This window comes from Bubalus bubalis, chromosome 16, assembly GCF_019923935.1.
Source record: "Bubalus bubalis isolate 160015118507 breed Murrah chromosome 16, NDDB_SH_1, whole genome shotgun sequence".
Taxonomy (NCBI): domain Eukaryota; kingdom Metazoa; phylum Chordata; class Mammalia; order Artiodactyla; family Bovidae; genus Bubalus; species Bubalus bubalis.
This window is the reverse complement of record NC_059172.1, coordinates 28,766,225-28,836,888: the sequence shown is the minus strand read 5'-3', so window position 1 is coordinate 28,836,888 and position 70,664 is coordinate 28,766,225. Positions and strand designations below refer to the sequence as shown.

Below are 70,664 nucleotides of genomic sequence, written 5' to 3'. Positions count from 1 at the left end.
CCGGCACATTTTGCGCAAATCTGCCCTCCCCGTCCCACCCCGCGCCAGACCCCGGGGTCACGGCCCGAGGAGGCGCACGGCCGCTCCACCGCCCCACGGGAGCCCGACCCACGAGAGGGCGACCGGGGCTCCAATTTAAATACCTCTCCCGCCGACCCGCCCCACCACGCCCCCCCTCGGCCCGGCCGCGGGGTCCTAGCGCCCGGCCGGCGCGCCCCCGCGTGACTCGGTTTATCCGGAACCCGCGAGGGGAGGAAGCATTTTCTCGCGGCCGAAACCGCGAGGCTGGCGAGGGGCGGGTCGAAGAGGACAGGATGAAAGGACGGGGAAGGAGAGGGGTCCCTAAGGAAGCGCTGTGCCACCGAGGCCGCCGCCGCACGTGCAGTTCGTGGACCCGCGGGGTCCGGAGGGGCGGGTGGCTCTAGCAGCCGCAGGTCCGCAGAGGAAATCCGGCCTGGCCCCGATTTCTCCCGCTGTTGGCGCCGCCGCACTTAAGGGAGGCAAACAGGAGAGGTGACGGCGGGGCTGAACACGGAAGGAAATGACCCTTCACTGGCCCTGGAGCGGCTACAAAGGGGGTTCCCCACACCGCAGCCATCCCCTCTGGTGGGTCCACAGTCCCCTCTCAGGTTGTGCTGTGGTGTTCAGAGCCGCCTCCAGCGTCTCCTGGACCCTCAAGGGCTGTGGAAAGGTACCATCTAAGTCTCCAGAATTCAGGTGGAGAAACAAGTTAAGGATGGGGTCGTCGAGTATAAATAAAAATCACCTGTCTGGGACTAGTAAGGTCCCCATTTGGGGAAACTGAGTCTCAGAGAGGTTAAGTGGCACATCCAAAGTCACACTGACTATAAGAGACAGGGATTTCAGCCCAGTCTTCACAAAGCTAGCTGTGTTGCACTTAGTCGCTCATCCATGGTCTTTGTGACCCCATGGACTGTAGCCCGCCAGGCTCCTCTGTCCATGGGATCCTCCAGGCAAGAATACTGGAATGGGTTGCCAAGCTCTCCTCCAGGGGATCATCCCCACCCTGGCCAAACTGAATCCCCATTTCCAGCACCATGTTACTCAGGTTGTCTTCAAGTGCTGTTCAAAAAGTAGCACAGTGGTATCATTGTCTTTTACACATCTTCCCCAAAGCCACCTCCTCTTCTAGATGCCTCGACCTTGCCAAATCACAGCTGCCCTGCCCTGCTGAGTATGGACCCCAGGGAGGGATGCCAAGCGGAAGAGGGTCACAGCTATCCTCCAGACCCCGGTTCCAAGGGTCGTAGAGAATTCCTCTTCCACATGTTTCTCTTCCCTGATGGTCACCAGCCCTGAGAGTAGCACAGGGTGCCCCATTTTACAGATGGGGAAGGGACCACCCAAGCCTTGTGGTAAATCAGGGTGAAGCTGGACTTAACAAGCTGAGTTCCTTGAATTCTCGATGGCATCTGCCTTTCCTTCCTCCCATCTGGCTCACTGTGGGTACAGGCCTGGGCAGATGGGGACAGCTCAGAGATGACAATCTGTGAGCACTAGGGGAACAGGGTGGGGATGGGGCAGGGCCTAACGTAGACTCAGAGGAAGAGATCGGCAAAGCTTTGCTAAGAGGGGGCCTGAGCTGCTAGGAGAACATGGGTAGGAAAGGTCACAAGACCTGAAAAGGGTGTCCACACCTTCTTCTCCTTCCTCGCCACCAGGAACCTCAGATCTATGCTGACGGAGGGCCCTGCTGGTCGTCACTAATATTCCCCCCACCTATCCCCAGCTCTAGTCCTCATCTCATCCAACCTCAGTTTCCCCATCAGTAGAGTGAGAAAGACAGTAGCTTCTTCTCAGGTTGGTGCCTAAACTGAGAATAACGGACCCAGCCTGGGGCCTGCACCCAGGGGTTGTTAGGCAACTTCTGGCTGTCTTACTGTGCTGATTAATGATGCTTCTGCCACTCCCTGTGGGCTTCCTTTTCCAGATCCTTGTCCAAGGGGCCAAATGCCCGGGAAGTACCTCACAGCAGCCCTGCAGCATTGGCAGAACATGGCTGAGCTGGAATCAGACAGTTCTCAGGCTCTCCCACCCAACCTGCTCCCCCCACATCCAGCACCACTTCACTTTTCTCTGAGCTGCTGCCAAGCAGAAACTGCTGGGCTGGCACAGAGCTTTGGCTGGGGCTGGGGTAGGGCGGGGCTGGGGCTATGGCGGGCTGGGGGAGAGCCACTCTCTTCCTCCCACACACCTCCAAAGACTGTGGTTGTGGTTAGTCAGTTCACAGGGGTCCACCTCACTCAGTGCCTAGATGGGGCTCCCCAGGAGTTGGAGACAGATGGGCAACCAAGCGAGCCTACCCGCTGCAGATGCCTCTGGGGACCGGGGCCTGAAAGCGGGAACCCCATGTGCTCAGCGCCCCTTCCTTCATCTCTTCATGTCTTCAGCGATCACATTGAGTGTGACTTGGCATATTGCTTGATCTTTCTGACCTCAGTTTGCTGATCTTCAAAGTGAGAATAATAGTAACACCTGATGTTCTGGCTTATTGTGAAGCCCAAATTGCAGAAACGTGTGTAAACATCTGATGGGGACCTGGCCTGTGATCCTTGCCCAGAAAGCCTAACCTCCTTTCTGTGGCAGGTCCCAGAATTAAAATGTCCAGGACCTACCCTTGTAGAGCCCCCAGACCAGATGAGAGGCAAATGAGAATGTAGGATGATGGAGTCCAGAAGACTCACAGGCCAAGTCCAGGAGTCGAAACTGGATCTGAAGGGGAAGGATAGGGCGGGACTGAGCAGGGTTGGATTTTCGTGGCAGCCATGTGGAGGGTGGCTTTCTTTTAAAGGCCACCAAAGCCAACATTCCATCCAATGTTGCTTAGTGCCTACTTGCACCCCTCCAGCAATTCTCCCAGACAGCCCTTCCATGGGAGGCTCAACTTCAGTGTGTTGGTATTTTTGTGGAAATGCTTCTGTTCCCCCAAGCATCTGTCAGTGAAGACAGGAGACACATCTTTTCTTGTGTCTCTAGGACTACCATTCTGAGATGAGAAAACTCTCTCAGGCAACAAGGCAGGATCAAAGTTCCCTGGGAGGGTTTCCGAGACCAAGGATCCCAAGTAGGAGTGAGTGGCCCAGGAAGGCAATGATGTGCACAACCTGTGTGACCTCGGACAAGTCTCTAAACCTCTCTGAGCCTTTCTGGCCTCATCTAACCATAGAAACGGGATGGGAAGGACTGTGGCACCCTGGACCCCCAACTTAGTTTCTGCTGCCCTTTTTATTGAACACCTGCTGCAGGCCAGTCCTTCATCTCCTGTGGCAAATGAGGGTAAAGATAACCACAGACAGACTCAGGTATCTTTAGTCTCAACTACTGACTTGGAAACTGAGGCTCAGAGAGGTTAAATAACTGGCCCACGTCACACAGCTTGGGAGCCAGGAATTGAACCTGGATCTCCAGACTCCCAGACCAGATTTCAGTGCAAGAGTGTGGCTCTTCTCACTCTCTGCCCTGCCCAGCACCTCTGTGGGCCCTGGGGAGTCAGGGAGTTCCCTCATCAGCCCCTTTTGGGGCCTTGCTTTCTGTGGGAAAACCCTGGGTTCCCCAGTTCTTCTTTGCCCACCCCCCACCAGCTTCGTAAGGCAGCTAGGCTTAGAGTGTACCAGCTATGGGCCACCCCCCAGAGGGACAGTAGCATAGGAGATAAAATGCTGGGGGGTGTCAGCTGTAGGGAGTCTGTGAGCCAAAAGACGACGTAGGATGCTTCGGAAACAAATCCTGATAAAGAGACAGCTGGAGTGTCCCTTCCGCTGAACACTAGCCTACGTGTTTAACGGGAATAACGAGGGCTTGCGGGGCCGGGCGTGGCGCCAGGTACTTTACTGTGTCGTCTCCTCCTCACAGCCACCTGGCAAAAGGAGGACAATGGTTGCTCCCTTTTCACAGAAGAGAGACCGAGGCTCAGAGGGATTCTGTGACTCGCCCATGGTCACACAGCTAGTAGGGCGGGGCATGGCAGCCCTTCCCATCGAGTCCTCAGACTCCAGGGCCCCCTTGCGTGGCCAGCTGGGCTGCTTGTCTGCTTGGAGCCATCCATGTGGGGGAAACAGGTGCTGGGAGCACCCCGTATACCCTACGGCCACCACACAGGAGGCTCCTGGCTCTGATTCCAGTCAGCGAGAACCAGGGCTGGAGATCTGGAGGCTCCCAGAGACCCCAAGGAAGAGACGGGGATGTTAGGTGAGAAAATTTGAGAGTGAGTGAAGCCGGCAGGGCAGGATCAGAAGCGTCTCCACAGCTTGACTGTGCTGCTCTGTGGACCATGAAACCACAGCTTTCTGCAGGCCTCAGGCTGCTGGGAACCTGAGGGTTTGTCCCTTTGAGCCTCACAGCTTTTTTATGTTTTAACCGTTTGAAGGTTAAACCACACAAACCCTTTTCTTGAGGACCCAGAGTTACCAGGACAGGCCTTGGTTAGGGTCTGTGATGTCATAAAGGGTCATGTCCAAGTTAACACATCAGCAACAGAACCAAGCCCGGGTGAGACAGCTGCAAACACATGAGCGCCCCGAAGGCAGCATTAATAAGTGGCAAGGCTGCTGTGGGGCAGCCCCCTCACCCAACAAGGGAGCTTGCAGTCATTCTCTCTTGGCAGTCTCGATTTCTCATCTGTCAAATGGGGACAGTCATTCTGCTCACTTCAAGGGGGTGTTGAGAGGATGACTTGTAGAAAGCCATGGAGTGGGGGCCGGGTCAACGTGACTGACATGGTCTTCCTCACATAAAAGTCTGTGGAAGATTGAAAGGATCTGTGGACCAATGGAGCACCCAGCGGTGGGAGGCAATGATGGGGAGGGCCTGCGTTGGAGGGACTACAGCACCGTGGGCTCAGGACCCAGGCAGAGGTGTGCCCCGACCCTCAGGTGTGCCCTGACCCCGACCCTGACCCACTGTGGCCAGGATAGGACGAGCCATAGTGGGGGGACCCTGCCTCTTGGGGTTCTCTGGAGGTCCCTTTCCAGATTTGCAGCTCTCTCAGACTTTGGATTCCCCACTGTGCTGAACCCCTACCGGCTGTGGACTCAACTTCCTCTAGGTGGTCAAAGCCCCAGGGCCTGGCAGAACTCAGAAACTGGCTCACCTGGACCCTGACGATTCCCACGGATAATGGTCACCTCCCGAAGTTTCAGAGAATCCTGCTTGCCTCCTGTACTATCACTCCTGGAAGGAGAGCAGATTCTAGGCCCAGAGAGTGTGAGGATGTGGGCTGAGGTCACACGTGAGCTGAGGGGGTGATTCCCCTCCCCCACTCCACTTTCCTTCACTTGCCTCACGTGAGGTATTTCTGGTTCAGCAATCTCTTCAGAGGCCTTGCCCAGTTCCTCTTAGAGTATCAGAATCGTCTCTGAGGGCTTGTGAGGACAGATTGCCCCGGAGAGTCTGCTTCAGTTAGGTCTGAGCTGGGGCCTGGAACCTACATCTTGAGCCACCTCCCAGGGGTGCCAAGGCTGCCAGTGCAGGCGCCCTTTGAAAAGCCCTGAGTGGGCATGGGGCAGGTGGGCTGTCCCCTCACTGTGGTGCTACCTTCGCCTCTCTGTGAAATGAAGGTAACACCAGCCCCTCCCCACTGAGTTGCAGAAATGAAGGGTTGAAATATAAAGGTTATGGTTAACAGGATTTTGAAGCTTTCTCACCAGGAGTGAAATTCTGAGACGGGTGTGAGGCCTCTGTGCTTTTGAGAAGGGGATGGGCTGGCCCGGGCAGCTTTCTCAGGAAACTTTCATATTGTAACCCATTTAATCCTACAACATTCAGTGAGGTAGATATGGTTATTATTATTATTACCTCCATTTTACAGACGACATGTGAGAAAACCCAGAGAGGTTAGGTAATTAACTCTAATTTGCACAGCCAGTTTTGGATGAGTCTACTCAGTGGGGCTCTAGGGTCCACCCACTTATTACTCCATTGTATTGTCACCTAGTGGAGTGTTTATTAGCCAAAAGAGCATGTCATCTAGAATTCTTAAAATTTATCATAACGTCCCCCATGTGTGTCGAGTTATATATTCCCTCCTCTTGGGTGGGGCAAGGAGGAACACGAAGAGGGCAGAACTGAGGAAGAGAAGCAGCCCAGGTTTCAGAGAGGGACTTGAAACGTGAGTTCCCGTCCTCACTGTTCTGTGCACGGCTGTGGGACTCTGGGCTCGTGGCCTCACCACTCTGAACCCATTCCATGTCTAAAGCGGAGCAAACGTGGATGGACAATTAGGGCTGTTGGGAGAGAAAGCCCCTTGGTGTCAAGTGCCCGCCTGCCCGTGACACTCGCCCATCTGTGGAACTACTTGTGATTCGTAACCAGGCATTGTTTTCCATTAAGGGCAGCAGCTGTATTTTCTTCGCACTAGTTTAGTTCAGGGCGGGAGTCAAGTGGTTCAGGAAGCTTCTCCAATCTGTGCTTGAGGGATGTGAGGAGGAGACCTGCCTAAAATGTAGCTGTGGCTGCCCGTCTGGGGCAGTGAAAGGAGGCGCAGTCGGCACAGGCAGGGCCCCCGGGGGCTGGGCAAGGGGGTGGAGGCCTGGCCACATCCCGGGCTGTCACGGGGAACGTCCTCCTCCTCAGTATAAATCTTGGCGATCCCTTCTTGTCCTGCTCACGTTGCCTTCCTCCTGAAGACCATAGGGCTTTCCTAGAATTCACCAGGTACTGGTCTTTAGTGGGAATCTTAGGCTTGAGGGGGCAGTAACTAGCTCAGGTCACCCAACCAGGAGATGGTGAACCGAGTGCTGGAACTCTGCCCCTTCTGCTGTGTAGGGCTGTCACATCTTCCCCCCTGACATCCCTCCTCACACACACTCCCTCCATAGACACAGACACCTGCAAAAGCACACTCTCCCTTCAACACACACACACAACCTTCATAAATACCCTCAAAGACAACACGGACGCACAGGGCCACAACTCCTGAAAACAGGAAGCGTGCATCCACCTCACACAAAAATGTCACATGCACACAAATATTTCAAACATTTCAGAGACACCCTCAAAAGTCACACAGCCACCACACACAGGCACAACCCCCCACAAATTCAACACTCAGATATCACAAGCCTGCACACTGAACATCCACAGTGTGTACACAGTGCGTGTATCTCCCGTGCAAACACCAGTCACAAGCACTCCACACACATACTTCATATCCCAAGTATATAGCGAAGACTTGGAATACCCAGATTCCCAAACTCAGTGTGCACACACACAGGACACAGTGCACAGATAAACACACCATATGTGTGTGTGGAGGTGCCCATACACAGACCCAAGCTCCCGCGTGTGCACACACGCATGGAGCAAGACTGTGATCTGAAGTTGCTCATGACACTGATGTTCTCAGAAGCAGACCACACACAAGCCGAGTGGCTCCCAAGACTGCCAGTTCCCAGGGGTGAAAGTGAAGAAGGGGAAAGGGCACGGTGAGACTGCCGTGGCGCCCCAGGGATCCTGTGACTCATCCCTGTGGGACGCTGTGGCCTCGGAGCTCTAGGAACTTGGAGGCTGGGCTGGGGCTCCAGCGTGCAGAGGGCTGGATCCTGTCTTCTGAGGGAATGCCCTGCCCTGTTTCCAAAGCCAGCCCCTTTCTCTAGGTCTGGAAACTTGGGAATGGGTGTTCAGCCTTATAAACTCCTGCTCTCTGGCCTTCCTCTGGGCTGTGTGGCTTCTTCCTGCTCGCCATCTCTACCCAGGGGGGTAGGAGAATTAGGTTTGAGAGCTGAACTAGACCCTAAAAATCAACCTCACCTCTCCTGCATCAGGGCCCACGTGGCCTCCTGGGGGATGGGCTGTGCTCTCTGCTGGCAGAGGCTGCCTCTTGGGAAATCTGAACAGCCCCTCTCCCTGCAGGTTTTCCCATCAGCATGGACACCCCCTTATTTCACAACTCCCTGTTCCAATCCAGAAGAGGGGCAATGCCAAAGAATGTTCAAACTACCATATATAATTGCGCTTATTTCATATCCTAGCAAGGTAATGCTCAAAATCCTTCAAGCTAGGCTTCAGCAGTACATGAACAGAGAACGTCCAGATGTATAAGCTGAATTTAGAAAAGGCAGAGGAACCAGAGGTCAAATTGCCAATAACTGTTGGATCATAGAAAAAGCAACGGAATTCTGGAAAAACATCTCATCTGCTTCAAAGGCTAAAGCCTTTGACTGTGTGGATCACAAGACACTGTGGAAAATTTTTAAAGAAATGGGAATACCAGACCATCTTATCTCTCTCCTGAAAAACCTGTATGCAGGTCAAGAAGCAATAGTTAGAACCTGACATGGGACAACCAACTGGTTCAAAATTGGGAAAAGAGTACATCAAGGCTGTATATTGTCACCTTGCTTATTTAACTGATATGTAGAGTACATCATGCAAGATGCCAGGCTGGATGAATCACAAGCTGGAATCAAGATTGCCAGGAGAAATATCAACAACCTCTGATATGCAAATGATACCACTCTAGTGGCAGAAAGAAAAGAGGAACTAAAGAGTCTCTTGATGAGGGTAAAAGAAGAGTGAGAAAAAAGCTGGTTTAAAACTCAGCATTCAAAAAACTAAGATCATGGTATCCAGTCCCATCACTTCAGGGAAAATAGAATGGGAAAAACTGGAAACAGTGACAGATTTTATTTTCTTGGGCTCCAAAATCACTGCAAACGGTGACTGTAGCTATGCAGTTACAAGACACTTGCTCCTTGGAAGAAAAGTTATGACAAACCTAGACAGAATATTAAAAAGCAGAGACATCACTTTACCGACAAAGGTCCATATAGTCAAAGTTTTGTTTTTTTCCAGTAGTCATGTATGCATGTAAGAGTTGGACCATAAAGAAGGTTGATGCTTTTGAACTGTGGTGATGGCAAAGACTCTTGAGAGTCCCTTGGACAGCAAGGAGATCAAACCAGTCAACACTAAAGGAAATCAACCCTGAACATTCATTGGAAGGACTGGTGATGAAGCTGAATCTCCAATACTTTGGTCACTTGACGCAAAGAATGGACTCATTAGAAAAGACTCTGATGCTGGGAAAGATTGAAGGCAGGAGGTGAAAGGGATGACAGAGGATGAGATGGTTGGATGGCATCATTGACTCAGTGGACACGAGTTTGAGCAAACTCCAGTAGATAGTGAAGGACAGGGAAGCCTGGCATGCTGCAGTTCATGGGATGGCAGAGTTGGACTCAACTTAGCAACTAAACAGCAACAATTACAGGCCTCTCAGATCCCCGCCAGCCACTGCCCACCCTTCCTCTAGTCTCCTCCTGGCTGAACCTATCAAGGCTGTTGTCTACTCTTGTGACCTCCATTTTCCCCACTCACTTCACTGCTTTCTCCACTGTCTCCAGCCCTATCATTCCATCCAGCTTTCCCCCAGCCTCCACATCTGGAACTGATACGGACATACACTCTTCTGTTCCCAGCTCCTTTGGTCACTTGGCTGCATTCTTCTCTGCTGCCTGCTAGAGTGGCTCCTTGTAACACCCTCTCCTGGTCCTCTTCCCGCCTCCCCATCACCACCTCCTGTATCCTTTTGTGGCAACTCACCCCCACCCCCTCCTCCTCGTGGTCTTTAAATGGGTCTCCCTCCTCCTTGGCCTTGCTCATTTCTCTTCTCACCCTTCTCTCAGGAGAGGTTCCTGCCCCAGGGTCTCCTTTTCCTGTTCATCCAGCCAGCCATTCACCCGCCACATGGTGGCCAGATGGAATCTCTCTAAAACACAGGTTTGACCAGGTCACTCCACTGCTTAAAACTCTTTGATGGCCCTGGGGGTCCAAGCATATGTCACATTTCCCGTTTTCCTGTCTCTTTCACTACTCGTGAGGCCAGAGTCCCTATCAAGCGGCCACATACATCCTCCATTGTCCCCTCTCTCCTTTCCGGTTTTCCCAACTCTGTGTAGTCATCTGTCAAACTCCCTATCCTCGCCTCTCTCTTCTCCCTTCTCCCTGACGCTTCCATCTCTCCCCTCTGTCTCTGTCTCTGTCTCCATTAAAGAGCTGGTAGAGGGGAGGACTATAAGAACTAGTTAAGGGGCTCCCATACAAAAAGAAGGGGCTTTCCAGGGGCACAGTGGTCAAGAATCTGCCTGTCAGTAAAGGAGACGTGGATTCGATCCCTGGGATCAGGAAGATCCCCTGGAGCAGGAAATGCCAACCCACTCCAGTATTCTTGACTGGAAATTCCATGGACAGAGGAGACTGGTGGGCTACAGCCCATGGGGTCACAAAGAGTCAGACATGAATAAACATGCACACATGCATACAAAAAGAAAAGGGGAAAAAAAAAGCTAAGGCTTCTGACTGAGAGGGTGCTTCATGTCAATGAAATACAAGTCCAGGGGCCAAGAGAGGAGATATTGTGGCCGCAGACGTGAGAAACCCACGCTCCCTTGGGCTGCTCACAAGGGGAGCCTTAAAGACATCCTGTCCAGTGACCAAACTGGCTCTTTAAAAGGCTTTTGGACGGTCAGAGTTAATTCACTCTCCCACTGCCCCACTCACACTGCAGGTTCCAACCTCGACCTCTGTCCACAAAACACGCAGCTCCTCCATCCACCATCCAGGCCCTGGCTGTTGGTCTTGGCTTCACCCGGGTCCCCAGCCTCAGCTGCCTGCCCCTCCGGACCTCACCCCAGGACTCACACCACTTCCTTTGGTTGGTCTCACCCCGCGGCTGGTGGCTGAGGCTGTCACTGTGTGTGCGTCACTTTTTTCCGTGTAGTGTGTGGCTGCGGCTGACAAGGAAACCAGGATGGCGTGTGTTCCGGGGGCTTTGGAGTTAAGGTCCAGTCCCACCACTGACTTGCTGGGTGACCTTGGGCTGATTTTAGGAGCTTCATCGAAAATATGAGGGGAATGTGTCTACCTTGCATGACTGCCTCAGGTCCTTCTTTACAGTGAAGTACAGCATATTAAAAAGCAGAGACATTACTTTGCCAACAAAGGTCCATCTAGTCAAAGCTATGGTTTTTTCCAGTAGTCATGTATGGATGTGAGAGTTGGACTATAAAGAAAGCTAAGCGCTGAAGAATTGATGTTTTTGAACTATGGTGTTAGAGAAGACACTTGAGAGTCCCTTGGACAGTAAGGAGATCCAACCAGTCCATCCTAAAGGAGATCAGTCCTGAATATTCATTGTAAGGACTGATGCTGAAACTACAATACTCTGGCCACCTGATGCAAAGAACTGACTCATTGGAAAAGACCCTGATGCTGGGAATGATTGAAGGCGGGAAGAGAAGTGGACAACAGAAGATGAGATGGTTTGGTGGCATCACCAACTCAATGGCCATGAGTTTGAGTAAGCTCTGGGGGTTGGTGATGGACAGGGAAGCCTGGCATGCTGCAGTCCATGGGGTCGCAAAGAGCTGGACAATAAGCGACTGAACTGAACTGAACTGAAAGACCCTCCTATGGGCTGCCTGCAGGGGGAGCCTTGAAGACCTCCCCAGTGTTTAGAAGGCCTGAATCAACCCTTCAGAAAGGCTCCAGGCTCTGGCCCTTTGATCAATCCTGCAGTTGCTCTTTGGGTAACTACCAATGGAGCAGGAAGCTGAGACTAGGTGCTGGTTGACTGGGAGCAACAGAGGGTGACAGGGAGGGACAGCGGGAAGAGCAGGCAGCTGCCAGGGAGGGGCCTGGGAGAGAGAACTGAGGTTCAGAGGAGTTCATGAAGCTTGGCTGCATGAAGGGTGAGGACATACTCTCTTCTGTGGCTCCCAGGAAATCTCTGGCAAACTCCACATGTTTCATTGCTGCACTGGGAGGTTGGGCCTGATTTTAGGGCTGTATCAAGTACTGAGCATGGGCTCAAGGTGGACAAGCAGAAGAATAGAGCCTGTGCCATGACCTAGCTCCCCGCCCAGGCCAGGCACCTAAAGACAACTCTGGAAATGGGCCAAGTGGTTATTGTGATGTTCCTCAGACTGGAAGGGTTTTGCCCCTGGACACAGTGGTGACAGGGCAAGGTTACACAGTTTCCAGACTATTGCTCCCCAGTCTTAGGGGCATTATTATAATGATTAATAGCAATGCGTTTACAGTAAAGATCCTCTAGGTTCAAACTGGGGGTCTGAGCAGTTTAAGGGGACAAGACAGGACTGGGCATGGGGGTGGGAAAGTCTGGGCATTGGGGGAGATGGTGGGAGGGTCCACTGGCAGGAGTTCTAGGAAGGGCCCTGGTCATCAGCAGTGGGGGGCATGCCAAGTAGGAAAGCGACATGGCGAGGGCTGCCCAGGGGGTCAACTGGGGCCGGCACGGGCTAGTGGGGATGGAGGCCAGAGAATGACGGGGAGGCTGCAGCAGTTGCCAAGGACCTACATGATGGAGCCTAGACTAAGGCAGACTTCATCATGGTAGGTGGTAGGTGGGACTTGAGGATTGATTATGGGGGGTGAGGCAAAGGGTCATGGGAAGGACAGGGAAGCAAGGGTGGTCATCCGTGGTCCTGAGCAGGGAACATGGAAGGGTATAGTCAGGGTGATCTGCAGCTCACTGGGGAGAGGCCCAACAGGTGGCCAGGCACTAAACTGGAGCCCAGAAGGAAGGCCTAAGTCAGCAGTGGAAGAGAACTGCCAGAATTGCCGCTCGCTCTCATCTGAGGGCATGGTAGGCTGCCTGAGACCGTGTCCAAAAGAGCCCTGGATGAGGTTATCATCAACTTTGTGTTATTTAACAAGAAATGCAAATGGCTAGAGACCAGACAAACCTCTGGCACATGCTGACTTGGGCCAGGCCTTTCTGATGGTGACAGATGCTGAGATCTGTTGTCCTGTCCATCCGCCCTCAAGCACGGCTCCTCAGTGTGGTGGGGTCCCGCCCATCACTCCCTCCTGGGCTGGAGGGCTGAGCCCAGGGACCCTGAGGGCTTGGGGAAGGGCTAGGAATCTTGGGGTTGAAGCAGGGGCTCTGGTTCTTTTGGGAACAGCTTGCCTGCCCCCTAGTGGACTTCTGAAGAGTCTTGAGGACTCAGGGAAACTTCTGGGAAAGGAGTCCACCCGTCCATGTCTTGTCTTAACGGAGAGACTGGAGCCCAAAGTAGGAGTGGCTTCTACAAGCAAGTCTGGAGGCAGAGCCGGGACAAGAGGCAGCATGGCCTGCCCCCAAGAAAGCACCCGGGCTTTGTCGTCCCGCAGCCCCAGATGAACTCAACAGCCACTGTGGTGAAGGCACCCATTTGCTAGGGCTGCGAGGACAGCTCCCTGAGACAGAGCACACACAATAGGCCAAGTACACGTGAGGCCCTCCCGCCACTCTGTCACTTCATCCCCCACCCCCTTGTAAGGGTGTAGACTCATCTCTAGACTTTGAATGAATATGAATTTGCAGGCAGGTGTATTTCCTTAAAGCAATGCTCACCCGCCATCACTGTGGCCTTCTTTACCTCCCCTGCCCTGTTATATTTCTTCTTCCACTGAAGTCACAGAAAGGGGGTTTCAACCCAGCCCTGCCCTCAGGAGGCCCCCAATATGCAAGGACAGGGCTGGACAGGGTGACTTGAGGGCTGCTAAGAGGGCAGAGGAGGTGCCCTTCCTACAGTACAGAGGGGTGGAAGGGAGGGTTTCAGGGAAGGCTTCCTGGAGGAAGTGGCAGAAGAGCAGAGGCATGGAGGGTGCAGAGGAGCTGGCCAGAAGGGGTGGGAAGCAGAGGGGCTGGGGAAGAGCACCCAGGCCAGAGCAGAGGCTGGAGGTGGGGAAGAGAGACAGGGCAGCCAGGGAAGCCATGGGGTGACACACTGGCCATACCCACAGCCCAGAGGCAGAAAGAGCAGAGGAGAAACGAGGCAGGAGACTCGGGAGCTGGTATTGCAGGAGCAGAGACTGTTCATTGAAATCTTTGGGCTAACTAGTTCATTAGTTCATTCATTCATCAGTTCAGCCTCCCAGTGCACACCCTGGCCATTAGAGTAAAGCAATGAGCTAGATAAGGTTCCTACTGATGTGAAGGTCAGGCGAGACAACTACTAATCACATACAGAGGGAAGTTGGGAAAACGTTCTAGCTTTTTTTTTTTTTTTGCCAGGCCACACAGCCTGTGGAATCTTAGTTCCCCCACCAGGGATTGAACCTGGGCCCTCAACAGTGAGAGTGTGGATTCCTAACAACTGGACAGCTTGGGAATTTCCAGGAGATAGCTTTTAAAGGATGTGTTCACCAAATGTTGAGAAAGAAATAAGGTCATTTAGATAGAGAAAACACGTGGTGGCATCGTGAAGGGTTTGGGGAGAGTAAGAGGCCTGACATGGCCCGAGTGTCAGAGTACAGGGAGCTGATGAGCTAAAGGCAGCGTGAGGAGAGCCTTGAATGCCAGGCTAAAGCATTTGTTGTTTCCAAGAAGACCATCCCAAACTGTGCCAGCCTGAAGGACCATGAACTGAACCACTCCAGACCAGGCCCCGCAAGGACCTTCTAGAGCCCTGTGGCCCCATCTGTCATATCAAGAACCCCAGTCCCCAGAGAGGCCAGGGGTGTCCCATTGCTGGAAACCGACCCCGAGGGACAGGAGGATGGCCCCAGTCTGGTGGAGGAGAGTAGGGGACTTCATGGGGACCAGCTGGCACTGATTCATCTTGAAAGTCATGACTTGGGGCCCCATCTCTGGGGTTCCATCTGAGCTTATGCACGGAAGCCCCATGCAGATGCTAGGCCAGCTCCTCAAGAGGGAAGGGCCAGCTCCGAGCGCCTCCTCAGCCTCAGCTCGTTCACAGAGACAGTCGCTTGCCCCTGAGGGCACCCCTTCAGCATGTTCTCTCCTGGCTTCTGTAGCAGCTGTGCAGCCGCCTTGAATCAGGAGACAGAGGTGGCATGGACAGGTCCTTTCACTCCTCTGAGCCTCTGTTTTTACTTCTAGAAAGTGGGTAAACACCTCCTGTCCCAAGACTGGCTGTGGTTAAAATAATGTGTGTGGAAGCTCCAGGCATAGGGGCTGGCCCACAGCAGGCAGCTTTTGACTGTAAAGTAAATAAGCCCCAAAGGCTCTGGGACAGAGGAAACTGGCCCAGCCCAGGAGGGACCACAGCACAGGAGCCAGGTGAGCACTGGCTGTCCCCATGGGTGACCGCCTCCTCTACTAATGGGGGGAGGCTGGGGAGAGATGAGGACCCCAGAGTCACGGGGTCTATTCTTAGGCAGTGTGTTGGCTTTAGCACCAGAGTTTCTCCCTGGAGCCCCCAGGTTGTACCCTGGAGGGTCTGAGTAGAGGCCTCTGAGAACAGAGCCACCTTAGCCCTTCTCAGCACAGGCAGCTCTGCTCTTCCCACACTACCATCCTGGAGGGCAGAGCGAGGACACCTACCCACAGAGGGATCCAGACACCCCCGGACACACACCCACATACACACAAGGCAACACACACCACACCTGCAGACCCACATTGTGGGCATGGACACAAATATTGGAAGCTTGGCCACTATTCCCAGACTTTGGTGCCCAGAGAGACACAGACACATGATGTACACAGCTAAGGCAGCATATGTGCAGACACACCAAGGCGCACACACATATCAGTTCACATGTACACGGATGCACAGCACACACACAGACGTCCGTAGACAAGCACACACATGCAGACACAGTCACGTGGTCACCTGCCTGCTCGGGGCCCCCGAGTGCTGACATCCACACGACGTACACAAAGCCATCAGGTCTGTTCACACACGTTCACCCTGAGTCACGGCTGCAGCACCCTCCCGGGGACACCAAGCTTTCACTGCTGCCTCCTTTGACCTTCAGCTGCGCTGTAAGGCAGGTGGGGCCACAAGCTGATCCCCAATGTGCAGTGAGGAGCTAGGGGCATAGAGGTGCCCACAGACCAGCTCCTGGGAGGAAAGTGGAACGGAATCCTGGTTTGAATTCTGGTCTGTGCCCACTGCTAGCTCTCCACTGACCACCTGTGTGCCCATGGGGACGCACAGAGGCTCACGCAGAGGGGCCTCATGGCGATTAGACCAGAAGCTTTTTACAGATGAAGTGGCTGAGGCCTGGAGAGAAATCCCTCAGGCCTTCTGGTCGCTGTGGAGAGTTCAGTAGAGGAACCAGGGCCATGCTTCTGGCCAAGCCACAGGGGCACGGCACGCGGAGACACAATTATGCACAGAGCCCTGGGCACGTCCCAGGATGGGCACGTGGACACCCTCCCTTCTCAACGTGGACACCACAAGCTTGCTGGGGCCCAGTTGTGGTGTTTCCAGTCCTTTCCATGAATCCTCACAACAGCATGGGAAGTAAGGGTGACCCATCCCACTTGGCATTTGAGGAAATTGAGGAGTAAAAAGATTAGGCCCAAAGCTGTGCAGGTCAGGATGGCAGGGGCATCTCTCACAGTGGAGTCTAACACTTTCCACCACACAGCAGCTCATGGCTCCACACACGTCACCCACATCCCTCTCACATCTACACACACACACACACACACACACACACACTCGGCACAGCCCCCAGTAGAACATTCTCCCCACTACTCCCAGTTCGCTTTAGTACCAGCTCCGCCCTCCCAAGGGGTCTCTTGAAGAAGGACGAGTTTGTTCAGGGCTTAACCTGTCCCCTGGCCCCCACCCTCTCCCCTCAGTCAAGGAAATGAATTCCATGTGTGTCTGGTCCGGCTGCTCTGAAATCAGCCTCGGGGATTTGGAAAGTAACCCTTTGATGTTGGAAGCCAGTTTAATGAGCTAGTTGTGGTTTGGTTCTTTTTTTTTTCTGTAAGACAGAAGTCTCATTTTCCTAACACCCCAGGAATTATCACTCCCCTCCTTACCCTTCCCTGAGATCTTGGGAGCCCAAGACCTGGACTCTCAACACAGTGCGCACAGAGGTTAGGCCAGCTAGGGAGGAGAGGCGGGGAAGGAGGAAGCTCGCTCTGAACATTTGCTGTGGACAGAGCCCTGTGTTAGGATCAAGCCTCGTGTGGGCCCTCTCCAAACCCATTTTAGAGATGACAAAACAGAGGCTTGAGAAGTGATAACAGGAGAGGATGACCTCCTCTCTGGGCTCGGGCACCGCGACTGTACAACAGGGACAGCGTTCTCGATGAAAGGAATAGTGAGCTCTATAATGAGCTCTGAGAGTCAGAACCGTTTGTCAAGAACAAAGCACAACATGAAAGGAAGGGACTATTTCTATGTTTTTTATTGTTTCTGTGTCAAGAGGCAAGTTTACCCGTAGAATTCACAGAGGAAAGCATCAGTGACTATTGCCCTAGGGCACATATTAATGAGAGCCAGTTGGCTGCCAGAGAACTCAGCAAGGGAGCTTGTTGCAGGGAGTGGAGGAGGGAGAGGGCCCGGGGGTGTCCAAGCATAGGAGTCTCTGGGCTGGTGCTGGCCCCTGCCCCACTCCATCCTGCTCCTCAGGGCCTGGCCGAGGCCCTCCCCACACCCCAGGGCCCCGCTGGGCTCTGGAGGGCTTTGGCAAAGGCCACTTTGATCTCTTGGTTTATGAGCTCCTGCCAGGCATCCCTAGAGGAAAAGGATAGACAAGAATAATAAATCCACCACCCAGAACAACAGTGGTGGGCATTCAGAGCCCACAGCTGATTACAAGGAGCCCCCTCACTGTCCTTGGAGTCTCCTGATTCCCGCAGCAGCCCAGCCACAGGCACACCACTGCTGTCCACACTTCCGTCTGTAGGGGACGGGGCCCAGGGAGGTGAAGAGCCGCTCACTCCTTTACACGTGGGTCCAGAGGCCTCCCAGGAGTTGGGCAGCTAGTCCCAGCTCTGTGCCTAACGCTCTGGGGTGAGGAGCTCTGTGGCTCTGGGGTTTTAACACAAGTCAGAGCAGGGACACTGGCTCCCCAGCCTGCACACACTTTCATTTTCTCACCTGCTTCCCACATATGCCCAGAGGAGTGTGGAATGGTATTATTACCTATGCATGGAGGAGGGAGCAACGTGGTGAGTGACAGCCAGGGCCTTACAGCAGCTTGGCAGAGCTACTTCTGAGCACAGTTGTCAGGGGCAGAGTGGAAAACGGGTCCCGGTGTGGAGTGTCTCTGTGACAGGTGACGGGAGGCCCTTCTGTGGGTTCTGCTGCCTAGGTCATGGTTATACCAAATCACGAGGTAGGGGATTCCCCATCCCCTGATCTCGACCAGCTTCCCCAAACAGCCCTCAAAATAAAGATAAGTAACTTCAGCAGATACGGCAAATACAGAAAGTAAGGATAAAAGCATTGTTAGAAAACGACTTAAAAATCAAACTATTAAAAAAAGAAATCAAGTTAGAGCATACAGTTCAAGCAAAGATTTGGTAACTGCCTCATAAACACAAGTCCAAGACAAGTTCCCACCCAGCTGGTCCTTCCTGCAGAGATTCTGTGTGTCTGTCTAAGCATCTCTCTGTGGGTCTATGAGTCTGTCTGTCTGTGATCTCATGCCCCAGTAAACAGAGGGGCACGTGGTGGTGTTTCTGCGTGCATACGTATCTGATGCTCATGCAGGGTGGAGGGTGTGTGTGCACAGGCGGGTGCACTTGTGTGCTTGGACTCCCGTTCCCCCACCTGCTGTATCTAAGTCCGTGGGCCTAAGTGGATGTGAGATTCTTCTGTGCTTCCGAGAGTCCTGGGAGGCTCCCAGGTCAGGTCGAGCTTGTTGGGCCTAATCTCCGCTCTCTTTCCTCCCTGAGCCAAGAAGATGAAAACGTTGCTGGCACTTTCTAAAGTTTCTGGCCTGGAGTGGAAAAGTCATCAGCTGAGAGAGCTCAGGGTGACACATAGCTGCCAGACCTGCTGGGTCCCACTCCCAGGATGGGGCAGAGGGGTCGGGAGAGAGAGAAGATGAGAGCTCACCTCCCTGGGAGTCTGTCACCTGCAGACCTGCAGGCGGATCGGCCAGCCAGCCAGACCCTCCTGGGGGAGGTTCCATAAATGCATCAGCAAGGAAAATCAAGGAGTAACAAGTGCTTCAGGGACACAAGGCTGGGAGATGGGGTGGGACGGCAGCAGGACTGATTAGAGTGTGTGGTGAGAGCCTCTTTGCGAAGGAGGCAGCAACAAAGCTGAGACCTGCAGTACAGGAAGGGACCAGGCACAGGGTACAGCGAGAATGGAGGCCCTGAGGCGGGCAGCTCAGTCAGTGAGTCTTAAGGGGCAGGAGGGAGGCCCCGAGGTGGTAACTCACAGTACAAGGTGCTAGAAAACTGAGCCCACGGGGCAGGCCCAGGCCCAACAGAGCAGGGCCTCAGAGGGAGCATGAAAGAGTTCAGGTAGGAAGACCCAGAGGGTGTTAAACAGGGAACAGCCATGTGAATCACGTGTGTGTTGTTATTTAACGATCACGCTGGCTCCTGGGCAAAGATGGATAAGGATGAAAGCTGAAGCTCCTGCAGCGGCCAGGAGAGAGGAGGTGATGGAGAAGCCATCTGGCTGAAGTCTCCGGGACAGGGACTGGCTTTCTGACTGTGGATGGTGAGGCCACCCACCAGAAGAGAACTCTGGGGGAGGCCAGGCCTCCGGTGGACCTGGCGAGTCTGAGGTCCTCTGATAGCTCCAGAAGAAACTGTTGAGGGGGCAGCGAGAGCTCCGCGGGCCTGGAGCTCAGAGCAGGTTGGGGGCCGAGGCCCAGAGGGGAGGGGGCTGTCATCAGTGTCAGGAGAGGAAGGGCCGCCTCAGGGAGGAACTCTGTCCAGCCCCAGCGTGGAAGGGCTGGGGAGAGGAGAGGAGCGGCGGGGAGCCGGGGGAGGAGGAGATGGGGATCGGGGTGCATGGGCAGTGTGCCGAGGAGGCCTTGGAGAGCCTTTCTAGGAAGAGGGAGGCGGGGGAAACGCTACTGCGCAGTCAGGTTGGGAACTAAAACTGCCCACGATGCTGGTGACATGGGTGCAGGTCACCAGTGACCTCACAGAGCCTTCTGGGCGGATTGGGGTGGAAGTCAGGCTGCGGGGGCCGGGCGGGAGTGGGCGATGAGGAAGTGAGGTCAGCGTCAGCAGACGGGCCTTCTGAGAAAAGTGTCTGCACGTAGAAGCAGAAACGGGCCGCTGCTGAGGATAGTAAGCTCAGAGGACAGTGGCTCTTGGGGGCTGGAGAGGAGGCTGGAGTAGAGGACCTGGAGGGACTGAGCAGGGCCAGGGGGCTGCAGCCACTTGCCTAGGGGAAGGCCCTGGGAGGTCAAGAGCCTACTCCAGGTCACAGAGCCTGGCCGCAGCCTGGTCCTCACCCAGCAAGCCTTCTGCCAAGCTGAAGGACTCAGGGTTCTGTGGAGGCTTCTGTGAACACAAGCTGGTTTTGCACCCAGCAGTCTGGAGTGTCCTTATTTTTTTTTTTAAAGGGTGCACCTGTGTGTGTTCTGCACCTTGGGGGCTTCTCCATATGCCAGTGTGTGTGTCCCCCTCTTCCTTCCTCGCTGGACCCCAGGGATGGAGATGAATGGGGCACTGCCTGCCCCCGGGCACGGCCCTGCCTGGGCTCCCTGGGGTCCCAAGGCCTGGAACACCCCAGCAGCGGGGGTAGGAAATGGCCACTCTGACTGCCCTCAGCTCCTGTCCACACCAGTCCTTCCACGTGGAGGATGTGCTCTTGAGGCTGCTTGAGCACTGGTCTTTTCCCAGGAAGCCCGTGTCTGCCCTACATGGGGTTTCTCATCTTTGAGAGATAGCAGGGGGGCAGCCTGGGATGGGGCCTGTCCTGGAAATGCTGAGAGGAGTCAGTTGGAAGTTTTAATGAAGGAAAAGCCCCACTCAGGAAGCTCTGATGTGGTTGTGCTGTGGACCCCTGATGGGGCTCTGTCCATCCCCAGGCCGGCTGCCCATTGGTAGAATGAGCCCATGGGCCCCTGTGGTCCCTAGGTCCTCCTCATTTCTAGGAAACTAATTCTCAACAAGAGGCAGCACCTGTGCCCTCTGGCCTCTGCAGACTGCCTGTGGCTCCAGTGGAAGGGAGTAAGGAACAGCATGTTGCTGTAAAATGTACTTGCTACCCCTCTACCAGCATCCCTGGTGGCTCAGCAGTAAAGAATCTACCTGCAATGCAGGAGACTGAAGAGATCCAGGTTCAATCCCTGGGTCGGGAAGATCCCCTGGAGGAGGGCATGGTAACCCACTCCAGTATTTTTGCCCGGAAAATCCTATGGACAGAGGAGCCTAGCGGGCTATAGACCATGAGGTTGCAAAGAGTCGGACATGACTAAAGTGACTTACTCACTATCATTTATAGGAAGTGGGGGGGGGGGGCTTTCCTGGTGGCTCAGATGGTAAAGAATCTGTCTACAATGCAGGAAACCCAGGTTCAATCCTTGGGTGGGAAAGATCCCCTGGAGGAGGGCATGGCAACCCACTCCAGTATTCTTGCTTGGAGAATCCTATGTACAGAAGAGCCTGGTGCAGTCCACAGGGTTGCAAAGAGTCAGACATGACTGAAGCAACTGAGCACAGCACAGCACAGCACAGCACTCTCCTACCTCACCCTCATTGCCCTCAGAGTAGGATGCGGGATCACAGAGGACAGAGGACAAAGGGAAGAGCCCAACTGCAAGGCAGGCACCAGCTCTCCAAGAATTTGCTTCTTTTGACCTCCTAAAATATGAGGACCTTTGATCTGTAAATTCCTCATCTGCAGAAATAGTCTGAATGGTGACAAATGCCCAGTGATATTTATCAACGTATCACCTAGGGCTTCCTTGGCAGCTCAGATGGTAAAGAGTCTGCCTGCAATGCAGGAGATCCAGGTTTGACCCCTGGGTCAGGAAGATCCCCCAGAGAAGGAAATGGCAACAGAGGGCATGGCAACCCACTCCAGTATTCTTGACTGGAGATTTCCGTGGCAGAGGAGCCTGGCCAGCTACAGTCCATGGGGTCGCACAGAGTGGGACACTGAGCGACTAACACTTTCACTTCACCTCTAACCGGCTCAGAATGGGAAGAGTCTCCATGCTCGGCGACAAGAGGGAGCTTGAGCCAATCATGGTGCCCACATTCTGCAATCCCGATGCTATGAGTGTGTATGTAAAGTGCTCTGAATAATACAGAAGGGTGCTCAGGACTCTGAGCAGAGAACAGACCAGAATGAGAAGTTATGGAGACAGAATGATCTCATTCATGAAAAACCTCCCAGAAACAGGCTGGCAGGAACCATGCTGAAGTACTAACAGCAGCTGTCTCTCAGGAGAGGAAAGATGGAGATTATTTAGTCATGAAACAATCCTGTATTTTCCAAGTTTTCCACACTAGGCAGGTAATACCTTTATAATTAGAAAAATAACAAGTGTCAAATTTCAAACAAAAGAGGCCAAGCTTTGGGGGGAAATTCCTCTTACTCACCCTGGTTTGATGTCCAGAGGTGTGGGGAGGGGTCTGGGGAAGCCCACCTTCCCCACCAGCCCTTCCCCTGGAAGAGAGAGGAAAGGAGCTTAGCAAACCTCCTCAAGCAGAGAGTAAGGGCAGCGGCGTGATTCCCACCGCTGGGAGGAGAGCAGCCTAGAGCCTGGAGGCAGACTGTCTGGGTCCAAATCCTAGCTCTGTCACTTGGTAGCTGTGTGACTTTGACCTACTTACATCACCTCTCTGTGCCTCCATTTCCTAAATACTTTACAGAGTTGTTGTGAGGATTCAATGAATTTATGTTTATCCATTAGAGAAGTAAATAAATCATGAATCTTGAATTCTATAACCAGCAGACATGGAACACTAAGATCCCAGGAGTCTGTGATCTGTGAGTCTCCCAAATAGCCAAAGGTTCCGGTGGTCTTCCTTGGGGTGGGGGTGCAGCTGCCTGGAGGTTAGGAGTGGAGGGGCCACGAGGGGTACAGGGATCAGGGCTGGCTGTCCTAGAAGTTTCTTGTCCCACCTGGCCCAGGGATGGGTATAGACCCTGGGATCCCTCAGGTCAGGCCAAAGAACCTGAGGTTGGCATGCTGCCCTCCCCACTCCCACTCTGCGTCCCCTCCCGTCATCAGAATCCTCCGCTCCTCAGGACTTCTAGCACCCACTCCCCTGAACAAGACATGCCTGCCCTTACTCCAGCTCACTCTCTCATAACCTCAGCCTCCAGAGCAAAGTGTTCCACGTACACTGGCCCTCTCAGGCTATGTGACCCTGGGCAAGTTACTGCTCGTCTCTGAGCTGCACTCTCCTGCTCTGACATCTCACCGTGTGATGAAGTCAGTCCCGTGGGGCACCCAGTTGGTGGGGCCCAGTCACAGCCCTCGGCCTTTAAATGCCTTGGCTGCTTCAGTCACTCAGTAGGCCCAGCTCTACCTGAGGAATTGGGGATACGAAAGGGGGTAGGGTAAGAAGAAAAGTCATTCATAGGATGGTACCATTATTAAATGTGATATTAAAAAAAAAAAAGGAATACAGAGGTGACGACCAATCCCTGCCTTTTCAGGGCTGAGGGGCAGGGACAACCCAGCATCACTCTACAACAGCAGAGGGTCAGCCATGGGACTGGTGGGTGCACAGAGAAGACAGGATAGTTATTGTTGGGGGAAAGGAAGAAGAAGTATTCCTGGGTCAGGGCAGGCTTCAGTGAGAGCTGAGGTCTGTGCTAAGGTTCTGAAGGATGAGTAGGAGCCCGACAGTGCTATGGAGAAGGCACAGGCTTTGGAGCCACCAGATCTAAGACCAACTCTGTGACTTTGGACAAATCTCTTTGCATCTCTAATTTAATTTCCTCAACTATACAGTAGGGACATGGAGCCTCCTTTCATCATTCCTGTGGTAATAAATATGTTAATATCTGTTGCGCATCAGTATGCCGCCCAGGTAGGCCATCAGTAGAAGTAACTTCTCTGCCCTGGCACTTCTCCTCATGAGGAGCCAGATGAGGCTGTGGCTCCCAGGAAGAAACGTTTCCACAGAACTAGGGGAATACGGAGGACACGGAGGGCGATCAGCTCCCAGGCTGGCCTTGCTTCAGCGACATCAGTCAGGTGAGAATCTCTCCCACTGCCCACAGAAGCTGGACCTCTGGAGATGTTTCCAATCAATTCCAGGAAAGCAAGTCTCTCACCTTTATCTCAGTCTGTCCTCTGATGTCAATTTTGTAGCCTTCATCCAGATTGAGCAGTGTCTGGACAGTGCTTCTGCTGACATGAATTCTGTACGCTGAGGAGAAAGGAAGGTAATAGTCAAGTTATTCCCTGGTGAGATCATACCTAGTGTTTGGCAAAATCACTGAGCGCCTGTAACAGCCCCCACTTCCAGCCATCAAGGCACACAATTCTGATTCATGCAATGCCTTTTGCCTGGCCTTCTTGTCCCCCAGTAGATTGTTGGGCACTAAAGCAGCAGTTTCAAGGAAAAGCAAATCACGTGGATTGAGGTTAAGAAGAACACAAGCTGAAGCCAAAACAGAAGCTGAAGTCTGAACGTAATCTCTACTTGTAGGGAAGTCTTTGAAGGCTGATCAGTGCAGATAAGCAGTTATTTTACTTTCAAGGGCAGGACTCCATACTAAGGCCACCACATCTGGTTAAGCACGATGTGTATGGAGCAACATCAGAGAGCACACAATCTGTGCAGCCAGAGCAGAGGCTGAGCTTTTTCACTGCTATCAGATCAGATCAGATTAGATCAGTCGCTCAGTCGTGTCTGACTCTTTGCGACCCCATGAATCACAGCACGCCAGGCCTCCCTGTCCATCACCAACTCCCGGAGTTCACCCAGACTCACGTCCATCGAGTCAGTGATGTCATCCAGCCATCTCATCCTCTGTCGTCCCCTTCTCCTCTTGCCCCCAATCCCTCCCAGCATCAGAGTCTTTTGATTTCACTGCTATAATCAAGCCATCAGAGTGGCTCCTGCTGCCAGCAAGTGGCTAACATGGCATTTTAAAAATTGAAAGGGGTCCACTCACTGTGTGTGTGTGTGTGTGTGCGCGCGCACGCATGTGCGCACACTCAGTCATTTCTGACTCTATGTGACCCTATGGACTGTAGCCCTCCTGGCTCCTCTGTCCACGGGATTTCCCAGGTAAGAATACTGGAGTGGGTTACCATTTCCTTCTCCAGGGGATCTTCTTGATCCTGGGATCGAACCCACGTCTCCTACAGTGCAGGCAGATTCTTTACCACTGAGCCACCTGGGAAGCCCATTCATTTTAAAGATGGGGAAACCAAGACCTAGAGGAGCATTTTGGCTCAAGGACACTGTGGATGCTGGGTCCAGCTGAGGACCCAGGTTTCCTGCCCCTCAAGTCATTGTTTTCCCTGCTAATTCTCTCATGAGATCATCACAAAAGCCCTGTGTTAAGTTTTTTTTTTTTTTTTTTTTAAATAAGCGACATCCATCATCTCCTTATGCCGCACTGGCTTCACTGGTGACTAGGGCACGCGGCCATCAGGTGGTGGCTTGGTTACTAAGCACTGGTTCAAACAGCCAGGCTGTAGCGGTTATTGAGAGTCCCTCCCTGGACAGGGTAGAAGTATGAGACACTCACACAGCCCTGTAGACTCCATCTGGGATGTGGTGTTAACAGTGTCCCCAAAGAGGCAATACCGAGGCATGGTGAGACCCACAACCCCCGCCACGCAGGGCCCTGAAACTCAAATGTGCCCAGTGAGCTCCTAGACCCAAGAGAAGTCCCTGCAACAGTCTCGTCCTTCTCACCCTTCCCCCTAAACTACTGTCCCCACCCTACATTTTGGGCTCCAGCTACAGGGTGAGGATGAAGCTGTATGGCGTCTCCAACAACACCCAGAGAAGAGGTGATATCTGTGCCTGGCTCTGGGCTGGGGGTAGGAGGACACAGAAAAATCTAGGCTCTGCTCTTAGGGAGCCCTCAGCCTGGCAGGGGGAGATGTGTAAACTATAACCAATGTCATGAAGAGGGAAGCACCAGAGCTGTGCCAGTCCAGAAAGGGGACTCTGACCCAGCCCTGAAGACTTCCTGGAGGAAGCGGTATATAAACTGTGTCTTGAAGGATAAGAAAATGAGTGGGCAGGGAACAGCAGGTGCAAAGCCACAGAAGCAGAGAGCCCACATGCCTGTGGGAAACTGCAAGTGGCTGAGTATGGATGAAACACCAAGTGGGAGATGAGGCTACAGAGATTAGCAAGGGTCTTGGAGGCTATGTGGGGCTGAGAAGTTTGGACTTTATGGGGTAGGGGCATGAGAAAGATATACTATAGTAGAGGCCCCGAGGCATCTCCTAGTCCCCACCCCGCAGAAATTTAGTTGTCTGCCTGACCACAGAAGGTCTCTGTCCTGCCTCTTCTATCAGCTTCTCACCAGGGACTTAGATGCCCTTGACAGATGATGAGACCGAAAAAAAAAAAAAAAAAAGTGAATCTAAGCAAAACAGATTGTTTGATTTATAATATCTTAGAAGCTTAAAATAATAGAAGAAAATTGTTAAAAAAAATTGTATTATGGAGTTTTAGAATCTCAGAATTTCAGAACCCATTGGGTTGTCCCAGCCAGCGCCTCCGGCAGGGCTGGGAGGCTCCCACAGCCCCAAGTCCTTACCTGAGTGCAGGCCAGCCCTGATGCAAATGGGCACAGGGGGCACATGCCTCATCTGGAAGTCACCCACAGAGCTGAGGATGTCCAGGGCCATGTTGGCATCTCGCAGTGTGCCGGCTCCCGTTGTGCCTGGGCAGTCCCGAGGGCACCATGTAAGCATCCCCGATGGTCTGCACCTAGAAGTCACAGCCTTCATGCTCCAGTACAAGCACTGTCCTCCCTGGACTGATCCATGTGCCACACAAGGCCACCTCTCAGGAACCCCTGGTCCACCCCTCAAATCTCTGGCCCACAGTGGCATCTTTCCCCGCCTCTCTAGCAATGATTAAATCTGCATGTTTAAGATCACCTTTGTCTGAATTGAAGGTAACCGTGCCTGTCTCATCTCCTTTGAGCCCAGGCCATGAGCATCTTGACAGCAGAGCTGGGTGTCCCAACTGCACAACACTGCAGGCAGATCAGGGCCTCATCTGGAGAGAAGCACACATATATTGGATACATAGCCTACTTTCCCAACCCTTGATCTTCCAAGATGTACTCCAAGAATGTAGAGTTTGAAATCCGATAGATGGATATAAACCTTGGGTCTGCCATTTACCCTAGTCTGGCCGCTTCACTTGTGCGAGCCTCTGTTCCTCTTATATGAAATGCATATTAAAGATACAGTAGTAAAGAGCCAGTTTCATCATAGATGTTCAATAAGCAGAAACTTCAGTCTTTACCATCACCACCATCACCACCATCATCATCTCCTGCACTAACAGTTTTGGAGACAACAGAATCTGAGTCTAAGAACCAGGAGGGACTTTAAAAGGCCACCCATCTGCCTTCCCAGTGGCTGTCTGGGCCTGTTCACATCTTCTTCTTGAGGTGGCTGCTTCTCCCTCTAGGCAACTCTAATTCACAAAAGTTGAGTTGAATGGCAACTGCCTTTCACCTGCTGGCTCCAGCTCTACCTTCTGAACTCAAGCTACAAACCTTTCCTATTCTCAAGCTCATTCTCTATTCTGAAGACACCTTTTCAGTTCCTGGGGACACAGAAGTGTGCCATGGCCTTCTCCCCTGTCACAGGCCAGGCCAGCCAAGCTTGAAGGTAGCAACTCTACTTCTCGAGTCTTCCCATTTGCAGGTTAAAGAGCCCTGCTCCTGCACTGCCCCTCCTCAAGCATCACTGGACCTGAAGAGCAGAACCTTCTTTCTAGCCAAGTGTGTGCACTCTCCCTTAGCACCTGGGACATGGAATAACAGACTGGTTCCAAATTGGGAAAGGAGTACATCAAGGCTGTACATTGTCACCAGGCTTATTTAACTTTTATGCAGAGTACATCATGAGAAACGCTGGGCTGGATGAAGCACAAGCTGGAATCAAGATTGCCGGGAAAAATATCAATAACCTCAGATATGCAGATGACACCACCCTTATGACAGAAAGTGAAGAAGAACTAAAGAGCCACTTGATAAAAGTGAAAGAGGAGGGTGAAAAAGTTGGCTTAAAACTCAACATTCAGAAAACGAAGATCATGGCATCCAGTCCCATCACTTCATGGCAAATAGATGGGGAAACAGTGGAAACAGTGAGAGGCTTTACTTTTGGGGGCTCCAAAATCACTGCAGATGGCGGCTGCAGCTGTGAAATTAAAAGACGCTTACTCCTTGGAAGGAAAGTTATGACCAACCTAGACAGCATATTAAAAAGCAGAGACATTACTTTGCCAACAAAGGTCCATCTAATCAAAGCCATGGTTTTTCCAATAGTCATGTATGGATGTGAGATTTGGACTATAAGGAAAGCTGAGCACCAAAGAATTGATGCTTTTGAACTGTGATGTTGGAGAAGACTTTTGAGAGTCCCTTGGACTGCAAGGAGATCCAACCAGTTCATCCTAAAGGAGATCAGTCCTGGGTGTTCATTGGAAGGACTGATGCTGAGGCTGAAACTCCAATACTTTGGCCACCTCATGTGAAGTTGACTCATTGGAAAAGACCCTGATGCTGGGAAAGATTGAGGGTGGGAGGAGAATGGGACGACAGAGGATGAGATGGTTGGATGGCATCACTGATAGACATGGGTTTGGGTAGACTCAGGGAGTTGGTGATGGACAGGGAGGCCTGGTATGCTGCAGTCCATGGGGTCACAAAGTGTCAGACATGACTGAGCAACTGAATTGAACTGAGACAGTGATAATAATGATGATGCTTCTCATGTCCACAGGGGGTGCTGTAACTCAATGCATCTCCTTCCCCATCATTAGCTGTGGACTGTGCCCTCCTAGCTCTGTCCCCCAACTTTCCCTCTCCCTCACTTGGGATATCTCTGCCCCAGTACCCAGAAGTGATCTGCCCTAATCACGCCCTACTGAGCTCAGATACTTAAATTTGCTCCCTACAGCCAATGGCTTAAAATTCACTCCCCATGGAGCTAGTGATCAGGGATTCCCATGATTTCTAGAATTCCCTGACTTACTCCTAACAATTGCTACTGGTTTTCCATGCTTCAGCCAAATGGGAACCTTTTTGCTCTCCACAGAGACACTCAGCGCTTGCTCACCTCCAGGCCCTGATCGCCCCTGAAATGTTCTCTATCTGTTGAGATCTGGGCCCTCCATTAGCCCAGTTCACATTGTATTGAGACCATAAAGTCTCCCTCATCATCAGCTGGGAAACACGTTTCCTTCCCCTTCCATCTCCCTTCCATCATTCACTGTCGCCCACCCAGCACTTACTTGTGGGCTGGCATGAATGCGCCAGGGACAGGACACAGCTGCCCCCCTACTGTGTACATTTCCACAGAGGAGAGCCCTCCCACCTCACAGCCCAGAGGGAAGAATATGGGCAAGCCCTGGCTTTCCCTCTGCCCACACTTCTTCCTCACAGGAAGACGAGCGCATTATCTGACTGGCAAGATGGGAAGAAGCACTAAGTAAGTGCTCCTTTAAATACTTATACAGCAGTCATTACATGCCAGACACAATTCCAAACCCTTTACAAATATTAATGCTTTTGATCTTCACAAAAATTCTGTGAGGCAGGTACTATTGCCATTTTGCAAACAGAAAACTGGGCCAGAGAGGTTAAGTCACTCACCACCATCACACAGCACAGACGTGAGCTTGTTCAGAGCAAATCCAGAGCCCATGTTCTATGCTGCCTCCTGATGCGCACAGCTTGGGCCCTTTCTCTCTCTCTTGTGGGGAGAATCTGCCTGCTATGTGGGGTTCCCTCTTTCCTGCCCTGCACATGGTTAGCACGTATGTCTGGGCCAAGTCCTGCCTCCCAGAGGCAGCCCAGGAGTCCTCCTGCTCGCTAGCCCCACTCCCAGCTCACCAGGTGTGCAGGGGCAGTGCAGGAACAGTACGCTTGCTCTAGGCACCCAGCGCGGCCTCAGATGGGTGACCCAAGGTCCAAACTGGCATGGAGGAGCAGGAGAAAGCCCCGAGGTGGCCGCACATCCAGACTACATTCTCCAAGCCGCTAAGCTGAATTCTAGCCCTCCACCTGCCTGCCACCTGAGCAAGAAGGGAGAGTTTGATGTAATTAATAACCACCCTACAACCCTAGCAGCAGAAAGGTGACCAGGCACAGTCTCTGCTCTCTTGGAGCTCAGACTCCCAAAGACGATCACCAGAGATTTCTGTCACAGGGGGCACTCAGCTGCAACTGAGAGCTGCAGCTCCTTGTACACAGGTGTCCTTTAGCAGCGGAGAGAACACAGCCAGAGGAGAGGTGGGTGCAAAGGCTTCCATACTAACAGACACAGACTCGAATTGCTGTGCGACCTTGGGTGAGTCACCTACCTCTCTGAGCCTGTATCCTTATCTGTACAGTCGGAATAATAATCCATCCCTCTGAGGGGCACTGTGAGGATTAAATGAGATATCCTGTGACAATCCCTAGGCCAAGTCAGTCCTCTGTTGATGCTTAACTGGCGCGTCTGCGTGAGTTCAGTTGCTTAGTCATGTCTGACTCTTTGTGACTCCATGGATTACAGTCCACCAATCTCCTCTGCCCATGGGATTTTCCAGGCAAGAATACTGGAGTGGGTTGCCATGCCCTCCTCCACAAGATCTTCCCAATCCAGGGATAGAACCCACATCTCTTGCATGCCCTGCATTGGCAGGCAGATTCTTTACCACTAGCGCCACCTCCCCCTATTGGATACTTTCAGGAGGAGGTATCAATGCCAGTACATGCTGTGCTCATCATTGTGTTGGCATGAACATCAGCACCTTCTCTCACATTCCGCTCAATCTGCAGGACCACCCTAAGCCAGAGTCACTTTCACCTCTGTTTTACAAATGGAAGCTTGAGGCTCAGAGAGGTGAAGTGATATGCTCAGAGTGGCTCAGCCATGTGGGTGGGGCCAGGCTCACCCTCTGGGTTGAGGACTGGAGTAAAAGCCCTTTCCTCCCCACTCCTCCTCCATACCTCCGCATGCAACCCCCCGCCACCCCCCAGCCCCCCCACCACCCGGCAGCCCACAGGGCCCTGCTATGGAGTTCTGTCCATGAAAGTGCTCTCTCAGTATCTGCTGGGAGGGAATCGCAGACCCCTTGGGAACCAGGAAATAATCACCTGGCTGCCTCCCAGCCCAGACTGGATTAAAGAGCAGTAACCAGATCCTGCTGGAATGGAGGGGAACCCAAGGCAGCTGAGTGAGCGATGAGAGAGCCGCCTGCACTTGGGAAGGACCCGGCCTCCCATTTCCCTACATCTGGACGGGTGTGCAGGCCTTGTTTTATTTCATTCCGGTCTGCCAGAAAGATGCAGACCTCCTGGCCAGAGTTCAGAGCAGATCAGAAAGCGTGATTCAGAGCTGAGAGGGACACATGTGTGAGAAAAGACTAGCAGGAGAGGAAGAGACAAGGCCAGGGGTGACTCAGGGCGCATCAAAGCTGCAGGGCCCAGCACGAGGAGATGAAGAATCTTTTCCTAGGCTCTGGAGACAAGAGGGGAACACAGCCAGCATGACAGAGAATGCCTCAGGCCGTGGGCTGGGGCAGGAACTTGGAGTCCTGAATGGGAAACAGGAGGGAAGCTGTGTGCTAGGAATATCAGCAGCTCAGCTGTCCGCTGGTCAGTGTGGGGCAGTGAACAGATCTGGGCAGTGGTGGTGGACTTGGCAGGCTCCTGTCCTGGCTCTGTCACCTACCAGCTGTGTGATCTCGGGCAAGTCGTTTCCCTCTCTGGGCCTTAGTGAGCTCCTCATTTAGTCAACACATATTTTCTGAGGACCCACCACATGTTGGACATTGCCAAGCACTGGGGACAGAGTGGTTTAGGTTGGAACCGACACGTCCGGGGGTTGTTAGGTGAGCATCACGCAAGAGCTCCTAACTACGGGTGCGAGGGCAGGGACGCTAACCTGACACCAGGAGGGAGCAGAAGAGGAGGGTGAGCAGGGTTCCAGGAGGAGGGAACAGCATGTGTGAAGACCTCGTGGCTAGAGACAGCAAGAGAGCAAAGCCTGTGTGAGGAATGCAGAGGGCACAGAGGCAGAGTGAGAGTCACTGGGGAGGGAGGCGGGGCCCACTCCTGGAGGGCCGGCTGTGAACCTGTGGCTTTATCCTGAGGAGGTCTGGGTCCTGGGAGGACCATGACCCCTGAGGTAGCTAGTTTTCAGAATGTCCAAGTTCAAGTCTCAGCTTCACGTCCTGCTGAGTCCAGCTGCTCAACCCCATGTTTCTTCATCAGTAAATTAGGGGTGCTAGTACCTACCTCACAGCTTGTTATGTTGTTATGATGATCAAATGGTACGATACATATAAGGCATCTAGACTGCATACCCGGAGAAGGCAATGGCACCCCACTCCAGTACTCTTGCCTGGAAAATCCCATGGATGGAGGAGCCTGGTAGGCTGCAGTCCATGGGGTCGCTAACAGTCAGACACGACTTAGCAACTTAGCAGCAGCAGCAACAGACTGCATACCAGTGTGCAGTATACAGTAAGCACTCAATAAATACTGGTGACTACTGCTGCCTGGATACTGTGTGTAATGCTATCAGCAGGTTACCTGGCACCTCAAAGAGTTAGTTCTCACCTCTGAAACTTCCTGCCCATGCACCCTTCCCTTCCTGGCTTCAGCCCAGCCCAGGGCCTGGCCCTCTCCAGCCCCAGTCTTCCTGGAGGGCTGTGGCAGGAAGGGGGCTGGCAGGTCACAAGTGAAGGTGAAGAGCAGGGGAGCCAGGGTATGGCTGTCTCCTGGGAGCTCCTCCCCACCTCCTCCACCATGTCTGAGGCTGATCTGGGACCCCCAACAATGGGATCAGAATAGGGGCAGGGTTGGGTTGGGAAGGCCCCCATGGCAGGCAGAGAGGGCAGAAGGCTATTCACTTTCACAGGCTTACAGCTTTACACAGAATTTCTACCAGGGGGAGAAAATCTGCCCATCATCTATGAATCCCCTGGGACAGGAATCATTATTCCTGTTTTATATTAATAAATAAGGAAACAGAGGCCCAGAGAGGGGAAACCAAAGTGACACAGAAGCTGGTGTCCAGGGTGGGACTCAAACCCAGGATTGAGAGGTACACGGGGACTAGATCATGGAGGGGGTTGGTGGCTCTGCCAAGGCCCCTGCTGCCCGCTCCAGGGTCTCCCACCCACTTCCACTGATGGCCCACTTCATGGCCAGCCATCAAAGCCCATTTGGCATTTCTCACACTCACTAGGGCCACCCTCTCAAGCCTCAAAATTTAGTACATTATTACCCCATTGCTTGCCCAGAGCAACCACACCCGGGATGGACAATGCTAGGAAGCCAGCACCTCTTCCAGGAAGACTTCCTTGCTCTTTACTCTAAACATCTACTCCCAGCTGGATTAGAGGCCCTCTCAGCCTCCTCTGCCTCCCCAGATCATCAATTTCACAGTTGTCTTCCTCTTTTACAGACAGCACTGAGAGCTCCCTGTGGGCAGGCCCAGAAGCTGATTCATCTGTCGACCCTCACCTGGAACAAGTAGAATTTATTTTCCTACCTCTTGAATCTAGGCTGGTCTTTTGACTTACTTTGACCTATAGAATATGTCAAAAATAATGTACCCAGTTTCAGCTTAGATTTAAAAAGACTTCTGAACTTCTGCTTTCTCTCTCAGAACTCTGCCAAACCTTTTAAATAATACCAACTCGCCTGCTAGAGGGTGAGGTACCATGTGGACCAGAACCGAGTTGTCTCAGCCAAGGCACTCAGAGTCCAGCCAAAATCAGGAGAGCTTCCTCTCACCCACACTGACCACAAATGTATGAGTGAGCCCAGCCGAATCCAGAGAATTTTCTAGCTGGACCTATAGGCTTGTGAGCAAGAATAGATGTGTATTGTTTTACACTATTGGGTTTGGGGGTTGTTTGTTACACAGCAATAGCTTACTGATAGAAGATGCATAAGTAAATGACTGGAAATATAGGTGTGATGCAAACGCAACGTAGAGGAGAGAGAGAGATGGAATGCCTGCCTCCGAGTCCTCTTACCTTATACGCGTCATGGTTGCCCAGAACCTCATCAAACAATGTGTAGAGGTCACTGAGCAAGCCCACCACCTCAATGGGCTCACTCAGGGCTGCGACGGTGGTAAAGCCCACAAGTCCCTGAAGTATATGGTAACCTGATCAAAGTACTCTGGCTCCACGGCTGCCCCCATTTTCAGAGCTTCAGTCACAGACCTGAAGGGATAGGAAGGGCCAGAGTCACAAGGTGGGAGGACCCTCTTTCCACAGTTGGAAGTGAGGGAGGGGTATCTGTGGGAAAGTCCTGGGATGAGTGTCAGGGGGTCTGGGATAGGTCTGCTGTGTGCTGGTTCCCCTCTCTGGACGTTACTTCCTCTGAAGTCAGGTGGGGACACTGCACCTTGTACTTGTTCCCAAAGGAAAGAGGCAGCAGAAATTCAATACTCATGTGCACAGCACAGTGCCTAATGCATGCAAGGGCTCTATGAAGATATGATGGGTAAATAAACAACAAATGAACTGAATCAACTCATGGAACCCAGCCTTACTGAGTACCTGCTTTGTCCCAGCTCCCCAGGTCCCATGCTCAGAGGCACTGAGGCTAGAGGCACAATCAGGTCCACTCACGGGGGCAGCATCCTAGAGAGCAACCTTTCTGTCCTGTCTCTCCAGCTCCAGCTCCTCAGTCCGCTCCTGGGTCAGGTCCTCCAGGCTTTGGAAATACTTCTCCAGCATCCGCAGCATAGGGTCAGCAACACTGGTCTTCTTGCCTTGGCTGATGCTTTCGAACTGAAAATGGAATGAAAATCCCAATTTATCCATGAAGATCAGCAGAGCACTTGGCCCTCAGGTTGAGAATCTAGGCCACGGGAATGAACCAGATATAGTCCCTGCCCGGAAGAGTTGGATGGTGGGGAGTAGGTAGGTAATAGGCAAGGGGTGGCAGATCTGACAAGGGAAAGCAGAGACAGCAGGGAGGAAAAATGGGCTAGTTCTCTGTGAGGCAGACAGGCATGGAGAGGACTTTGCAAAGGAACCCATGCCCAGCATTGTATCACCATTAACAAACACTTTGGTTCTTACAAAAACACTGTGGAATAGACATTCTTTGTTCTCAAAGATAAGTTGGTTGGGTGAATGGATAGATGGGTAGATACACAGAAGCATTATATGTAGATTGCTCATGTATATAATCTATTTCTGCCTCTTTATTTCTCTCTTTGTTCAAAAAATTTTTTTTACAAAACAAAATTATAAATATGTAAGGGCACTGAGACCAAAGGAAAGCAAAAGCTAAAGAAGTCAATCCAGGAGTGAGGTCTATATGTAAAATGCAGGCTACAATTTGGCCACAATTTTGGATATGAGCTCCCTAGCAACAAGGAAAAGAGGGAAACAGCGATTACATAATATATGGAGTCCATGAGACAATGGAGCATTAAACTAGTTTCCCGGAAGGAATACAAACTGCTGGTGCTGAGCAGAAATAAGTACCTCTCCTAGGTCTTTGTAAGATGATGTTATAAACTGTACCTTCAACAACAACCTTAGCCTTGTTTTCTAAAGAGACTTACTAGAACTTTTCCCAGTGTGGTTTGTACCTTACCAAAGTGCAATCAGCAGGAAAATCAAATTAATGATGATCAAAGTGGAGGAGTTTATTCCTGTCTAAATCCAGCATCTTGACCTGTGTGTGTGTGTGTGTAGGTGTTTATATCCAACCTTCATTAATACTGCTTTTCTCAGGCGAATGTCTGTAAGGTGGGGAGTGTCAGCAGCCCCTGAAAAGCACATATTTTGTATTGCCCATTAGAAGCAGAGGCACAAGCTTTAGGGCAGCTGCCATGGGTGTGAGAGCTGCTGACCCTGAGACAGCAACATGGACAAGAAGCTGACTGTAAGATCGACTCTGCAAGGAGGGCTCCCATTTATAATGAAGAAACAAGGGATCTGAGAAGTGCAACTTGCTGAGAACGACATAATGGTGGAACTGCATTTCAAACAGGGGTCTGTTATATATTAATTCTATCACCAGCCACCCCACTGAATTATTTTATCATTTGGAGTGTGTTTTCCATTGCTTCCCTTGCATTGCCCAGGAACAAAATCATAGAATATGCAAACACAATTATTTTTTTCTTTGTTGTTGCTGTTTAGCTTCTCAGTCATGTCAGTTTCTTGCAACCCCATGGACTGTAACCCGCAAGGCTCCTCCGTCCATGGGACTTCCCAGGCAAGAATACTGGAGTGGGTTGCCATTTCCTTCTCCAAGGGATCTTCCTGACCCAGGGATCAAACCCGAGTCTCCTACATTGGCAGGCAGATTCTTTACCACTAAACCATGAGGGAAGCCCATTTTCTTCTTCCTTTACAACTTTCATTTTCTTGCTTAATTACATTGGCTGATACTCCCAGAACAATCTTATATGAACACAGTTTAAGTCTTTCAACTTCAGGGTCAGTGCTCTTTCTCCTCATTCTCTCCTCAGAAAAAATATTTTTTTTTTTTGGCTTAGTTATTTCACTTGATGGTCACACCAGTGTGTCCAGTTGGATCAGAGTTAGTCCTTTTAGACATCACCTAAGGAGATCTGAGGCTCAACGGTGGAATTAATTTGGCCAAGGTCAAGTAGTAGGTAAGTGGCTATGGTTTTTCCTGTGGTCATGTATGGATGTGAGAGTTGGACTGTAAAGAAGGCTGAGCGCCGAAGAATTGATGCTTTTGAACTGTGGTGTTGGAGAAGACTCTTGAGAGTCCCTTGGACTACAAGGAGATCCAACCAGTCCATTCTGAAGGAGATCAGCCCTGGGATTTCTTTGGAAGGAATGATGCTAAAGCTGAAACTCCAGTACTTTGGCCACCTCATGCGAAGAGTTGACTCATTGGAAAAGACTCTGATGCTGGGAGGGACTGGGGGCAAGAGGAGAAGGGGACGCCAGAGGTTGAGATGGCTGGATGGCACCACTGACTCGATGGATGTGAGTCTGAGTGAACTCCGGGAGTTGGTGATGGACAGGGAGGCCTGGTGTGCTGCGATTCACGGGGTCGCAAAGAGTCGGACACGACTGAGTGACTGATCTGATCTGATCTGATCTGAAGTGGAAGCATAGATCTGAATGCAGGCTCTCTGACCCTTAGCCTCCCCACAGTGTGATATGGCTCTCATCTTCTGCATGTGGAGTCCATCGTGTGCCAGTCTCTGCCTTCTGTGCCACTGAACCTGAAGCAGGCTTTCCGCACAGTCACCCCTCACTCAGGCTAAGATCCTTCTTCCCCACCTCACTAGCCACGGCAATCTCTAAGCCCTGGAAAGATTCTAGGCTGGTGTTTTAAGCACTGATTTTTTGGCCTAGCTCTGCCACCCACCCTCACAGGGGCCTCTGAGAGCTCATTCACTCTGAGGTCCACGTTTCCCATAGGATGCCTGTGTGTTTCTCCTGTCTTCCTATCTCCCGCTCCCTCATCACCTGTCTGGATGCCCCTCTGGTTCACTGAACCTCCCCTTGGCAAAATTCCACTGTGGCTGGGGAGTGGAGGGCAGGAAACGGGAAGCACAAAAGCTGTCACTGCAGGCTCGATGAGTCGGCCCCGTGAGAGCCGTTAGCCAGCTCAGTCAGGCACACACACCACGTCCGCCCAGCAAACCCGTCCAGGCTTGCCTCACCCCTCCCAGTGCAGTCCCCAAGGCAGGCCGGGGGTGGGAGCGGCAGTCCCATCACACCTTCCACTCCCTGATGCAGGAACCAGGGCTGTCTCCATGGCTGCAAATGGCCCCTCTGCTCTGGTGCCAGGAGGCCTGGCGTGGGGTCGGGGTTCCTAGCATCAATGCTGCAGAGACAAACCTGGGTCTGTGTTCCAGCCCCACCTTTCACTTCCTTGGTTACCTTTGGCAAGTCCCATCACCTCACCATGCCTCAGTTTCTCTCTTGTAAAGCCCAGATAATAGCAATGCTTCCTTGGAGGGCTATCAGGAGGGTTAAATATAAGCACAGGACTTAGCATGGAGCTTGGCACTCAGGAAGGAAGTGTCTATGAACCCAGAGTTCTGAGAAAGATTCCCCCAGATGGTAGACCTCAGGTTCCACCCTCAGGGGTGATGATGCTGGCCCATTGTCCCCTCTATGCACAGGGTTTCCAGGCCCCTGGGATACGGGGGCCCCCAATGGGCAAAGTGAGGTGAACTGATTCACTGTTTCTTGTGAGTAGCCAGCTCCTCTGGTGGCACTGGCCTGGCTATAGATCTGGTCCAGATTGGGTCTGTCCTCTGGAGCCTCCTTCCAGCACTGCTCCATTAGCTGGATGCACTCAGGTGGCCCGTGGTCAGGGGACACCAGGGGCTGGCACAGGGGAGGGAGACATACCACCTTCCTGATGATTTCTGCAACAAACACAGACCAGCCAGTGGGGCTGAGGTCCCCAGGACAGCTGGTGGTGAGGCATGGGCCTGGGATCCTGAGATGGAGGGCAGGGTGGGCCTGTGGGGTGTGGATACCAGGCTGTGAGAGTGTTCCTCAGCCTCTTGTTCTCTGCTCCAGGGCATGCTGGCCAGCAGTCCAGGATTGCTGTTTTCCTGGTCCCATTCCATAGTGTGGCGGGGAAAAGGGTCTCAGCTCGGAGCTTGGAGAATGGGGCTTGAATTCTGGATCCTCCACCACCTGTCTGTGAGATGGTGAACAACACAGCCATCTCTCTGAGCCTTGGTTTCCCCATCTATGAAGTGAGCTTAACAAACTGCCTTCGTGAGATGAGTGCTGAGGAAGGAAATGACAGATGCTAGATTTTGGGGTGCTAGGTTCACCCCAGCCCGTGAACCCTGCACAACTTGCTGCTCCTCTGTTGCCAGCAATGTCCAAGAATGTGCTCACGACCTGGGCACTGCAGATCTGCCTGGCAGCCCCACCACCCGGAGGCCATCTGGGGTTGACTGTGCACAACTGTGAGGCAAGACTCTCTGCTTTGCATGTTCGCCATCATCATGACTCTTTTCCCAGGACAATCCCTGCTGTGGATCTTCCTGTGCCCGTTCCACATGATTAAGACCACAGACTGAGTCGAGATCTGATGAATCAGCGATCCAGCTCCGTCTCTGTCACTTGTCATCACTCTGTGCCTCGGTTTTCCCACCTCGGGCAGCCCTAGGGGTGCCTCAGGGAGCTGAGAGATTCATGGGCACACCGGGAGGAGGAGAGGCTGGGTACAAAGCTCAGGCCTTCAGCGGCACAGGAGGAGATGTCAAGATTATCCTTCTAAACCTGTGCAAGCTATGCTATGTTCTGAACCTCAGTCTCCTCACCTAATGATAATAGGACAGACCTCACAGGGCCATTAGGGGTGAAACAGGAGGGCTGGGACCCTCCTCAGAGGAGGCAAAGAGGTGGGTTCCTTGGAGAGAAAGTTCCCTGGAGAGTGAAGAGAAGCTTCTCTCTGGATTTCCCTTTGCCGACCTCCTTGTTGGGGGAAGCCCATGATTCACTGTCCCATTTTACAGACAGGGAAACTGAGGTTCTGAGGAGGTGGTAACATCGGTCAACTGAGCCACAGGGCCAGTAAAAAGTAGATGCTAGAATTGGGCCTGATAGCCTCCCGGCCAGCACTTTTTTCTCTGCCCAGAGGCTCCCAGTCTGTAGGCGTCAGGCCCTGAGGGCCTCTGAGTAGAGGGTCTAGGAAGCTGTATATGCTTATAAAGGAGTGTGCACAGATGGAGCTCGTAATATATCTCACACACACACACACACACACACACACACACACACACACACACGTCCAGCTGTTTTTCAAAAGCATTCTAATGGTGTGATGAATAAAATACAGATCCATTTCAAAGTGTTGCTTATTTCAGAGCAGATTTTTGTCTCTGGGTATTTTCTCAGTCACCAGATACTAAAAGTCAGATAGTAGCATGTGAGGCTCCAAACTTTTTTGTCATTAAAGTAGAGTTCTCACAGGTGGTCATGTTGGGAGCCCATAGCCCAGGCCAGGCCAGATCTCCTTTTCCCTCCCCATGCTGAGCCCACTGTCCACATCCAGCCCATCACTGGGATGGATCAGTCCTGCTGGCCGCTGACCAAGAGGCTGTACATCCAGCTCCATGGGAGAGATGCTTTCTGGATGACTCCAGGAGATTTTAGGCCAACACCACTGAGCCCACTGGGATCCCAGACTCACAGCTTCCCGCTGGGGAGTCCTGCCCCTCTCTGAGCCTCACTGCTTCATCTCTGAAGAGTGCACTTACCACCTCACAGCACTGTCCATTGGCATAACACAGATGACAGTGCTTAGGAAACCACAAGTGTCCACCCCGCCACAGAACCTTAAAAAGATGCTACTTCTGGGACTTTCTTGGTGGTCCAGTGGTTAAGGATCTGCCAGCCATTGCAGGGGACACAGGTTCCATCCCTAGTCAGGGAAGATTCCACATGCTGCAGAGCAGTTAAGCCCAAGCACCATGACTGCTGAGCCCAAGCTCTAGAGCCCGTGAGTCACAATTACTGAGCACCCCAACAAAGAGTAGTCCCCCACTCACCACAGCTAGAGGCAAGCCCACTCACAGCAACGAAGACCCAGCACAGCCAAAAATAAATAAATAAAAATTAATTAATTGTTTTTTCAAAGATGCTCTCTCTTAGAGCAAGGAAGTCCACTTCTCAGGAGGAGAGTGGAAAGAACCTGGGCTCTTCCCCACTCGCGTACCCCTAAAACCACCCAGGGTCTAGCGTGTGCCAGGTTCTTGCCTAAATCATTTCACTGAATCCTCACAAATACTCTTGGAGCTAGGCATCATGGTCCCTATTTTACAAATGAACAGACAAGCTCAGAGTCTGAAAGAGATTTACTCAGAGTCATGAAGTGAACTGGTGTAGAGCTGGGCTCAAGCCCATGTCCCCCAAAGGCTGTGCTCTGGACATTTCACTCCCTGAGATCAGGAAAAGTGCAGCCAGGAAGTAGCAGGTCCGGACTGACAGCCCAATGCAGGGCAACCCTGGGGTCCCTGAAGTCTCAGGAGCACTGGCCTGAAGGGCCCTGCACGGCAGCGAGACTCACAGACCCCATCTGGCTGTTCACCTTCCCACCCCCTCAGCAGGCAGATGTCAGCAAGTTGGAGGTGGGGGGAGAGCAGCCAAGGAGAGTTGAACAAATGGTGTGACCAAGCCCTTCCCCGTCCCACTCCTCCACCCCATAAATTTGGGACCTGGAATGCTCATGATTCATGGAGCAATACTTTGGTGGAGAAAAGAAGTAAGGCCAGGCCTCCCTGTGAGGTACAGATTCTCCATCTGGGGTGGGAGGAAAGGGGGCTCCATCACTCCATTACTGCCTGTGCTGCGGGCTGAAATGCAGGGTATCTGTGGGACAGGTCCCCGGGATTGGACAGAGGCAGCCGGGGGGCAGGGGGCACAGGCTACTGAAAGAGCAGCACAGAGCCCAGGGAGCCCTGAGAGAGAACACAGACGCAGAGGCGGTGTTTCTGAAGGTGGGCCCCGGCACTGGGGTCTGAGGAGAAAAAAATGTGTAAGACCAGGTGCTGATGGGGTAGGTGTGAGTGATTACCCCAGAAGCACAAAGATGTGCTTCAAGGAGCCCCACTCAAGCAGAAGACCAAGTCCCCAAACACCCAGCAGACTGGTGACATCTGACGGGGATTGGATGCCTGACATTTTAAAATTTAATCCTCACTCTAAAGATGGGGAAACTGAGGCCGAGAGAGGGTAAACTAATTAGTGTACAGTCAGGCAGTAAGTGATCCAGGGGAAGAACTGAGGTCTCCATAGACGCGAAATCTGTGCTGGGCAGCTGGATGGTTAGGGCATAACCACCTCTGGACATGGCAATAACACTGGGGGAGGAAGAAAGGGGTTGGGCTTTTACCCAGAAACCAATGTTTTTAGTTCCAGAGATGGTGAGCTGCCATTTTGGTAGCTGCTAAAGGCTGCTTGGCTTAAGCCAAAGAAACCCATTTCTTGTCATCAAATCAGGCATGTGTATCTCTATGGTTATTTTCAGGCCCTGGTTTCCTAATGCTTACAGAGCTACTCAACTATGTGGGGACTCTGCCAGAGACAGGCCGAGGAAAGAGGAGGAGGATGATGTACCTTCCGCTGGGAGCCCCGAGGAACCATAGGGCGGGCCTCGAGTCAGCACCTCCTGCAGGATAATGCCGATGCTGAAGGTGTCTCCTCTGAGGGTGCCCCGCCTGGGTGCTCCGGGCCCCCGCAGCAGCTCTGGAGCCGTCCACAGCAGCTCTGCAGTCACAAGGCAGGGCCACACGGCCGTCACTGGTGGACCACCCAAGCTGGCCAAGCTGGGTGCGTGCTTCATACATGTTGTGCCATCGCCCTGTCCCTACAGTCCCAGAGGAGGGACTGCCCTCCCCCATTCACAGATAAGGGTCCTGAGGCTCAGAGAGAAAAAGCCATCCACTCCAGGTCACACCACAGGAAGTGCTGGAGGACCAGGCATCTCCCCCTCTCCCCTTCCCTCCAAGCGCCTGGCTTAAACAGAGGCAGCACCTACTGGCAGCTCCCTGCCCACCCTGAGCTGACCTTCTGGGGCTGGCTGGGGACAGGGAGTCCTCTGAGCATCCAGGAGCTCTGCATAACTGTGGTCAGTGACCTTCAGCACAAAGCGCCCATCTACCACGCAGTTTCGGGACTTGAGGCGGCCATGAGGGAAATGCCGATGGTGTAGATACTGCACCCCCTAGTAGAGTGGAATCATCAGGGTCCCTTAGGACTGTAGTGAATGAGAAGGACTCCTGCTTCTCTCAGAACTCCCAGGAAATCTCCCTGCGTCCCTTCACCCTTTGCCACACTGTTCAGATTTTTCTCAATAAGACAAAGTGGAAAATGAGGCCTGGGAAATGAGCCTCTCTTGTCTCCCTTCCCTCCCTGTTGCCCCCACAGCTCCAGGCCTGGGAAGGGGTCTCACATGGATCAAATCCAGCAGCAGGGAGGCCTTGAAGGTCCAGTCCAGCCGCAGAGCCTCATTCCTCAGCAGGTCCTTCAGGTTGCCCCCAGCACAGTGCTCCAACACCAGACCACTAACCCAGGGGCCACGAAGAAGCCCCAGAAGGTGGTGATGTTCTCATGCTGCAGCTCCCACATCTGCCAGCACAAGGGCACCTTAGCAGCCCCTGGGGACTCTTAAAGGGTGGACATCTGGCCCCCTGTACTTAGAACCCTCTGTGTTCAGCACAGGGCTGAACACAGAGAGGCCTCAGAAATGTTGGATGGAAGTGATGGGTGGATGGATGAGTAAATGGATGGTGCAGATAAAGGATGAGTGGATGGATGGATGGATGATGGATGAATGATAAATGTGTAGATGGATGATGAGTGTGTGGATGGATGATGGATGGAGGGATGGACAGATGGATGAGCCAGTGAAATCAGGGCATGGAAGCATCATGGATGAATAACTCAATACACCACAGAATATGGATCTAGGCCTATTCTCCACCTAAGTGACATCATGATCCGTAAAACTGTAAAATCTCTCCCCAAGGCTCAGAGACAGATGAGGAGAAGAACCGAAGGGATCAGGAACAAGCAGAAAGCAGCTCAGCAGGTCAGAGAACTCAAACCCCACCAGCTAGGCTAGCATTTGCCCGAGCAGGAAAGAGGGAAACACTGTCTGGCATGGCTTTCCTCTCAAATACAGTTCAGGGGTCAGCTAAGTGAGGGAAACCTGAATACTCTCCCTACCTCCTTAGGGATTTGCATGCTTATTAGTATATGTGGTGAGGTAAGAATGGCTTCAAATCCTTTAACCCTGCTGCCAGCAAGAGGTTGGGCCTCTGATCCCTCCCTTTGAATCCGTGTTGGCCAGTAGAACAAGGCGGAAGTGAACTTGTGTGTTTTGGGTCTAGGTCTTAAGAGACTGACAGCTTCCATTTCCTGTTTCTTGGAGCCCTCTTTGTTGGAGGACTGAATGTTCATAAAAAGTCCCTCCATCCCAAGTCACCCCACGGGTGAGATCATATGGAGAGGCCCTGAGACTATACTGAGTGGAGAAGCAGGTTCTGTTGAGTACGCTTTTCCAACCGCCCAGCCAAGGCATCAAGAAACCACTGAGAAACCCCCAGTCAAGGCCAAGTGGAACAGAAGAACTGCTTGGCTGAGCCCTGCTCAAATTTCCTACCACAAAATTGTAAGATATTGTAAAATGGTTGATGTTTTAAGCCGCTAATTTTGGGATAAGTTGTTACACAGTCACAGATAACTGAAACAGACTTATTAAATGTTCTGAGAAGCCCTGTGCCTAAGCCAAGCAATTCCTAAACTCATTTGACCACATATAGGACCTTTTCTTTTAAGAAACATCTACACGTCTCAGTTGTAAGATGCCCACTGGGGAATGTCTAACCTAATCTCTAATCACTTAATCTCTCTGAATTTGATTTCAGATGACATGATGTTGGAAATAGTAATAAAATTCACCATTTACTAAAGGCACTCTTCTTGCCAGAGACAGTTCTAGGTTATTCTATATACTCTCTCTGTGTGTGCTAAGTCGCTTCAGTTGTGTCCGACTCTTTGTGACCCCAAGGACTGTAGCTTGCCAGGCTCCACTGTCCATGGATTCTCCAGGCAAGAATATTGGAGTGGGTTGCCATTCCCTTCTCTAGGGGATCTTCTTGACCCAGGGGTTGAACCCAGGTCTCCTGTGTTCCAGGCAGATTTTTTACTGTCTGAACCACCAGGGAAGCCCTCCTAATTCCCATTTCATTAGCTCCATTTTACAGGAAAACTAAGTGTCCCAGGCAGAATTCCATCTGGGATCTTCCTGACTCAAATCTTATGCTCTGCCCTCCATCCCACAGTGCTTCTCAGGATGGTGATAATCTCAGAGGTGAAGGGGCTTATGTGAGTAGTGATGACAAGTGGCTGGAAGTTCCCCGAGGGAAAGGATCCTGTCTCTCTTCTCCACTGCTGTGTCTCCAAAGCCCAGAGCATAGAAGGTGCTCAGAAGACAGTGGACAGATGAACAGATACGTGGAGGGATGAAGGGTGCAAGATGAGGTCCTTTGGCGGTGCTGATCGTACCCTGTGATGATAGTGGTGGAGATGGCTGTGCCCTGGTTGTCACGGAGATGATCATATGGGCTGGGGGTGTGACATGGGGGATGCTGTGTGGGATGGTGGCGGCGATGGGGCGTATCTGTCATGACAATGGGCCAGGGATCATGATAATAGCAAGTCCCTTTTTGGAGGCTAGGAGCTTCTACATTGAGTAGGGACCAATCCAGACCAGTAGGGGTCTCCTGACAGCACCCCTCCACAGCCCACCCTCCACGCCCTCTGCCCTACCTTTCTGAGGACTCTAAGGCAGCTTGGCCGCAGCTCAGGGGCTGTTTCACCTTCAAATCTCTTTAGCCACACCAACTCTCCCTGTTTAAGAAAAGACAGCAAAAGTTTATCCACTGCTGGTCCCCAACTGGAGTCAACTCCTCCACCGCTCTCAGCCTCGGCTTCTTCCCCGTACGTGTGTTCTTTCTGTGTGCTCCAAGCCAGGAAGAGCCTGGCCATTGGAAACAAAAAGTTAGACTTTGTCTCCTTCACCTGACAGACCCAAGATCCAGTCCTTACTCCACCACTTTCTAGCTCTGTGACCTTGGACAAGGGACTTCAGTTCTCTGAGCCTCATGTCCCAGCTCTGTAAAGCCAGGATGATATCCTCACCCACATGAAGAAGGCTAACAAGATCATGGAGAGAAAACATGGTAGCTCCTGGCCTTGGGCACCTGCAACATTCCAAACCCAGCAAAGTGAGGGGGGCTCTGAGACCCAGAGACCCTAGGGGAGGAGGGGAGGGTGAGAGAGGCAGAGCCCCTCAAGCTGGGGCTCAGTCCTCACCCAGAACTTTCTGTAACCTTTGCCCTCTCTCCTCTCATCACTGGTGGATTCCTGCCTCCTCAGTCTGGCCTGAAGTGCTTTCTGTGGAGCAGTCAAAACATGTTTTGTACATCCTTAAAGCCTCCTTTCAGCAGAAGAGAAAAAAGATGGGATTCTCTGAGGGAGAAGGTGGAAAGAAGGAGCACTAGCCTCATGTAGCTTCCCGTAGAAACTATTAACCTGGTTCATCCACCGTGAGACACAGAACAGGAGAGTCAGAGATCAGTTAATTGCTGGATTTGAGAAGCCAGCTCTAGAGAAATCATAGTGTCCTCAGCAACTTTAGTATCTGACTGGTCTCACCTCTGTCCTGTCAGCTGGTGACCCAAGCTCTGCCCAGAGGCTGTCCTGGGCCTGGGTGCTGCCCCACACTCAGGGCCATGGGGGACCCCGGACCGCACCACCCCTTTCCAAAGCCCAGTTGGCCCAGTGCTGAGAGAGGTCCTGGGCCGGACTCATACCAGCAATGCCTGGATCCAAGTGGCCGGGGACTGGTTGTTTCCCAAGGTCAGGTCACAAAACATGGGTAACTGGGAGTTGGAAGTCCTGCTTCCCACTTCTAGCCCTGCCACCGACTTGCTGTGAGACCCAGAAAAGTCACTGTCTGTCCCTCAGCCTCGGTTTCCTATGCCATAGCAGGAATGGGGCATACAGAGATGCCCTGGGTTCCCTCAGCTTCTCCCAAACTGACAAGAGCTCTCAAAACCTGGGCCTGGGGGTGGCAGGGGCCCTCACCTGGTTACAGAGCCATGTTGGCGGGCTCCTGGGGGCCTGTAGGCTCCTTGCTGACCACTGGGCCATAGACCTCAGGCTCCTGCCGTCTGCCATACTTCTTGATTTGCTCACACTGTCCAGTGCAGCCTCTGGAGGCAGTAGGTGTGGTCAAGAGCTAGGCAGCTCTGCCCATGCCCTGCCCACCCCCCCAGCCTGGTGCCCGCCTCCCCCCAGCCTGGTGCCTGCACCCCTCAGCCTGGTGCCTGCCCACCCACCCATCTGCTCAGGGGCTGCTGGATGAAGGTGAGCTCCTGGGCCGTCAGCAGGATCCGGTGGGGGCCCCGCATCAGCTGCAGCTACCGGATTCTCCATCTGGAGGTGAGCAAAGCGCAGGACAGAGAAGATGGAGCTGTCGTCACTCCCCCATCTGGCTCCTCAGAGCTGCCTCTGATCCAGAGCCCTCCTGGTCCTCCCCGTCTCCCTGCCTGTCTCCCCCATCAGTCCCTGCTGGGCTGAGAAGGCACCACTGAGCACTGTCCCCTCAGAGCCCCTAGGTCCGGCTCAGGGCTGGATGCACCCCAGGCCTGATGTGTCTTCTGGTCCCCAGCTTCGGTGTTTCCAACCCACCTAGGGGCAGAGGGCTGTCCCTCTTGGATGTCACTGAGGCTCAGGGAGCACAGAGGACTTCAGACCCAGACGATTGCTTTCAAAGCTGAAGAACTCTGAGGTCATCCCGACCAAGCCCTCAATGCACAGGTGTGTAGCCTGAGCTTCAGGAAGGATGGAGTCTTGTCCGAGGTCCCAGGCTTCTTCCTCAGGTCTCTAAGGACCTCCCAAGAGGCATGCCCACCTTGACAGGGCCCTGACTGAGGCTCTAGGATGGACAGGAGGGCGGGCGGTCCTGAGGTTGGGATGAAGGTTGGGATGAAGCTCCCTGCAGATGCCAGGGCTGTATACACAGCCAGGAGGCCCAGCGGGGTCGGGGGCACAGGGCAGATGAAGACTCAGGAGACCAGGATCTTACCTGATGAGGCAAGTGAGGGCCCCACCGGCCAGCACCAGGACACAGGCCAGGGCCAGCGTGAGGAGGCCTCCAGGGGGCTGCTGACCTGTGTGGGAAGCAGGGGCGGCATGAGTCCCAACAGTAATTAACAACCACACAGGAGCTCATCCCCTTCACTCAGCTCCTGCACCTACTGGCACATGGGGACACACCCCTGCCCAGTGCCAGCCCCCCGGGGAAGGCACAGAATGGCCCCGGCCTGTGGCCTGGCCATCACACACACGTTTGATTCCCAGCACTGCTCTTAGGGTTCTCACTTCAGGCTCCTGGCCACAGGGGCCCCACAGACCCTGCACAGACCCCATGACTGTCCTACACTCTGGCCCTCATCTGCCAGGATGCTGGGCTCTTCCCACTAGACTGAGAGCAGCTGGACAGTAGGGCCTGTTTCTTATTCAACTTGGGGCCCCTGGGCACCTTACACAGGGGCTAGACAGGCAAGATATTGAATAAAAATGGTAGATCCCTATCAATGATTAGTCTGCTTCTTACATAACCCCCACCATGGGCTGCTTGTTACCTATTTCAGCAGCCATTTTCAGTGTCATTCACTTTGATTGTTAGAGGAGCCTGAATCTTAACACTGAATCTTAATCTCTCTAGCTCTCATATCAGGATTGGGTGTGTAAAGTCTTCTTGGGACTGGTGGGCAAGGTGGGGAGGGCCACTTGGGCAACTCTAGCATCAGCCTGGGCTGGCAAGGTGGCAAAATGCCAGGCCCGATTCTGGAGAGAGGACAATGATCCCTACTGTCACACAAGTGGGGGGGCCATCGCTTCTTCCTTCTTTGCCTCCTTCCCTTCCTTCCTTTTGCTGAAGGACAGCACTGTCCGTCTGCCCTCTGATGAGATGAGCCTCCTCCAATTTTGTCCTGATAATAATAACAGCAGCAAATAGCTTGTAGCACATTTTATTCTGTTGTTTAGTCGCTAAGTTTTGTCCAACACTTTCGCAACCCCATGGACTGTAGCCTGTCAGGCTCTTCTGTCCATGGGATTCTCCAGGCAAGAATACTGAAGTGGGTTGCCATTTCCTTGTCCAGGGAAATCTTCCTGCCCCAGGGATTGAACCTGTATCTCTAGTATTAACAGGTGGATTCTTTACCACTGAGCCACCAGGGAAGCCCATTTATTATACTCCTGTATATTGTATTGCACTAAACACCTGTTCTAAGGATGTCACATATTTCAACTGAGTTATTCTGCACAGTGACCTCTGGAAGTAGGTATGATCATGATTCCATGGAAGAGGAAACAGAAAGACAGGCAACTGTCTCTGAGTGGCAGAGCCTAGGTTCCCAACCACTGCCCGCCCTGCCCCTCACCCAGGAAGGAGGCTTGACTCCTGATCTGGAGGAGGTAAGAGAGGAAGCATAGACAGGAAAGCAGTCAGCAAACACAAAGAAACAGGAGCGTGGCTGGTGTGTTCAACGGGAGGAAGACGGAGGGCAGGGAGCCGAGGGTGGCAAGGGTTCTGGCTGTACTCTAGGGGAGGCAAGCTTCTGCAGGCTCTGAGCAGGGGAAAGCCAGCTCTATTAAAATATTTTCCAAGGATCTTCCAACTGCCATGGTGAGGTCCAGAGACAAGGGCAGAAGCACAGAGGCCTGTTGGGAGGCTGCTGTGGTAATCCAGCAAGAGATAATGGGGTCTGGACCAGGGAGGAGGCAAGGGAGTGGTGAGCAGGGCTCTGCTTCTGGGCAAATTCTAAAGATGGAGCCCCCAGGGTGTTCTAATAGGCTGGGCCTTGGGTGTGGGGAGACGAGGGTGCCTGAGCCTTAGGGAGGATGGGGTTGCCGTCACCTGCAGTGGGAAATGCTGGGGAGGAGAATGGGAGGAGGCTGGAGGCAGATCCGGCGTTCAGTTTCAGACAACGTCAAGTTGAAGACACCATCTAGGCATCCAGGCAAGAGGGGCTGCTGAGCGGTGGCAGAAACCTGAATGAAGCCTCGTCCCTGCCCTCATAGAGCAGATGTTCTTGAAGACCAGCCCCAGGCTACACTCGCCGGGGGCTTCTGTCTGGTGGCAGAGACAGGGACAGCAGAGATAACACCACACAATGTGGCCAAAACTGTGACAAGGGCAGCCAGAGGCTGATGGAGGTCTTCATAAACACCTCCACCAGCCCTGGCTCACAGACTTTACCCTCTGACAGGAGTTTGCTCATTCCTTCAATGAATCCCTCAGCAAACATTTCTAGAGCACTGTGTGCTGAGTTCAGTGCCAAGAACTGATGATACAACAGCAGATAAGATTCAGAGTCACTGCCAGCATCGTGATGGAGCTCACCGGGGGAGGAGGGCAGGTGCTCTAAGCCGGTGCAGGGACAATGTTTCATTCATTCGTCCTTCCCTGGGGCTGAGCACAGTAAATCTTCAGTCAATATTTGTAGAAGAGGCAAAGAAACAACTGGGTGAAACTTTCTTTGTTGACCTCCTATTATTAGCCTGGGGACAGATGGCACTGGTCTCCCCAACACAGGACACACACCCTAGGAAGCTATGCCCCCAGGGACTGTGGGGAGCACCTCAGTAGCACACACACCGCGCCCCCTCCACCCGCCATGGCTCAGACTGGAGAGTTATTCTGGAAGGAAAAAAAGGATTTAGCCAGGCAAGGCCAGAGCATTCCAGGATGAGGAAAACACACATGTTTAGGGAGGCTGGAAAGGGTGGCATGTGTTTAGGGGAAAGACAAAGAGGAACAGTGTCAGGAGATGGGGCAGGAAGGACAGCAGGGTCTGGGTCGTGGGGTAGGGGAGTGGCTGCTGGAGGTTTGGGGCAGGGGGGATGTCAGCAAGCCTGGCCAGACCTGAATTTACCCCCAACAGCAGCCACTGCAACTAGGTGTGCATGAGGAGATGCGGGTGCACTCGGTATACATGTAGGAGTGTGCTCATCTCCACCTGTGCGCTTGTGTATCAGTGCAGTTTCATCAGCGATCAACGCCTGGGTGGGTGAATGTCAGAAATGAGAATGTGTGGGTCTCATGTCTCACACTCCCCAGTGGTCATAAGGTAAAGGGGATCTTGCCCTTGGAGTTGATGGACTTGGGGCCCCCTGTGTAACCTTAGGCAAGTTACCTAAACTTTCTGAGCTTCAGTTCTCCACTGGGGCCCATAGAGGATAGTGTCCTTGTCACAAAGCTGTGGCGAAGTTTAGGAGAGCTGAGAGGTGGGAACAAATGCTTTAGCTTGCTGGGCTGAGGGGTGGCCTTGCTAGGCTCCCCTGGAGCTTCACAACCCCTGGTTCAGTCTTTTCAGTGGCTGGTCAAGTCTCTTCCTTGCTCCTGCTCCTCACATGACTGTCCACATGGAGAGCCTTGTTGAATGATGGATGAGTGAATGAATGATGGATGGATGGATGGATTGTGGAGAAATGGATGAATGGATGAATGGATGGATGGGTGGATGGGTGGATGGATAGATGGATGGGTGGATGGGTGGACAGATGGATGGATGGGTGGATGGATAAATGATGAATTACCTCCTATGCATAGTGTATTAGGGTCAAACCAGCAGTTGGAGTTGTGAGCTGGAGGGGCTCCTCCTGGAAAGTGGACAGCTCTGTTCAGGGGCTTCACTTGCCATGGGTCTGTGTCCAGGATGTGGGTGGGAACCAGCTGGCTTCCCTGACCATCTATGTCCAAAATGACGTACTGAGCCAGCCTCCTCCCCTTCTCATCTATCCAGATCCTCTGGCTAAAAGCCAGCCACATCCAGAGGCCTTGTGTGGTCCCCAAAAAGGGGCCCCTGAGAGTCCTGTCCCATGGCTCTCAGAGCATTTCAGGGCATGGGCCAGCAGGACAACAGCATCAGAGATGGTTCCAAAGAGCAGGGACACCTGAGGGAGAGAGGCTCTTTCAGCTCCATAACCCCCCGTCATAGCCTCCCAGACATTTCTGAGCCCTGGCCCTCCTGCCCTCAGCAGTTGTTTGAATCACCATCCCCTTTCCCCATCCACAACACAGTCCTCTCTTCAGTCCCACCATTACCTCAGTCCCCACTCAGAAGCCTCAGCATCTCCGTGGCCACCACCATCATGCCGGCTGCCACCACCACCCTCGCCACTCACCTAATACTTCTAAAACAAACTCCCAATTCTGCACGGTTCTTCATGGCCCTACTGCACCAAACCCCATTCCTCCCAAATTTGAAGAACTGGAACTACCACCTGTCCAGTTTCTCAAGCCTAGGCTTGATTCCCAATTCCTGTCTCTCTCTCTCTTCAGTTCATCATCAAATCTTTTTAGGTTTATATCAGAATTTGTTTCCAGTCTAACTGACTTTTCACCACTTCTACTCCTGCCCTCTGGGTCCAAACCCCCTTTACTGTTTACCTGAACCACACAGGAACCTCCTAAGGGCCTCCCAAGGGCCTCCCTGCTTCACCCAGCCCTCTTCAGACCACTCACCACAAAGCAAGCAAACCATGTTTTTTAAAAAAAAAACAAAACATAAATAATGTCTTACTTAAACCTTGCTGGTTGTCTCCCATTTCACTTATGATAACTTCAGATGCCTTACCCAGTTTACAAAGCCTCACATGATTGGGCCCCAAGCTCACCTTGGAGCCCTCTCCCCATCACTCATGACAGTCCCACCACTCCACACTCCCACAACTGTTCCTCTGGCCACTGATGCTCACTCTGCCTCTGGGCCTTTGCACTTGCTGTTTCCCCTGCTTGGTTGCTTGCCATTCAGATCTTCACCTGACTGCCTCTTTATCATTCAAAACTCAGCTCAAGTGCACCTCCTCCACGTGAACGTCTCTGCCAGTCCTCTCTCTCGTTGCCAGTACTCCATCCCAGTTACTCTCTGTCACTCTATCCTGTTTTACTTTCTTGATGACACAGTCACTACTTGAAGTTGTTTATTAAATTGCTTGGTTAGTGTCAGTCTCACCCTAACAGAATGGAAGCTTCTTGAAGGCCAAGGCTGTCTACCCATCCTCACAGCCTTGATGCCTGGCACAGAGCCACGTGAAAGGGACTCAACCCACATTTGTCAGATGAATGACTGGTTGAATGACCCTCCACCATCATCCACATTCCCATCACCACCTCCAGGCACTACTGGCTTCTTATCACCAGGAAGTAGCCATCCTGGGAGAGACTCAGGCAGCTGAGTCCTGAACCAAAACTGAGCCGGCAGCCACGTCCCCAACCACCCATACTCTTCAGATCCACAGCAGTGACTTCAGAAACTCTTCCCGCTCTCCCATACTTCCATCACTCTCTCTTTCTGACCTCCACAGTGTGTTAGAGAAATGTGGGGAAAGGAGAGGAAGAATGTGTGTGAGAGAAAGAGCAGATGGGCTGGAGATGGGAATCAGAGGAACTGAGTTGAAGACAGAAAAATGGAGGCAAGAGAGACACAAGAGAAGGAGAATCAACAAAGTGGCCAAGAGAGTAAGAGACACGAGAAAGAAATGAGATGGACAGACACACACACACACGCTCACACACACACACACACACGCTCACACACACACACGCTCACACACACACACATATAAGAGATAAAAAGAGACAGACAGAGCAAGACACTTTGTCAGATAAGGGACAGGCCATGTGCCCACAGTGGAGAAGGAACCGGTTGGCCGGGTGGGTGAGGGACGTTCGCGCCGGCCCGTGAGGGTCTGCGCCAACCAGCCTGCTGGCTCCAGGTACACAGCTGCCTCTCCATCTGCCCCAGAAGCTTCAAAGGCCTTGTCTCTGAGGCTGGACTCCAAGCCGACGGTCAGTACCACATCGCACGCCTCCTGCAGGGGCCTGCCAGTGCCCAGGGCCCGATAGGAGTGGTCACAGGAGGGCAAGGTGAAGAGCAGCGTGTCGTAGGACAGGGAGACCAGCCTCCCGTCTGTCAGGCCCCGGGCCCACGCCCTGCTCAGCAGGGCGGTCTGCTCGGAGCGGCCCAGGAGCACTGAGTGCATGCACAGCACCACAGCTGGGGGAGAGGCCGGGGCTCACCCTTCAGGCCTTCCCCAAGCTTCTGTGGCCCTGGAGAGCAACAGCAACTCACAGTTCCAGCTGGCCCCCCTTGCTGTCCCTCCCTTCCTCCCACTCCCTCAGTCCGGTGCTTAGTTGCTCAATCATGTCCGACTTAGAGACCTTATGGACTGTAGCCCGCCAGGCTCCTCTGTCCATGGGGATTCTCCAGGCAACAATACTGGAGTGGGTTGCTGTACCCTCCTCCAGGAGAATCTTCCCAACCCAGGGATCGAACCCAGGTCTCTTATACTGCAGGCGGATTCTTTACCGTCTAAGCCACCAGGGAAGCCTCAGTCTGGGGGAAAGAGGAATTTTCCCTTTATCTGATGCCCCCGCAACAATAACAGCTAAGGTTGATAAATTCGGGTTTAATCTGGTGAAAAAAAATCCCCTCACCTGAGGATAAATTTATATTAATATGTACCTTCCAATCTTCCCACCAAGCAATTCTGATCAAATTTTCACCCTCCCTGTGCCACTGGCTCTGAAAATTGCTAATATTTATTGACATCTTGTTATGTGTTGTCCTAAAGTACTTTAACAAACATTTACTCGTTCAATTAACAACAATACGAAGAAGTATGTTCAGGACTTCCCTGGTGGTCCAGTGCCTAAGACGCCGTGGTCCCAGTGCAGGCGGCCCAGGTCCTCATAGGCCACAACTAAGACCCAGCACAGCCAAATAAATAAATAAAACTAAATATTAAAAAACAAAGTATGTTCATCATTATCTCTACTCTCAGATGAGTAAACCAAGGCACAGAGAGGTTAAGGAGTTTCCCCAGGATACACAGCTACCAGGGTGATAGAACCAGTCCTGGAACTCAGGAAGGCTGGCTTCCAACTTATAATCTTTCTATATTTTAACATTTTCTAAAATTTTAGATAATTCATATATCATAAAATTCACCTTTTAAAAAGGGTATATAACTCAGTAGTTTTATGCATAAGGTTATGAAACCACTGCCACTATTTAATTTTAGAACATTTTCATCACCCCAGAAAGAAATCCTATACCCAGTACCAGTTACTCCCTATTTCTCTTTCCTCCTAACCCCAGGCAACCACTAATCTACTTTCTCTCTCTATGAATATGCCTCTTCTGGACATTTCATGTAAATAGAATTGTACAATATGCAGCCTTTTATGTCTGGCCTCTTTCAGTTAGCATAATATTTTCCAGGCTCACCCATATGATAGCCTGTATCAGTACCTCATTCATTTTTACTGTTGCACAATATTCCATTGTATAAACATTTTGTTTATCCATTTATCATTGGCTTGTAATCTCAACTGTGGATGAGGGCATCCTCAAGGTCTGAGCAGACATGAATACATTCCCCTTGGCCTGTGTAACAGAAACGAAGCCCATGATCATAAAGCAGGCAATTCCATCCCCAAGCATCCAGGACAGAAGAGAATCCTGCCCCAAATAAGGGCCCCATGTAGTTGCCCAAGTAAAGGTTTTTGCATCTTGGGTTCCTGACAAAGGTTGCAACCCCTGCCAAAAAAGGGCCACCACTTGTTTTAGCTGGGGCCAGGTTCCTACTGAAATTGCTTCTCCAGAAAAATCCAGGAATATGGAGCCATCAAGGAAGGCCAAGGGTCTCCATGGTGAGGAGGGATTCCTATCCAGGAATAGGGGGCCTTCATAAAGAAGACGGAGCCAGGAACCCTGGACTCTGCTGACTCCTAGGTGGCCATGATATGTGGGCTATGGCCTCGAGCCACCCCTCTCTGCCCCCCAAATAATGGGTAGGGCCCTGGGAGAAAAATCCACCAGGACTGAATGGAAACACAACCGGGACTATCTTGGTCCCCTCCCCTCTGCCGTGCTTGTATTTCAGCTTCTCCTTTCTCTTGAGGCGCTTTTCTTCATTTGGCCACAAGGGGGAGCTAATCCACACAACAGATCAGATCAGATCAGTCGCTCAGTCGTGTCCGACTTTTTGGGACCCCATGAATCGCAGCACGCCAGGCCTCCCTGTCCATCACCAGCTCCTGGAGTTCACTCAGACTCACGTCCATCGAGTCAGTGATGCCATCCAGCCATCTCATCCTCTGTCATCCCCTTCTCCTCTTGCCCCCAATCCCTCCCAGCATCAGAGTCTTTTCCAATGAGTCAACTCTTCGCATGAGGTGGCCAAAGTACTGGAGTTTCAGCTTTAGCATCATTCCTTCCCAAGAAATCCCAGGGCTGATCTCCTTCAGAATGGACTGGTTGGATCTCCTTGCAGTCCAAGGGACTCTCAAGAGTCTTCTCCAACACCACAGTCCAAAAGCATCAATTCTTTGGTGCTCAGCCTTCTTCACAGTCCAACTCTCACATCCATATATGACCACAGGAAAAACCATAGCCTTGACTAGACGAACCTTTGTTGGCAAAGTAATGTCTCTGCTTTTCAATATGCTATCTAGGTTGGTCATAACCTTCCTTCCAAGGAGTAAGCGTCTTTTAATTTCATGGCTGCAGTCACCATCTGTAGTGATTTTGGAGCCCAGGAAAATAAAGTCTGCCACTGTTTCCACTGTTTCCCCATCTATTTCCCATGAAGTCATGGGACCAGATGCCATGATCTTCGTTTTCTGAATGTTGAGCTTTAAGCCAACTTTTTCACTCTCCACTTTCACTTTCATCAAGAGGCTTTTGAGTTCCTCTTCACTTTCTGCCATAAGGGTGGTGTCATCTGAGGTTATTGATATTTCTCCCGGCAATCTTGCTTCCAGCTTGTGTTTCTTCCAGTCCAGCGTTTCTCATGATGTACTCTGCATATAAGTTAAATAAACAGGGTGACAATATACAGCCTTGACGAACTCCTTTTCCTATTTGGAACCAGTCTGTTGTTCCATGTCCAGTTCTAACTGTTGCTTCCTGACTTGCATACAAATTTCTCAAGAGGCAGATCAGATGGTCTGGTATTCCCATCTCTTTCAGAATTTTCCAGTTTATTGTGATCCACACAGTCAAATGCTTTGGCATAGTAAATAAAGCAGAAATAGATGCTTTTCTGGAACTCTCTTGCTTTTTCCATGATCCAGCGGATGTTGGCAATTTGATCTCTGGTTCCTCTGCCCTTTCTAAAACCAGCTTGAACATCAGGAAGTTCACAGTTCACATATTGCGAAGCCTGGCTTGGAGAATTTTGAGCATTACTTTACTTGTGTGTGAGATGAGTGCAATTGTGCAGTAGTTTGAGCATTCTTTGGCATTGCCTTTCTTTGGGATTGGAATGAAAATGGACCTTTTCCAGTCCTGTGGCCACTGCTGAGTTTTCCAAATTTGCTGGCATATTGAGTGCAGCACTTTCACAGCATCATCTTTCAGGATTTGGAATAGCTCAACTGGAATTCTATCACCTCCACTAGCTTTGTTCGTAGTGATGCTTTCTAAGGCCCACTTGACTTCACATTCCAGGATGTCAGGAGGTCAGTGATCACACCATTGTGATTATCTGGGTCATGAAGATCTTTTTTGTACAGTTCTTCTATGTATTCTTGCCATCTCTTCTTAATATCTTCTGCTTCTGTTAGGTCCATACCATTTCTGTCCTTTATCAAGCCCGTCTTTGCATGAAATGTTCTTTGGTATCTCTGATTTTCTTGAAGAGATCCCTAGTCTTTCCCATTCTGTTGTTTTCCTCTATTTCTTTGCATTGATCGCTGAAGAAGGCTTTCTTATCTCTTCTTGCTATTCTTTGGAACTCTGCATTCAGATGTTTATATCTTTCCTTTTCTCCTTTGCTTAGGGGAGGTTAAAAAAATCAAAGTCCACGTTGATTACAGTCAAGCCCTTTACCTGCAATAGTCCATCTCATCTTCACAACCCCATGAAGTAAGGGCTTTCATTAAAGTCATGTCACTGACAAGGAAACTACAGCACAGAGAGGTTTAGTGACTTGCCTGAGGTCACACAGCTGGTAGGAAATGGGTCCAGGAGAGGGATCTTGGTAATCTGATTTCAGAGAATGTGCACCTAACTACTCTGGCTTCTGGTTACCACCATGGCTGGAACTCAACCCCTACAACAGGGGTGGAGCAAGAGTGTACTGAGGTTTCCCCCATCCACTTCTGCCACGCTCCAGCCACACAGAAGAGAACTTGCTCGTCCTCTTAACTCTGCTACCAGGCTACCTCCATTCCTCTGCTCTAGCCGACCTCTCTGTCAGTAGTTCCTCTGCCAACAACTTCCATTTCAGGCCTCCCCTGACGTCACCTCCTCTGGGAAGCCCTGCCCACACCCCTGCAGATCATTCCCCCCAGGCTCTGGGCTCCTCTGTTCCCATATCCACATCTGTCTTCCGCCAGACTCAGCTCGCCCTGCTGGTGCCCGGCCAGTTCCTCTCTGTGTCCCCAGAGCCCAGCGAGGATCACGCAGAGTAGTGCTCGGTGACCCTGTTGGAATGCAGTGGGTACAGAGCACTCGACCCTGTGAAATAGGTCTCATTAGCCCATTTCCCCTCCTGTCAAACTGGGCTCAGAGAAGCCTGTCTTGAGGGGCGGTGGGCACATGTGGGCCAGGCCTCCCCCTCCACTCGTCTCTAATTCACTACAGGCCTCACGAGCTCAGAGGCTGCCCACCCTGGCTCTCCTCACTGGCACTGGCCTCACATTCCAAACAGACAGAACCCAGCGCTTGGTCTTTGAGGCTCTCAAACTGCTGCCAGCGCCGCAGTAAGAAGCGCATTTTAGCTTGGTGTGCTCTGAAAGCTGGGTATAGGACTGGAGCGGCCCAGGAAGCTGGAAATTTCACAGAGTCACACTTTCCCCAGCTGTCTGCCCTCCATTCTCACCTTCAGCACTTTTATCCTACCCTAGTCAGTTCCGTTCTTGTCCCTCCCTTTCTATTTCAGTCGCTTCCTCTTTTTTTTTGTGTAATGCTTGTCTTTTTTTTTTTTTAGATTTTAATTAATTTCTATTAGATTCACTTTGTACTATATTTTTTAAAATTCTTTTTAAATTTTTTTGTGATGCCACATGGCCTGTGGGACTAGGGATCAAACCTGCATCCCCTGCATTGGAAGCACTTAATCACTGGACCACCAGGGAAGTCTGGACCACTGGACAGCCAATTCTTAATCACTGGACCACCAGGGAAGTCTCCTGCAATGCTAGGCTTGATTCACTAAACTGGTTTCTTGACCAAATGGGCCATGACCCACAGTTTGAAAAAGCTCTAGTTCAGATGAACACTAAGCATCCTCTGTCTTCCAGAGGCTGCCACTCATACCCCACCTCACCGTGACTCTCCATGCCCAGCTACTTCCTTAAAGACAGGCCAAATGCCACCTCCTCCAAGAAGCCTCCTCAGATTCCCCCATTGCCCAGCCGCATACTCCTGTTGTTCTCCAGGCCTCCACTCCCTGGGGTGACTGTGACCTCTATCATAATCTCCTGCTTATACACCTGTGTCTCCATCACTCTGTCGTCTCCTAGAAAAGGCACTGTCTATCCCATTCATCAGGCAACCCTGCTCCCAGCAGAGCAGAGACTTGATAAATGCAGGAAGTCTTCCATCAATCAACAAATCCATGAAGATTCTGACTCTAACTTCAAGAAACTAAGAATCGCTCTAACACCCTTCCTGGGGCTCAGGTCCTACTACACTCTCTTTTTCTTCACTCTACCAAGGAAGAACCAAGAAAGCCCTTGGCTGCCACTCCTCAATTGACACATACACTGGAGCTCAAAATCCAGCTGTGCTGTTTGCCAGCTGTGTGACCTGGGTCTGCTACGTACCTTTTCTGAGCTGCAAAGTGCAGACCGCAGCAGAACTATTAATAGCTCACAGGGCTGCTCTGAGGTTAAATGTGGGCCTGTTGTCAAGGGCTCAGCCTAGTGGCTGATACAAGAAAACTCCCTATCACCAGCCATGTGAAGTCTGGGCTAGGGTAGGAGGAAGGCACCCACGTACACTTACTTTTCAGGCCATCCACACTGCAAAGCTGCTTCAGGACCTCCATGGCCCCCTGCTCCCCAGGTCCCAGAGAGGTCACCAGCCCCACAGGCAGCCCGTGTGTCCTGAGAGTCATGGCCACCTGCCAGGCAGTAGCCAGCCAGATGTTCTGGTGGGAGGACACGATAGCCACATGAGCCCAGCCAAAGTTTCTCATGACAGAGAGCAGCATGTGGGCAGCCAAAGGCAAGGTGGGCACCAGCTCACCTCCTCCCCCTGTATCCCCACACGCCCAGAAGAAGAAGGTCTTGCCCCAGCCTTGGGCCAGCAGAACGGCAGCTGGACAGTAACCAGGATTGACAGGGCCCACGAAAGCAGCCATGGTGTTCTTGTGGGCCAGGAATGTGGCCAGGGCACTAGGGCTGTCACGGCCCATGGGAAGAACCATGGAAGCCAGGCGTGAGCCCAGCATCAGTGAGGGGTCCTGGTTGGCTCGGTCCACAGCCAGCTGGGCAGCCACACTGGGGAGGGCCTGGGCAAAGAAGGAGTCACAGCCCCAGGGACCCAGCACCCCCAGAGTGAAGGTCTCTGTCCTCCAGGCCAGATCAGGGAGGGAGCCAGCCCACAGGAGAGCACCCCAAAGCAGCACAGAGAGAAGTGGCAGGGAAGGGACTGTGCTCGGATGGCTGAGAGTGGACCCCCACAGGCCTGGGCAGGGTTGGCAGGCCTTTACATGCAGCAGCATCCGAGACCGATCTTCAGGATAAGGCCCTCCCACAGTCCTGGAAAAGAGGGGTAAAGTCAAGGCTTGCTTTCTAGCATTCTCTGCCAGTGTTTCCTGCATGGCTTTGAGGCAGACATCGCTCCTGCCCCCAGAACTTCATCCTCTTCATTGGTAAAAATGAGGGATTCAGATCCTTGATGCCCAAAGACCCCCAGATGTGGGGACCTAAACCTCCTTCCCAGAACTGGCTCACAGCCTGCAATGCTCACACTCAGTCCTAGACTGGAGTGTGGACTCCGGAGTCAGAGCCAGCCAGACCCATTCACTGCTTCCCATCCTTGTGTCCCTAGGCCAATCTCTGAAGTTCCTGAGCTTCATTTTTCTCTTCTGTAGAATTCGGATAATGAAACCTACCTTGTGGAGTTGTTGTGATGATTAAATGATGCAAGGTGAGGCACTTAGCACCGTCCCTGGTACTTATATGTTCAATAAATCTTACCTCTTTCAACCTATTATTATTTCTTCCTTCACTCGTCCTCCAAAGCGGGCCAAGTTCTCCCTCTGAACCTCCCCTGCCTCTTACCTCTCAAACCCAGCACCATCCATAGCACTTAACTCTGCAGGACCCCGAGGGCCCCACAGCACAAGCAGCACCTGGGTCTGGGTAGCATCCCCATTGTGTGTTTGTGGCTCGAGGGGCTACAGTGGGGATGGTCATTGCAGTGAGCAGGTAGGTGAGTAGGCACTTATTAAATGGAATAGTTATCATTATCACCACCACTATATCACCATCGTTGGATCTCTGAGGGGAGGCAAATGTACCATGGGGTAGAGAGAGTTGGACAAGGGAGTGAAAGCCTGAGTTTAAGTCCTGCCCCTGCCCCATTCAAAACCTCAGCCTCGCCATCTGTAGAAGTAGACAGTTTGCCAGGTGGCCAGCTCTGAGCCCTTCTGGCTTGTGATGCTACATTTCTCCCATCTCAGAGGCTGGTGACTCAGGGAGGGCTGCTCGTCTACCAGTCTCTGAGGGCCCTCTGTACACTCCCTCCTCTTCTGCTGTGATACTCTAAGTGGTCTCTCTCCTAGCAGCTTGCCCCAAGGGACGAACCCCTTGGAGCAGCTAGCTTGTCCTGGGCTCACAAACAGCGAATCATTTTCGGGTGGGAACATAGACATATGCTTCCAATACCGATGACAGGCACTTCTCCCATCAATCTCTACCACCCAAAGCACCTGTGATCCACTGCTTTGCCTGGTGCTTCTAGAGGCCCTGAGGAGAGATCACTTATCCTCCTTTTGGGTGGGGATGGGGGGACTGACTCTGGGCAGGGCAGCGACTCGTCCAAAGGCAAAGGCAAAGCACTCACTCAGTCGTGTCTGACTCTTTGCGACCCCGTGGACTGTAGCCTACCAGGCTCCTCCATCCGTGGGATTCTCCAGGCAAGAGTACTGGAGTGGGTTGCCATTTCCTTCTCCAGGAGATCTTCCCAACCCAGGGATCGAAGCCGGGTCTCTCACATTGCAGGCAGACGCTTTACCGTCTGAGCCACCAGGGAAGCTCAAGCGACTTGCCCAAATTCTCATCAAAAGTTAAGGCTGAGTTGAGACTGGAGCCAGGCTCCCACCTCCTAGTCAAAGAAAAAAATCATGTCTTTTATTGAACACTTAGATCATCAGAGCTGAAGAGTCCTAGAGATCTAAGCATCTGAAGCAACTCCTCTGTGCACAGACAGGGAACCGGGTACAGAAGGGGTGTGGACTTCTCCATCCCGCAAAGCAGCAGCAGGCTCCCCTGGCCGCTTGGCCCTGCTGATCCTGCTCAGTGTCATGGAAATCCTGCAGCCAGTGGCCTGCAGCGGGTCACTGAAGGCTTAGGTCCTTAGTGAGGCCAGCCTCTGGCCAAGGCAGAAGCTGACTTTAGCCCCAGCTCCACCTCTGACTCATGAGATAGAATTCACGTCCTTTTCTTTACCATCTGTACAGGAAAGACTTAGTTAGATATTTAGGTCTCCAAAGATCCTTCATCTCCAATGTTTTAGTTGTCAATAGAAACCAGGAAACAGGTGGCTTTCATCTCTGAAGGTGGCTGCATCCCCTCTCCAGTCCGTCCCCCAGGAATGTGTGAGCTGCCAGTGCTCCCACCTCTAACACAATAGGTTCATGCGCCACCCTCCTAGGGGAGACCATTTGTAGTTTTAGTCTCAAGGAAGTGGACACCAAGGATTAGCCACAGACAGTATGGCTCATAAGAGCCAAGTGTATGAAGCTAGTAAACTCCATACTACCATAACCTAAAAAGATGAAGCTACCTTTAGGTACATTAACAGACAAGTGACCAACATATTCCAGGGAAGAGGGGTGGGTGATTCCTGTCAGAGCCGGGGCTTCTTAGACCCCAGTATCCAAAGGTCACCCTCCTGCCTCCCAACCTGGTCTTTCTTGCCTTCATTCAGGGAAACTTCCCCAAAGACCCACCTGCCATGCTGTGCTGTTGGACATGACTCACTGTCTCTTTGCAGATCCTGAAAGGTTGTAGTTGAATCACGCGAATACACCGGGATTCTTGGCCCCTGGAGGAGAAGAATTCAATCCAGGGCCAGAGACGAGGCTTGATCTCTCGGAGCTTTTGTGTAATAAAGTTTTATTAAAGTATAAAAGAGATAGAGAAAGCTTCTGACATAGGTATCAGAAGGGGGCAGAAAGAGTACCCGCTTGCTAGTGTTAACAATGAAGTTATATAATCCAAAGAATATCTGGAGGTTGTAAAGACCTCATCAGACCTACTCCCATAATTTACATTTTAAGATAATACTGTCCTCAGGCAAGATACATCCTTGTAAAGACCAGGTCTACTCCCATAATTAACATTTTAAGATAACAGAAGGTTTAATCCAAAGATTGTCTTTAGGCAGGATACATTATTGTTATATAATCCTAAGGAATGTGGAGAAAGAAAAAAAGTTTGTCCTTTCCTCCTCCTTGAAAATTCCAGACCCCTCTCTCCTTGGGGACCCCTAGACTCCCTATCAACCTGCCTAGGAACTGACTCTCTCAATCCTAAGGCTCTTGAATGAGGTCCTCAGATGTCAAGCTCTCCAAGCAGACTCTGTCCTAGGACACCACCCCACCCCCAACCCCACCCCGAATCCCCTCCATTCCCACCTTGGCCTGCACAGTCACACAGTCACCACTCTTGCTTCCTGTCATCTTTCCAAGACTTCTGCCAGTGGAGAGGGCCTCATATATGGTTCATTCCCTCCTGTCCCCCTCGGGAGTTTGAAGAAGTCACTTGGAAAATTCTATCTGTTCAGACCCTAGGGCTCTGGGGAGCCAAGCACAGAAAGGAAGGAGGGAATGCAGGAGAGAAGACCTGAGGGAGGGAGGCAGGGAAGGAGGCAAGGAGGTAGGGAGGATGTCTTCAGCACTCCGGACAGCTCCACACCTGGCTGGGGCTCCCAGGAGGGAAAAAGGATGGTCAAGCCCTACAGAAACTGGTCTTATTGAACATCCACCACGTGCCAAGCCCTGTACTGGGCACTATATGCACAACACACTGAGAAGGTATTATCATTATTATTCCTACTTTATATATAAGGAAAGGACAGCCTGGAGAGTTTAAGTAATTTGACCAAGGGCACAGAGCTAGTAAGTGGTAGGGCTGACTTTGGGTCCAGGTTTCTGCTCATCATACCACATGGATTCTTTAGGAATTATAATAGGGGTTTTTCTGTCTTCTCTTTTAATGTGGGCCTTATGTGGAGATTGTTTACTAACTGAGCTATCACAGAAGTCCTTGAGAATCTCCAAATAAGGTCCACATTAAAAGAGAAGATAGAAAAACCTCTATTATAATTTGGGGCTTCCCTCATAGCTCAGTTAGTAAAGAATCCGCCTGCAAGGCAGGAGACCCAGGTTCGATTCCTGGGTCAGGAAGATCCCCTGGAGAAGGGATAGGCTACCCACTCTAGTATTCTTGGGCTTCCCTTGTGGCTCAGCTAGTAAAGAATCTGCCTGCAGTATGGGAGACAGGGGTTTGATCCCTGGGTTGGGAAGATCCCCTGGAGAAGGGAAAGGCTACCCATTCCAGTATTCTGGCCTGGAGAATTCCACAGTCCATGGAGTCACAAAGAGTCGGACAAAACTGAATGACTTTCACTTTCACTTATGTGGAGATAGATGCCAGAATCCAACGGACTTTTAGCCCTTCCTTTGCCACCTGCTTTCTCCTACCAAGGCAAAGTTGACCTTTATTAAGTACACCTTGTGCTAAGGATTGAAGATACCCCATACAACCTCTCTGGGCTGTATATGGGGCGATGCTCAGTGATGTTGATTTCCCTGGTGCCCATCCATTCTTTTCTCCTCTCGGGAGTGTCCCATAAATCACTGTTTCTGACGGTTAAGTGCTGCCGTCTACCTGGCCTCCTGTTATCCACACCACCGTCCCCCCGCCCCATGGCCATCTCTGGCCTACAAAGGACAGCCAACATAGAGGTCTTCAAGGATGGGGAGTCCTGTGAATGCATTCCTTAATTCTTGAGTAAAAAGAGTGTCCTCCATGGAGAAGAAAATGGCAATCCACTCCAGTATTCTTGCCTGGGAAATCCCATGGACAGAGGAGCTGGCGAGCTACAGTCCATGGGGTCGCAAAAGAGTCAGACACAACTTAGCAAGTAAACAGCAACAACAATGCTGAAATGTTTAGGAGTGAAGTGTACTGATGATGAAAATTTCTTTGAAATGTACTAGGAAATTAAATGGACTAGCAGAAAGTTGGATGATTAGTGATAAAGAATAGTAAAGAATAGAACAGTAAAATGATCATAGATAGAATCTAGGTGATAAGCATATAGATGTTTGCTGAAAAATTCTTTCAAGTTGATATCTGAAAACTTTAAGAGTAAAATCTTGGGAGGAAACAAGAAAGAGAAGCAAGCTGGATATTGCCTAGACAAAACATGAGTAACCACTTTAACGTATACAATTAGATGACTTTAGTGCATTCAAAATGTTGTACAGCCACAACCTCTCTCCAGTTTCAAAACTTCATCACCAGTGGGATTTTGATAGCGTTACATTTATTCCTAAGTATTTTAATCTTTTTAATGCTATTGTAAATGGAATTGTTTTCTCAATTATCCTTCTGGTTTGTTCATTGCTAGTATATAGAAATGCAACTATTTTTGTTTGTTGATTTTGTCTTGGAACTTTGCTGAATTCATTTATTAGCTCTAACTTTGTGTGTGCGGGGGTAATCTTTAGGTTTTTCTAGATATGAGATCATATCATCTCTGAATAGAGATAATTTTACATCTTCCTTTCTAATTTGAATGTCTTATTTCTTTTTCTTGCCTACTCACTCTGGCTAGAACCACTAAGATATTATTGACTAGAAGTGGCAAAATGGGTATTGTTCCTAATTCTAGGGGGAAAGCTTTCAGTCTTTCACCATTGAATATGTTTGCTGTTAGTTATGGGTTTTTTATATATGGCCTTTATCATAGTAAGCATCCTTCTATTTCTAGCATTAAGTGTTTTTATCGTGAAAGGGTGTGGGATTTTGTCAAAGTCTTTTACTGCATCAACTGAGATGATTTTGGTTTTATTTTTTTTCCCCTTAATTCTATGGTGATATATCATGATGATTAATTTTTGTCTGTTGACCCACTCTTTAATACCAGGAATAAATCCCACTTGGTCATAGTATATAACACTTTTAAAGGGTTTGCTTTTAAATCAAGCCTTGGTTTGCTCATATTTTGTTCAGAGTTATGATGTCAATATTCATAAAGGTATTTGTAATTTTCTTGTAGTATCTTTGCCTGACTTTGGTATCAGTGTAAAAGTTTTCAAAATATATTTGGGATGCAAATTCCTTTTCCGATCTATGAATTGCTCCCATTTTGTGGATTGTTTTCTCACTGTCTTCACAGTTTCCTTTGAAGCACAAAGTGGTTTTTAGTATTTTTTTTGGCCAAGCCGCCTGGCATGTGGGATCTTAGTTCCCCGACCAGGGACAGAACCCATGCCACACCAGTGAAAGCACAAGTCCTAGCCGCTGGCCCACCAGGAAACTCCCCCAAAAGTTTTGATTTTGATGGAATCAATTGATCGATTTTTTTCTTTTATCACTTCTGCTTTTGGTGTCATAGCTGAGTAACCATCACCTAATCCAAGATCACAAACAATATGCTTATGTTTTAAGTATGATAGCTTTAGCTATTACATTTAGTTCTATGGTTCATTTTGAATTAATTTTTTATATGATTAAAGGTAGAGGTCCAACTTCTTCCTAAAAAAAAAAAAGAGAGAGAGAGAGAGTCCTCTGGCTTCTCCTAGGGGTATGGGCAGGTTGCATATAATAGATCTACTTCAATGTGCCCACTTTCCTGAGGCCTCAGACTCTCCTACACAGTACTCCAAGGAAGTTCTGGCCTCCTTCAACGAGCCCATCATTGTTTCCAGGCTTCAGTTGGTCAAATGATTAAAACCACTCCTGGGTAATTAAGTCAAATTATTAAATTCCTACCCTAGGCTAGGGCACCCATGTCAGTGAATGTGGCCCAGTCAAATCCTAATTCTTCCCCTTGGTCTAACGCCTTTGGAATCCACTCCCGCAGGCTCTGGCTGATACAGACTGACAGAATCTTAGAAGTATTTCACTATCTAGACGATCATCTCACAGTTCAGGTTTTGCACTTCACCTCCAGGCTATACTATTGACCTATGGTGGCCCAGACGGTAAAGCGCCTGCCTGCAGTGCGGGAGACCTGGGTTCGATCCCTGGGTTGGGAAGATCCCCTGGAGAAGGAAATGGCAACCCACTCCAGTACTCTTGCCTGGAAAATTCCATGGACTGAGGAGCCTGGTGGGCTACAGTCCATGGGGTCGCAAAGAGTCGTACACGACTGAGCAACTTCACTTTCACTTTCCAGGCTATACTGGAACTGAGCACTGGTCATGGGCTTGTAGGCAATGAAGCTGATGAGAGTGTTCTGCAGAGCCTAGCTATTAACTTACAGAGTTACTGCCCCCAGGGTGACCGCTGAAAGGCTTTCATGGAGAGGAGGGAGTTTAGGTAGAGAGGGGCTGCCTCTGCTGGTGAAGGAGGTTTAGGGGAGTCAGCAGATCAAAATTCTCAGCCCCACCTATTGTCTCCCCAGGTCTCCACCTGCTGTCTTGGAGTCCCAATCTTTCCCTATTAGTGTCCCTCCTTCAATATGAGAGATTTGGGGCAGAGATTCAGCAACCTTGCAACTTTTGTCATCAGACCCCAAGTGTGGTTCTCAGTTAGACCTTCTTAGCACTCACAGAACATGAGGGACTCCTTCAAGTTCTCGTGGACAGCTTCTGTTGTTTACACACGTTTTCGATTTTATGATCATAATTTTTAATTTATTGCATGTATATGTGTGTGCATATATATGTGTATATACATATACACATACATTTTCTCTCTCTCTCTCGCAGGCTATAGGGAGAAGCCAAGTGCCTCCACTGTCTTTGTAACCAGTACTGTTGCCACCGAGCAAAGCACCACAGCCATTTGCTATGCCGGAGTATGGCCTTCCAACCTGCACTGAGTCCCGTGCTACTACCCGTTGATCAACCGAGTTACTGTGCTGACTGTAGATGCCATGAATTACTTGCATCCTGGTTCCCCCAGCAGGAGATTATCCCCATGTTGCTCAAACACAGTGAAAGTGAAGTCTCTCAGTCTGGTCCGACTCTTTGCGATCCCCATGGACTGTAGCCTACCAGGCTCCTCAGTCCATGGAAATTTTCCAGGCAAGAGTACTGGAGTGGGTTGCCATTTCCTTCTCCAGGGGATCTTCCCAACCCAGGGATTGAACCCAGGTCTCACACCTTGTGGGCAGACGCTTTAGGCGTCTGAGCCACCAGAGAAGCCCTACTCAAATACAGGACCAACCCAATTCCAGAATCCTATTTGGAGGATCAGGTTCCTAAGGCCACTCCTGGCACTAGACAGAGATTCAGCAGGAAACTGAGGGCAGACTCAAATTACGGTAACTCTGGGAGGTGGGGTGGGGAGTGGGAAGGTTGGGGAGGTTGTTTACAAAGGCATGTCCTAAAGGTGGGAGCTGCTGCTGCTGCTGTTAAGTCGCTTCAAGCGTGTCCGACTCTGTGCAATCCCATAGAGGGCAGCCCACCAGGCTCCCCCGTCCCTGGGATTCTCCAGACAAGAACACTGGAGTGTGTTGCCATTTCCTTCTCCAATGCGTGAAAGTGAAAAGTGAAAGTGAAGTCGCTCAGTTGTGTCCGACCCTCAGCGACCCTCAGTGGTGGGAGCAGCGGTATCTAAAGAATATTGCAGCAACTTGAGAGCAATGGTAACAGAACTGCTGTCTCCCCAGGCCCAAAGAGATGAGGAAAAGAGTATTCTGGAGCCCAGAAGGCAGCTGACTGTCTTGAAAGCTGAAAGGACACATCCAGACTATGGTGTCCCTACAGGGAGGAATTCAGGGAAGTGGAAACACCATCCCACGTGTCTTACTCTCTGACTGCCGCTAGGGCTTCTCATGGGCCAAACCCAACCAGAGTCCAGACTCTTTCCAGGGATGCTAGATGTTTCTCTGCCCATTGGAGAAACAGAAGCTCTTAGTGAAGAAGGAGACTTAAGTTGCTTCTGTGCCACTTCTCAGACAGGACAGGAACTCCACGTACCTCCAACCACATTTGTACACCTCCACTCGTTATTGGCTACTCACTGCTCCCTGGGCCGCTGCCCTGCTGTGAGCCACTCAGCTGCTAAATCTCCTGTCCTGTTGCACTGAGAAACTCATGTCCCTCTGACTTTCACTTCCCTGTTCTATACTCTCTGCCAACGGGGCAAGCCTGCCCCCTCTGGTGGTCATCAAACCCAGGCAGTCAAGTTGTTCAGTAGATAAGTTCTGTCTGACTCTTTGTGACCCCTTGGACTGTAGCATGCCAGGCTTCCTTGTCCTTCACTATCTACTGGAGACAGTCAAGGGGCATCATCAAACACAAAATACTGGCAAATATCATCCACAGAGCCTTTGCAACAACTCGAGATAGTCATAATAGCAAGCACGTTATGCTCAGGACCATTATAGGTGTCTGGCATATAATGATTCATTGCATCATCATATTCCTATGAAATAGGACAGGCCTTCCCTGTCTTGTTCATTTCTGGGTCCTTAAGACCCTCCCCAGCACTTATTAGGCATACAGTAAGTATGTGTTGTATCACTATCTCCATTTTGCTGCTGCAGGTCACAAAGCTCAAAGGGGCAGAGCTGGGACTTAGAACCAGGTGATGAAGCTCCAGACCCTATGCCCTCAACCCCAGAATGTGCAGCTTTTTTTTTTTTTTAATATAATGTCAAGGATTTCCTCATCTTTATTTTTCCCAAGAAAGCATCTCCAAAGCCTTTCACATTTCTCCCATAGGCAATGACACGAAATGACATAAAGGGCACTTAGGTGGCACTGTGGTATATTCTCACCTCATTTAAGCCTCTTTATAACTTCACAGTGTGAAGCTTGAAGGGGTAGATGCCTCTTCAGTCCGATTCATTGCTGCAGCCCCAAAGCCAAGACTGGCACAGAGCATATGCAAGTAGAATATCAGCTGGGCAAGTTAACTTCACAGAGAAGGAATTGAGGTTTATAAAGCTTAATATACCTGCTGAGGGTGATGCTTCCAGACATTGGTGAAACTGCGATGGTTGTTGGTGGGTGCGTGGGTGGATGGGTGGAAGATGGGTGGATGGGTAGAAGATGGGTGGATGGGTGAATGAAAAAAAAATGCCATTTTGGAAAAGATGTTAACAGTGTGGACTCGAACTGGTCTTCCAGTCTTTATCCAGCAGAGGGCACCAAGGCTCCAATAATTGGCCCAGACAATACTTAGGCCACCTGATTGGAAGAACTGACTCATTGGAAAAGACCCTGATGCTGGGAAAGATTGAAGGCAAGAGGAGAAGGGGACAACAGAGGATGAGATGGTTGGATGACATCACCAACTCCATGGACATGAGTTTGAGCAATGGACAGGGAAGCCTGGCGTGCTGCAGTCCATGGGGTCGCAAAGAATCAGACACGACTGAGCAACTGAACTGAACTGAATGGAAAGCTTCCTGGCAATAAAAAGCCTCTTGTGGGGTCGGGGCGGGGGTGGACTGTAGCCAGCCCTGGTGGTGGTCTGTATGTCTTGGCAGCTCTGGCAGGTGAAAGAACAGAAGACCAGGTCAGAGACCATGGGGTTCGGGGTGAGGCACTAAGCGCACAGGCTTAGAGACAAACACTCACACCCACATCCTGTAATAGCGGGCCTGGGGGAGAACACATCACACACAAGAGCCCAGTTGCCTTTTGTGAACTTGGGAAATAAGTGTACCTTTTAGATTTGGCATGAGGATTAAATGAGGTATAGCAGAGAGTGCTCAGTGTGCTGGACACCCTCAACACTTGCAAAGAATGTGTTCATTGCCCAGAATGGTTGTTTCACTTACTCAAGGCCATCCAGCAAGTACAAAATGGGAAACAAACATGATCTTTA

The 70,664-nt window shown here is 51.3% G+C and overlaps 2 protein-coding genes and 1 long non-coding RNA gene across 7 annotated transcripts in view; all 3 read right to left on the bottom strand.

Moving 5' to 3' along the window:
- Positions 1–101, bottom strand: part of LRRC32 (leucine rich repeat containing 32) — a 14,054-nt gene extending 13,953 nt beyond the window's left edge. For 3 of the 5 annotated variants that reach the window (XM_006040786.3, XM_025266372.2, XM_044929336.1), the window contains exon 1: positions 1–95. This exon is cut by the window's left edge and continues 38 nt beyond it. The gene's annotated coding sequence lies outside the window, so the exon portion shown is untranslated. The other 2 variants (XM_006040788.3, XM_044929335.1) reach the window with 2 other exon arrangements.
- A 17,020-nt stretch (positions 102–17,121) lies between these two features.
- Positions 17,122–27,742, bottom strand: LOC102391112. The gene is made up of 4 exons (XR_003103924.2): positions 26,409–27,742; positions 23,952–24,046; positions 17,880–18,120; positions 17,122–17,468 (listed from the first exon to the last, which is right to left on the bottom strand). It is a non-coding gene; the product is annotated as an uncharacterized LOC102391112 (long non-coding RNA).
- Positions 27,743–30,861: 3,119 nt separating this feature from the next.
- LOC112579622 (guanylate cyclase 2D-like) lies at positions 30,862–62,771 on the bottom strand. The gene is given in 19 exon segments (XM_045162859.1): positions 30,862–33,984; positions 33,987–34,063; positions 34,475–34,507; positions 34,509–34,685; positions 37,316–37,371; positions 38,000–38,226; positions 40,759–40,868; positions 41,252–41,339; positions 41,939–42,088; positions 42,389–42,545; positions 42,774–42,885; positions 44,891–44,973; positions 45,155–45,235; positions 46,201–46,318; positions 46,483–46,602; positions 46,725–46,880; positions 47,478–47,562; positions 53,107–53,460; positions 59,329–62,771. Coding segments are annotated over 19 exon segments (3,315 nt in total). The 5' UTR covers positions 60,242–62,771; the 3' UTR covers positions 30,862–33,766.
- Positions 62,772–70,664: the final 7,893 nt, after the last annotated feature.